This window comes from Bombina bombina, chromosome 2 (assembly GCF_027579735.1).
Source record: "Bombina bombina isolate aBomBom1 chromosome 2, aBomBom1.pri, whole genome shotgun sequence".
Classification (NCBI taxonomy): domain Eukaryota; kingdom Metazoa; phylum Chordata; class Amphibia; order Anura; family Bombinatoridae; genus Bombina; species Bombina bombina.
Genome location: NC_069500.1, coordinates 739,029,877 through 739,101,965, shown reverse-complemented (window position 1 = coordinate 739,101,965; position 72,089 = coordinate 739,029,877). Strand labels below are relative to the sequence as shown.

The window sequence follows — 72,089 nt, the reverse complement described above, 5'->3', positions numbered from 1 at the left end:
CCAACTTTTACAAACATGTGACTGCTGAGAATCTTAGGGGGAAGGTGAAGTAAACAAAAACTTACATAAATTGCCTAAAAGTATCAATCCAAACCTTTCTTGGAGAAATTGAAACAAGCACAATTTTTAGATGCGTTTTACAGCAAATGGCAGCAAAATAAATAATGAATGCATATTGCAATAATGTTTCACTTGAAATAATGAAACATTTCATATGTTGCTGAAATGTGAAGTTTAATGGTCCTTTAAAGGAGGAACACAGAGAATGTCTTGCAACACAGCAGAATGTCCCATTTATACAACCAACAGGTGTGGCTGAACAAATATGGATGCAGCATGTAAAAAATGCACAAAACATAAATTTCTGTTCCTCATATTATATTGGTCAATTGTTCAGCTGCTATACAAGTTTACCCAGATGCCCATATGACGGCTGGAAAACTGGCAAGGTTAGTACAGCCTGGGCAACTTTGCAAAACCGTATACAATATGGAACATTAAACACTTTAAGATATAAAATGTTTATATGAAGTTAAAAAAACAACAACTTTCAATGTTTTATTATTTATTTTTTCCTCTTTTCCTGAAATGTAATTTTGACTTTACTGCTATATTCTGCACAGTTATTGGTTGCACTCTTTAGTGACTTATTTATTACTGGCCCTGGTTGGCCTCAACAAAGAAGGAAACCTTTATTGACAATAAAACTTTACAATTATTTTTTTAATTTAACAACTAATATAATTAAAAAAAATTTGTATATTATTATAAAGGCTAATTGTTGCTTTGAATACATCATTTTATCTAACATTTTTTAGTGTTTACTGTCCTTTTGACCAAAAACTTTCCATAGCTGGTCCTTTATATAAACATAGGCGTGAGCATCTATCATGAAACCTTACCACATGGCCAGTGTATATAACAGAGACTTTGGAATGTCAAAAACATATCTGGCAGGACTGGACCTATGTGTAAGTACAAGGTACAGAAAGGTCAAAAACGTCCTTGTATAGAATTAATTTATTTTCAGACTCTTTACAAAAGTATATTCATAATAAACTAAAAGGTAATTCAACTACTGAGCTCTCTGAAAGTCAGTGTTTTATAGTGAAGACATTTCAATAAACAAGAAAAAAACAAGACAGGATTATGTTGGATACAGAGACTGTGAATTAAGGATACATGGAAACAGAGGGAGTAAATGTCAGCTCTCTGAAGTGCAGGATGTCGAAATTCTGACCTTCCTAAAAATATCCATAGTGTGACGTCAGGACAAAAGCCCTTGACGTTGGTTAGTGTTGAAAGGAGTCTGCACAAGGGCAATAGGATAGATTATGTGTTGCATTCACAGTTAGCATACAGGTAGTATTTGCAAACAATTGTTGTGTCTGTATCCAGGTTACAGTCACATGGAAAACAGTTTAACTATTCACCTTTGGCAATGAAATCTATGGATGTGTACAGTAGAAGCTTTTAAATATAATAAAGAAACTATGACTGGTGTTTAAAGTGCAAAGGTATTAAATAATACAGTGGCAGCTCAGGGAGTACGTCTTTTCTCACAAACAGTAGTAGCTACTTGCATATACCTGGCTGCAATGAGGATTTCACCTTGATATGGTGACAACAGTAAATAAATGCTAGATATAATGACTTATTCAAAGAAAGGATAAGCCTGACTCTGCAGATGTATTATTTTTTATTATGTTAGTCTTTTTTTTTTTTAAAAAAGAAGGGTAAAGTTTTAGTTTATTTAAAGTAACGGGGAACACCATGTTGGAACCTAGGCATCTCTTTTTTCTTTCATGTAATTAGCAAGAGTCCATGAGCTAGTGACGTATGGGATATACATTCCTACCAGGAGGGGCAAAGTTTCCCAAACCTCAAAATGCCTATAAATACACCCCTCACCACACCCACAAATCAGTTTTACAAACTTTGCCTCCTATGGAGGTGGTGAAGTAAGTTTGTGCTAGATTCTACGTTGATATGCGCTCCGCAGCAGGTTGGAGCCCGGTTTTCCTCTCAGCGTGCAGTGAATGTCAGAGGGATGTGAGGAGAGTATTGCCTATTTGAATGCAGTGATCTCCTTCTACGGGGTCTATTTCATAGGTTCTCTGTTATCGGTCGTAGAGATTCATCTCTTACCTCCCTTTTCAGATCGACGATATACTCTTATATATACCATTTCCTCTACTGATTCTCGTTTCAGTACTGGTTTGGCTTTCTACTACATGTAGATGAGTGTACTGGGGTAAGTAAGTCTTATTTTCTGTGACACTCTAAGCTATGGTTGGGCACTTTTATATAAAGTTCTAAATATATGTATTCAAACATTTATTTGCCTTGACTCAGGATGTTCAACGTTCCTTATTTCAGACAGTCAGTTTCATATTTGGGATAATGCATATGAATAAATCATTTTTTCTTACCTTAAAAATTTGACTTTTCCCTGTGGGCTGTTAGGCTCGCGGGGGCTGAAAATGCTTCATTTTATTGCGTCATTCTTGGCGCGGACTTTTTTGGCGCAAAAAAAAATTCTGTTTCTGGCGTCATACGTGTCGCCGGAAGTTGCGTCATTTTTGACGTTTTTTTGCGCCAAAGGTGTCGGCGTTCCGGATGTGGCGTCATTTTGGCACCAAAAGCATTTAGGCGCCAAATAATGTGGGCGTCTTTTTTGGCGCTAAAAAAATATGGGCGTCACTATTGTCTCTACATTATTTAAGTCTCATTATTTTGTGCTTCTGGTTGCTAGAAGCTTGTTCACTGGCATTTTTTTCCCATTCCTGAAACTGTCATTTAAGGAATTTGATCAATTTTGCTTTATATGTTGTTTTTTCTATTACATATTGCAAGATGTCCCACGTTGAAGCTGAGTCAGAAGATACTTCTGGAAAATCCCTGCCTGGTGCTGGAGCTACCAAAGCTAAGTGTATCTGCTGTAAACTTTTGGTATCTGTTCCTCCAGCTGTTGTTGTCATGACAAACTTGCTAATGCAGATAATATTTCCTTTAGTACTGTTACATTACCTGTTGCTGTTCCATCAACATCTAATACTCAGAGTGTTCCTGATAACATAAGAGATTTTGTTTCTAAATCCATTAAGAAGGCTATGTCTGTTATTCCTCCTTCTAGTAAACGTAAAATGTCTTTTAAAACTTCTCATTTTTCAGATGAATTTTTAAATGAACATCATCATTCTGATACTGATATTGGTTCTTCTGATTCAGAGGATTCTGTCTCAGAGGTTGATGCTGATAAATCTTCATATTTATTTAAAATGGAATTTATTCGTTCTTTACTTAAAGAAGTCTTAATTGCATTAGAAATTGAGGATTCTAGTCCTCTTGATACTAAATCTAAACGTTTAGATAAGGTTTTTAAATCTCCTGTAGTTATTCCAGAAGTTTTTCCTGTCCCTGGTGCTATTTCTGAAGTAATTTCCAGGGAATGGAATAATTTGGGTAATTCTTTTACTCCTTCTAAACGTTTTAAGCAATTATATCCTGTGCCATCTGACAGATTAGAATTTTGGGACAAAATCCCTAAGGTTGATGGGGCTGTCTCTACTCTTGCTAAGCGTACTACTATTCCTACGGCAGATGGTACTTCCTTTAAGGATCCTTTAGATAGGAAAATTGAATCCTTTCTAAGAAAAGCTTACTTGTGTTCAGGTAATCTTCTTAGACCTGCTATATCTTTAGCGGATGTTGCTGCAGCTTCAACTTTTTGGTTAGAAGCTTTAGCGCAACAAGTAGCAGATCATAATTCTCATAGCATTATTATTCTTCTACAACATGCTGATAATTTTATTTGTGATGCCATCTTTGATATCATTAGAGTTGATGTCAGGTATATGTCTCTAGCTATTTTAGCTAGAAGAGCTTTATGGCTTAAAACTTGGAATGCTGATATGTCTTCTAAGTCTACTCTGCTTTCCCTTTCTTTCCAGGGTAATAAATTATTTGGTTCTCAGTTGGATTCTATTATCTCAACTGTTACTGGAGGGAAAGGAACTTTTTTACCACAGGATAAAAAATCTAAAGGTAAATTTAGGTCTAATAATCGTTTTCGTTCCTTTCGTCACAACAAGGAACAAAAGCCTGATCCTTCATCCTCAGGAGCGGTATCAGTTTGGAAACCATCTCCAGTCTGGAATAAATCCAAGCCTTTTAGAAAACCAAAGCCAGCTCCCAAGTCCACATGAAGGTGCGGCCCTCATTCCAGCTCAGCTGGTAGGGGGCAGATTACGTTTTTTCAAAGAAATTTGGTTCAATTCCGTTCACAATCTCTGGATTCAGAACATTGTTTCAAAAGGGTACAGAATTGGCTTCAAGATAAGGCCTCTTGCAAAAAGATTTTTTCTTTCCCGTGTCCCAGTAAACCTAGCGAAGGCTCAAGCATTTCTGAAATGTGTTTCAGATCTAGAGTTGGCTGGAGTAATTATACCAGTTCCAGTTCTGGAACAGGGGCTGGGGTTTTATTCAAATCTCTTCATTGTACCAAAGAAGGAGAATTCCTTCAGACCAGTTCTGGATCTAAAAATATTGAATCGTTATGTAAGGATACCAAAGTTCAAAATGGTAACTGTAAGGACTATCCTGCCTTTTGTTCAGCAAGAGCATTATATGTCCACAATAGATTTACAGGATGCATATCTGCATATTCCGATTCATCCAGATCACTATCAGTTTCTGAGATTCTCTTTCCTAGACAAGCATTACCAGTTTGTGGCTCTACCGTTTGGCCTAGCTACAGCTCCAAGAATTTTTACAAAGGTTCTCGGTGCCCTTCTGTCTGTAATCAGAGAACAGGGTATTGTGGTATTTCCTTATTTGGACGATATCTTGGTACTTGCTCAGTCTTCACATTTAGCAGAATCTCATACGAATCGACTTGTGTTGTTTCTTCAAAATCATGGTTGGAGGATCAATTTACCAAAAAGTTCATTGATTCCTCAGAAAAGGGTAACCTTTTAAGGTTTTCAGATAGATTCAGTGTCCATGACTCTGTCTTTGACAGACAAGAGATGTCTAAAGTTGATATCAGCTTGTCAAAACCTTCAGTCACAATCATTCCTTTCGGTAGCTTTATGCATGGAAATTCTAGGTCTTATGACTGCAGCATCGGACGCGATCCCCTTTGCTCGTTTTCACATGCGACCTCTTCAGCTCTGTATGCTGAACCAGTGGTGCAGGGATTACACAAAGATATCTCAATTAATATCTTTAACACCGATTGTACGACACTCTCTGATGTGGTGGACAGATCACCATCGTTTAGTTCAGGGGGCTTCTTTTGTTCTTCTGACCTGGACTGTAATTTCAACAGATCTTGTCCGGATGGCCTCTTGCCAACCGTGGACTCTTCCGTTAAGACCAGACCTTTTGTCGCAAGGTCCTTTTTTCCATCAGGATAAATTTAAAGGTATGGAGATTGAACGCTTGATTCTTAGTCAAAGAGGTTGCTCTGACTCTGTGATTAATACTATGTTACAGGCTCGTAAATCTGTATCTAGGGAGATATATTATAGAGTCTGGAAGACTTATATTTCTTGGTGTCTTTCTCATCATTTTTCCTGGCATTCTTTTAGAATTCCGAGAATTTTACAATTTCTTCAGGATGGTTTGGATAAAGGTTTGTCTGCAAGTTCCTTGAAAGGACAAATCTCTGCTCTTTCTGTTCTTTTTCACAGAAAGATTGCTAATCTTCCTGATATTCATTGCTTTGTACAAGCTTTGGTTCATATAAAACCTGTCATTAAGTCAATTTCTCCTCCTTGGAGTTTGAATTTGGTTCTGGGGACTCTTCAAGCTCCTCCGTTTGAACCTATGCATTCGTTGGACATCAAATTACTTTCTTGGAAAGTTTTGTTTCTTTTAGCTATCTCTTCTGCCAGACGAGTTTCTGAATTATCTGCTCTTTCTTGTGAGTCTCCTTTTCTGATTTTTCATCAGGATAAGGTGGTGTTGCGAACTTCTTTTAAATTTTTACCTAAGGTTGTGAATTCTAACAACATTAGTAGAGAAATTGTGGTTCCTTCATTGTGTCCTAATCCTAAGAATTCTAAGGAGAGATCATTGCATTCTTTGGATGTTGTTAGAGCTTTGAAATATTATGTTGAAGCTACTAAGAATTTCCGAAAGACTTCTAGTCTATTTGTTATCTTTTCCGGTTCTAGGAAAGGTCAGAAGGCCTCTGCCATTTCTTTGGCATCTTGGTTGAAATCTTTAATTCATCATGCTTATGTCGAGTCGGGTAAAACTCTGCCTCAAAGGATTACAGCTCATTCTACTAGGTCAGTTTCTACTTCCTGGGCGTTTAGGAATGAAGCTTCGGTTGATCAGATTTGCAAAGCAGCAACTTGGTCTTCTTTGCATACTTTTACTAAATTCTACCATTTTTATGTGTTTTCTTCTTCTGAAGCTGTTTTTGGTAGAAAAGTACTTCAGGCAGCTGTTTCAGTTTGAATCTTCTGCTTATAATTTCATTTTTTTTTCATTATAAAATTTAAACTTTATTTTGGGTGTGGATTATTTTTCAGCGGAATTGGCTGTCTTTATTTTATCCCTCCCTCTCTAGTGACTCTTGCGTGGAAAGATCCACATCTTGGGTAGTCATTATCCCATACGTCACTAGCTCATGGACTCTTGCTAATTACATGAAAGAAAACATAATTTATGTAAGAACTTACCTGATAAATTAATTTCTTTCATATTAGCAAGAGTCCATGAGGCCCACCCTTTTTTGTGGTGGTTATGATTTTTTTGTATAAAGCACAATTATTCCAATTCCTTATTTTTTATGCTTTCGCACTTTTTTCTTATCACCCCACTTCTTGGCTATTCGTTAAACTGATTTGTGGGTGTGGTGAGGGGTGTATTTATAGGCATTTTGAGGTTTGGGAAACTTTGCCCCTCCTGGTAGGAATGTATATCCCATACGTCACTAGCTCATGGACTCTTGCTAATATGAAAGAAATTAATTTATCAGGTAAGTTCTTACATAAATTATGTTATCGCTCTCTTTTGCTGAGGACAATTAAGTACAGATATAAAACAAGCAATAAAATGTACAAACACTGAACTGTGCAAGCAATGACCATGGAATATGACTCTCTTAGAGGGTTTCCCTCAAGCATTGTTTGCACATATTAATTGTTTAGACAATTAATGACCTGTTTTATGTTTGTCACTAATTGTTCTCAGCAGCAGAGATTAGAACAGGGAAACCTAATTTTAAACATGGTGATGTCCACTACTTAAAGGGACAGTTTACCTAAAATGTTTCTCTCCTTTAATTTGTTTGTTTACCTGTTGGAGTGTATTAAATTGTTTACAAATTACCCTTTATATTGGTATTTGAAATAGCTTATTTAGCTTGTAGTATCTCTACCTATACTGAAAGTTTCTATACCTAGGTATAGGCTATTGACAAACTATGTGAACACAGACAGCAGAAGAAATTACACTCACATTGGTAGGTGGAAGAGATAAAGCTCTAAAATGTTCATTTTCAATTGTTCTGTCTAAGTGTTGTACAAAGACAGAGATAAGAAATTGAAGCTTTTCAATTAAAAAGACAAAGATATATATATATATATAAAATGGTGTTTTGCTCATTGAAGACACAGCTCATGTAAATCCTTATCAATTTCTTTATACACAGAGGTGTCCTTATCGTATCTCTCTGTCTATACCCAAAACCAATACGTATAGAGTACAATTTAAATAAGCATTTTAGAACCTGTCTCTTCCACCCCCAATGAGCTGCTGTTGATTCTTGTTTGCATGGCCTTTCTTTAGAAAATAAAACTATTGTTTCAAGCAAAATCAGATATTTCAAATGAGAAATAAAGGTACATGATATATTTGTAAACAATGTAATACACTGTGGCAGGTAAAATAGATAATTTGGAACACAATCAAGTACAGCACAATGTATTTTAAAGAAAAGAGGGACAGAATAAATAATGGAAGTATATTTAAAGGGGCAGTCTACAATAGAATTTTTATTGTTTTAAAAGATAGACAATCCCTTTATTACCCATTCCCCAGTTTTGCATATCCAACACAGTTATATTAATTTACACGTTTTACCCCTGTGATTACCTTGTATCTAAGCATCTTCTGACAGCCCCCTGATCACATGACATTTTATTTATTATATTTTGACTTGCATTTTAGCATTTAGCTGTGTTGTGCTGACTCCACGGGCACAAACACAATGTTATTTATATGGCCCACATGAACTAGCAGTCTCTTGTTATGAAAAGCGAATAAAAAAACATGTGATAAGAGGCTGTCTGTAATGGTTTACAAACAGGCAGAAATTTACAGGTGTAAATGTTATAAAGTAGATTAATTTAACTGTGTTGGTTGTGCAAAGCTGGGGAATGGGTAATAAAGGCATCATCTATCTTTTTAAACAATAACAGTTTTAGTGTTGACTGTCCCTTTAACCCCTTAACACCACACGTTGTACAGGGTACGTCAGACACAAACTGGTCGTTAGGGGTTTAAAGCGGCTGGTAGTATTCCTGATCGCTTCCAGTTGCTTTCAAGGTATTGCCGTGATGCCTCGATATTGAGGCCGGGAGCGTGCACGGATGTGGGCACGCACACGGGGGCGGGAGCGGGTGGGAGCCCTACACTATGGAACAGTGTAAATGAAAGGAGGGAGAGGAGGGGGACATTTTTTATCTAAGGGATCTGGGAGGGGGTGGGGGTTGGCTATTGAGGGGGGGAAGCTACACTTCAGAAAAACAAATAATAAATAAATAAAATAAAAAAATATTTTTTTAAATTTGTATGCAAACTGGGTACTGGCAGACAGCTGCCAGTACCCAAGATGGCGGACAATAAGGTTGAGGGGGAGTGTTAGAGAGCTGTTTGGGGGGGATCAGGGAGGTTGGGGGCTAAGAGGGGATTGTGGGGTGGGGGAGGGAAGAGAGCTGTTTGAGAGGGGTCAGGGAGGGATCAGGGGGCGTGATGTGTCAGGTGGGAGGCTGATCTCTACACTAAAGCTAAAATTAACCCTACAAGCTACCTAATTAACCCCTTCACTGCTGGGCAATGCAAGTGGGGTGCACAGCGGCATTTAGCAGCCTTCTAATTACCAAAAAGCAATGCCATATATGTCTGCTATTTCTGAACAAAGGGGATCCCAGAGAAGCATCTACAACCATTTGTGCCATAATTGCACAAGCAGTATGTAAATAATTTCAGTGAGAAACCTAAAGTTTGTGAAAAAGTGAGCATTTTTTTTTATTTGATCGCATTTGGAGGTGAAATGGTGGTATGAAATATACCAAAATGGGCCTAGATCAATACTTTGGGTTGTCTACTACACTAAAGCTAAAATTAACCCTACAAGCTCCATAATTAACCCCTTCACTGCTTGGCATAATACACGTGTGGTGCGCAGCGGCATTTAGCGACTTTCTAATTACCAAAAAGTAACGCCAGAGCCATATATGTGTGCTATTTCTGAACAAAGGGGATCCCAAAGAAGCATTTACAACCATTTGTGCCATAATTGCACAAGCTGTTTGTAAATAATTTCAGTGAGAAACCTAAAGTTTGTGAAAAAGTTTGTGAAAAAGTGAGCATTTTTTTTTTATTTGATCGCATTTGGCGGTGAAATTGTGGCATGAAATATACCAAAATGGGCCTAGATCAATACTTTGGGTTGTCTACAAAAAAATATATAAACTTGTCAAGGGATATTCAGGGATTCCTGACAGATATCAGTGTTCCAATGTAACTAGCGCTAATTTTGATAAAGAATGTTTTGGAAATAGCAAAGTGCTACTTGTATTTATTGCCTTAACTTGCAAAAAAAGCAAAGAACATGTTATAATTTAGGTTGTTTTTTGGTGGTTGTAGATGTGTAACAGATTTTGGGGGTCAAAGTTAGAAAAAGCGTGTTTTTTTCAATTTTTTCATCATATTTTATAATTTTTTTATAGTAAATTATTACATATGATGAAAATAATGGTATATTTAGAAAGTCCATTTAATGGTGAGAAAAACAGTATATAATATGTGTGGGTACAGTAAATAAGAGGAAAATAACAGCTAAACACAAACACAGCAGAAAAGTAAAAATAGCCCTAGTCCTTAAGATTAAGACGATTTAAAAATGGTCTTGTCCTTAAGGGGTTAAAGTTGTTTTTGCTACACATTATTAGACATTTTATAATACAATCTCATACAATTAAAGGGACACTGAACTCATATTTTTTCTTTCATGATTCAGATAGAGCATGCAAATTTAAGCAACTTTCTAATTTACACCTATGATCAATTTTTCTTCTTTCTCTTACTTTCTTTATTTGAAAAAGAAGGCATCTAAGCTATTTTTTTGGTTCTGGACCATGGAAAGCACTTGTTTATTGGTGGGTGAATTTATCCACCAATCAGCAAGAACACAGTGTGTTCACCAAAAATGGGCCAACATCTAAACTTACATTCTTGCATTTCAAATAAAGATATCAAGAGAATGAAGAAAATTTGATAACAGGAGTAAATTTGAAATTTGCTTAAAATTGCATGCTCTATCTGAATCACGAAAGAAAAAATTTGGGTTCAGTGTCCCTTTAAATGAGGTTACAAATAAGAGATAAAAGCCCAAATCCTAATGTGTAATAAAAAATAATTGAGTGCACTTTCATTATTTATTTTCCACATGTTGGTAACACTACAAAATTGTCCCCCCCCCAGTAACAATAAGGGCTGGACCCTATCCTGACTTAGAACTTGGTATCTGCAACACCCTACATATTAATTGTTTGATCAGTATAGGAGCTCATTTACCTGTTCCTAACGCACCACATCAAAGGAAACAAGGTAAACAATACTTGAGTATTTTTTAAGGAGTGTGTTAGCTAACTGCAAAACCATGGAAAATTGTGCTAACAAACTTATAGTTTAAAAACATACAGAATATTTATTTTCTATTCAGATACTTTGCAATGTAGTGCTTAATTACTTATATATAGTATACATGCACAAAAATGACATTCATTTCCCTTTAATACAACTATAGTTTTATTTTCCTGCACACATTTATTAGCCTTTTCGTTTCTAGGTGTTCAGCCATGGATTCACAAGAGTTTAAAAGAGATCTAGCTCTTTAGTGTGTGTGGTCATACTATTTATGGATTTTTTTTAAGCTGCTGCATGTTCACCTGTTTATCCGCAGGATGCACAGGGAATGTGGTAAAACGCTCAGATGGGATGTTAGTTGGCTTGGGTGCGCCATATGCACACGCCTGTCACCACTTTGAAAGGGAGCAGTCCTAGTAGTAATGCGACAGTCTCTGTACATGAACAGGCAGGATGTAAGGAGTCATATTAGGAGAGGGAAGACCAACACAGGATACAAATTCCTGCCCTTATTCATCACACTAATTACCTGTATGCTATCCATCTGTCAGTACAACTGACCTTCTAACCATATGTAGACCTATACGTAGTTCTGTTCTGTCCAAACTTCCTTAAATATGTTAAGCTTATTATCAACATAAAGATTAATAATAAAAAAACTAAATACAAATATGTAGAACATAAGTATTCAATAAAATGCACACTTACAAACTTTTGTATACATCCAATTGCAATATCTCTTATCTATACATTTGTTTTCTATGTCTATGCATATTTGCAATTTAATATTTACATATGCTCCTCTCTGTTTAAGATATAATTTGTGGATGAACAGAAAGGGTTAATGATTCATGAAATGTACTGTTAAACAAAGTGGTAGGAACAAATTTTGTAAGGGAAGATGAGATAACCTGGGATATACGCAAAGCTTTATTCTACTTGTAACATGCCATTTCATTGCTTGTACTAACCAATGTCTCAACCATTTTCATTGGCTGGTGCTCATGCAGAGAAATCCTTTATTTGGCCCATGAGGGGTACTTGAGGACTGGAATTGAGAAGAACTGCCTTAGCTTATACTGTATAACAAATCTCTAGTAGCATAAAGTAGTCTAATGTGTTAGAGCATTTTACAATTGCACTACTGCTTGAACAGCTAATAGGATAATAAAACATAGCTAAAGTCAGCTTCTGACTGTCAATGCATTGCTAAACCTGAGTTGAACATGACTAGTGATTGATTGGAGGCCATGTTAATCTCAGGATTGCTTTTCCCCTCTGGGGGGGGGGGGGTTATCATAATTAATACATTATACAGGTCAGTTTTCATTTACAGTATGTATTAACATACATATGGCTTGAATAACTTTTTTTTTGTTTTTATTGCATTTTTGAATTTATTTATAAATGTAATATTTAGTGCTGCCCTAGGCATAGGTCTAGTATTAATTTTGGAAATATGTGCTTGATTATTTTTTTATATGTAGTTACATATTGATATTTAAAGTGAAAGTAAATCCTAGCATTTTACAAATGCTAGGATTTACTATTGAAACAAATAAAGGACACTTTAATTCATGAAGTATAAGATACTTTATGTAGAAAGCTCCTTTATTTGATTTAATTGATCGCTGCTCTTACAGCAGCCCATGGCTAATAATTTTTTTGGGCTAAGAGGTGGCGTTTTCACCTCTTATCCAATACCCGTGCAGTAAATCCGGCTCCCATGGGCGCCAAGCCGGATTTACCGCACAATTTACTTTCACTTTAAATAGGTACATAACTCCAACTCGTCCTATACCTGGGCCAGCAATAAATATTACATATTACAATAAATTTATAAAGTGAAACTCTTGCATTGTTTGAAAACTTTAATATCTCAATGGAAAACAGGCCTTACACCTGGTTGAGCATGCTGTAATGTTTGAGAATTTATCGACAGCTTCCGGCAGTGTTCTAAGTGTTTGCACGTTCAATGAAAATTGGATGTAAATTAGTGCTTTTTTACTTCAATTATTTTTTAAGGGATAAGTAATTTTTTCACCTGCCGGTAATGGTGGAAAACGCGCCATCGAAAACTGTTGATAAGTGTTATGGCTTCAGAAAGCATTTTTTATTTTGTGGAAACGAGCCCATAGTTTCTGCACTTTATCTTATGCGTAAAATGTGCTTGTTCCTCTTTTGTATACCATTACACAATTCAATATATATTTATCTTTCTTCTTTTTGTTTTCCTGATCTATGATAGTCATATTCTCTGGCCAGTGAATCTAGCATCACCGTCCATAACCCTACAACTGCTAAGTCTTCAGCATTTTCCCTTTTGATCTATAAAAGAAAATTGCCGGAGCACTAAGTCACTGAAGAGGATGCTGGAAGCACTGTCGGTAATACCCTGAGTGATGTAGTTGCTGGGCCTAAGGCGTCTGAATCTCAACCTCTTCTCAAATAATCGCTCTTACTGTATCTAATGAAGGGAACATCTGACTGCAGAACACAAGGTCAGAGCGACCTGCGGAAGGAAGAGAGGCTTCCGTTCTGCTGTACACTGCGTCCTTTGTCAGTCCAGGATGTGTCTCACTCACAATAGCAGCTTACGGAGTACGGGAAGCCAGGGCACAAAAAAGGGAATGTGAACCCAATTAATAGATCTCTTCATGAAGGCACACTCCTTAGTATGTGCAGTACAAAGCAATGCCAAGTATAGTACTAAAATGAATCTTTTATTCTCACAGACACATGTATTACAAGTCTAGAGTGTGAATTAGCCAGCACTTGCATTAATGCTGAGTGACCCCATGATTGTATATTAGCAGCACAGACTCAGAAAGTGTTGGGGCTACAATAGTAAGCTCTTGACTGTGGATTATTAGCACAGGAACAGACAGTGCTGGATTTCTGTGTATTGTAGAGAGTGTTCTTGAAAATGTATCATCAGTAAAGGCTCTGGATGAGCTTATCTGAATAATGAAGCGTGCTGGGGATTATACGCACCCCTATTACTGTAGCATGCTTAGACCTAAAAGCTGTCAGCTCCAATGAATTTGCAAGGTATTAAAAATTAAGCTTTCAAACTAGTACCTCCAACACTCCAAATTGTATGATCCAGAACCACCCATGGTTTAGTGTAATGCAGCGTGATTTCCTACTTACAAAAATGATCAAGACAAACAAAAACAACTGTGCTGGTTTCTGTAGATTTATATCTGTTATGGACTCACCTACTGTTTAAAGAAGACGGCCTAAGTAATGTAGGGCTACTGCCTAAAAATTGATTATTGGGGCTATTCCAGACAGTGACACATTTCTATCCAATGTCCTGTACAAAGTGAGGAAGAGCAACACTTCCTCCTTCTGTATTATGTTTTTTTTTTTGCTTAGTATGTTTTATGTATGTATATACAGGGTCATTATAGTTCCCCTACTTATGTATGCAGTACTACAGAGTTTGGCAGTCCTTTAGCATTAAATGACAATTATAATAACACACAATGACCTCCAGAAAGCTGATAATCATGACATGCACAGAAAGTACTTGGATTGTATTAATCATAGAGTGGTCTTGTGACAGCAGTCTGTCAGGATTGCAATCAGCAGTGCTGGGATCCTAAGACATTTCCATATGTCTATGAGGACAGGCTCAGTTCGGGATTTACAGTTAAAGGTAACATGAAACCCCCATTTTTTTCATGATTCGGATAGAGAATACCATTTAAAAAAAAGTTTCCAACTTTAACCCCTTAACGACCGAGGACGTGCAGGGTACGTCCTCAAAAAAAAAGGCAGTTAACGCCTGAGGACGTACCCTGCATGTCCTCGGTGTGGAAAGCAGCTGGAAGCGATCCTGCTCGCTTCCAGCTGCTTTCCGGATATTGAAGTGATACCTCGATATGGAGGCATCTTGCAATAACCTTTTGAAGCCATCCGATGCAGAGAGAGCCACTCTGTGGCCCTCTCTGCACCGGAGATCGGTGGCTTCCTTCGTTGGTGGGTGGGAGCAGGACCGGGAGGCGGCCATCGATGGCCCTGGAGATGTGGAGGGGGGCGGGATCGTGGGCGGGGATGCCCGGGGGCGCGCACGGACGTGCGCGCGTGCACGGGAGGGCGGGCGCGTGCACGGGGAGGGAGCGGGTGGGAACCGCTACACTACAGAAAAAGGTGTAAAATAAAGAAGGTTTAAAAGGGCAATCAGTTAAAAAAAGTAAAAAAAAAACGATCAGTGAGGTGGTGGGGGTTTGTGGTGGTGGTGGTCGGGGGGGTTTGGGGAAGCTACACTACAGAAAAAAAAAACTAAGAAAAAAAAGCCCTTTTTTGTGCAAGCTGGGTACTGGCATACAGCTGCCAGTACCCAAGATGGCACCCAATAAGGCAGATGGGGAAGGTTACAGAGCTGTTTTGGGGGGGATCAGGGAGGTTGGAGGCTAAGGGGGGTCCTACACAGCAGAAGAATTTTTTTTATTTTTTTTAAAAAACCTAACCCCCCCAAAAAGCTTTTATTTTAGTACTGGCAGACTTTCTGCCAGTACTTAAGATGGCGGGGACAATTGTGGGGTGGGGGAGGGAAGGGAGCTGTTTGGGAGGGATCAGGGGGTCTGATGTGTCAGGTGGGAGGCTGATCTCTACACTAAAGCTAAAATTAACCCTGCAAGCTCCCTACAAACTTCCTAATTAACCCCTTCACTGCTAGCCATAATACACGTGTGATGCGCAGCAGCATTTTGCGGCCTTCTAATTATCAGAAAGCATCGCCAAAGTCATATATGTCTGCTATTTCTGAACAAAGGGGATCCCAGAGAAGCATTTACAACCATTTCTGCCATAATTGCACAAGCTGTTTGTAAATAATTTCAGTGAGAAACCTAAAATTGTGAAAAATTTAACGTTTTTTTTTATTTGATCGCATTTGGCGGTGAAATGGTTTCATGAAATATACCAAAATGGGCCTAGATCAATACTCTGGGTTGTCTACTACACTACACTAAAGCTAAAATTAACCATACAAGCTCCCTAATTAACCCCTGCACTGCTGGGCATAATACACGTGTGGTGCGCAGCGGCATTTAGCGGCCTTCTAATTACCAAAAAGCAATGCCAAAGCATATATGTCTGCTATTTCTGAACAAAGGGGATCCCAGAGAAGCATTTACAACCATTTGTGCCATAATTGCACAAGCTGTTTGTAAATAATTTCAGTGAGAAACCGAAAGTTTGTGAAAAAATTTGTGAAAAAGTGAACGATTTTTTGTATTTGATCGCATTTGGCGGTGAAATGGTGGCATGAAATATACCAAAATTGGCCTAATTAATACTTTGGGATGTCTTCTAAAAAAAATATATACATGTCAATTGATATTCAGGGATTCCTGAAAGATATTAGTGTTCCAATGTAACTAGCGCTAATTTTGAAAAAAAGTAGTTTGGAAATAGCAAAATGCTACTTGTATTTATGGCCCTATAGCTTTCAAAAAAAGCAAAGAACATGTAAACATTGGGTATTTCTAAACTCAGGACAAAATTTAGAAACTATTTAGCATGGTTTTTTTTTGGTGGTTGTAGATGTGTAACAGATTTTGGGGGTCAAAGTTAAAAAAAGTGTGTTTTTTCCATATTTTATAAAAAATTTTATAGTAAATTATAAGATATGATGAAAATAATGGTATCTTTAGAAAGTTAATTTAATGGCGAGAAAAACGGTATATAATATGTGTGGGTACAGTAAATGAGTAAGAGGGAAATTACAGCTAAACACAAACACCGCAGAAATGTAAAAATAGCCTTGGTCCCAAAAGGACAGAAAATGGAAAAGTGCTGTGGTCATTAAGGGGTTAATTATCAGATTTAATTTTTTTATTTGGTATCCTTTGATAAATGCAGGTAGGAAGGCACAGGAGGGTGCATGTGTCTGAAGCTCTATGTGGCAGTTTTGCAAAAATATTTGTACGTTATACATTTGCAACAGCACTAGATGGCAGCAGTATTTGCTGCCATGCAGTTCTCCAGACATGTATAAGCTACCTACCTATGTATGCTCTTCAACAAAGAATGCCAGGAAAACAACATAACTTTGATAATAAAAGTAAATTGGGGGGGGGGGAGTTAAATTGTATGCTCTATCTGAATAATGAAAGATTTAAAAAAAAAAAAAAAAGAGCAAAAAATGTGTTTTTATGTTCTTTAATAAAGAAAAGCCTTCTGTTATAAAATATAAAAATAAGCTAAGGCAGTGTTGCCATTACACACAATGTAAAGTGAAGTTAAGGATACTGACCAAAAGTTAATAGAACTTTAGTTCAATTGCTGTTTTCTAACACAGAGTGCATAGTGACTCTCATGCCATTAGTATTTCCCTACAAATTTACAGTAACACCCATTTTTGGAATCCCTCGTGACTAGGTTTCTGACAACCGTTTATATTGTTTGTTTCAGTTTGCTAATTAACTCAGTAATTACTATGACAAACGGTACAGCTCTGTGTAAACAACTGATTATAATAATAACAATACTGCTTTGGGTCCTCCCCGTGTGCTGAATAGCCTGCACACTCCCATGGGAAACTATTACGTGGATTTTACTAGATCTATTGTATTACTGGGCCAGTTTCTCTAAAACGGTGATGCTCCCCAGTCTGATAACCTTTGTACCCTACCAAACTCAACCAACGCGACTAGTTACAACAAATATTCAGATTTCACATTCCCAATAAATTCACTCTTCTTTTTAACACTCCATGTTCCTCTTCTTCTGGTTACTTTGGTACCACACCTGCTGCCTTGCTTTACCACAGTGAGCCCGTTTATTTTTAGACTGTCACCAATTTCTTCATAATGCACCCCTTTGTTTCCAATTCCCCGATATCCATGTTTCTACCTCGGCTCCCATCACTAATATTGCTATTCTTGAATCTACCTATCCCTCCTCCAAAAAAAAAAATCGCCTATTCTCTAATAATCTTTCTTGTTCCATAAGCCATATTTGTCCATCGCATCACACTTTACTCACCTCCGTTTCTGAGTAGCCATACTAAACTGCCCCCTCTACCCACTAGTTCTATAACCTTCTAGTCTCTCCCCAGTTGTTTCTGTTGCCCCCACATACCCTTACTCAGTATTCCTACTCTGGCTCTTATTACTCATCCTGCATGCATTCTATTCCCTGCCCCCCCTCTTAAAAAAAATCCTTCTCCCCCAGTTTCTTAGATCTCATAGTCTCCCAGCCCTGGTTTAGTTCACATCTCTTTGTTGTGAGTATAATTTATTATGAATGGTTGGTGGAGTGATGGGCGTGGCCTCCTAGAATATGTGGGCGGTATGAGAATGCGTGAGTTTCGACTCCTGTCAGTGCATTGGTTACATGATACAGGGGAGGAGTCACGTTATCGCCACGTGGGGGACCCTAAAACTCTTTGCGATTGGTTAGTGGGTGTGTTCCTCTGTGGCCGCTGTGGAACTCGTTCCATTGTGATTTTGAGAGTTAGTTTGTCCCGGAATTCGGAGCGCAGCACAGTCTCGGCAGTCGCATGGAGCCCAGCGCCCGAAGCTGTTTGCACGGAGGACGAGAGACTCTAATGAATCTCAACATACACAGCACCACCGGGACCCGTTATGAGCTGGCTGTGCCGTCAGAAGAAACTGTGGACGGGCTGAAGAGACGAATCTCTCAGCGGCTCAAAGTGCCCAAGGAGCGGCTTACCCTGCTGTACCGAGAGACGTGAGTACTGAGAAAGGGCTTACCCCCGGGGGTGTTTAGTCTTTTGTACTTCACTCAGAGGAGGAAGTCTATGTTTAATTAAACTTTTCTTAAGTCTTTCATATATGTGGTGTGTCCTGTTTCCTTCCTACTTTTCACACAGCTGCACTGCTTCTGCATATGTGTGTCAGCACACTACTGAATCTTGTCAGCTATCGTTACTCTTTTATGTTATACAGGCTACAAATACAAGCGCCAGGGACGAATACAACAGATTATAGAACATAATATAGATCTTGATTAAGCATCAATACAGTCCTACAGATATCTAAGCCGACATATTTTATTACATTTTTATAGTGATTAATGGGTCTTATTTAATTTACTACATTGTGCAACTGCTGCCTATTATGTTCCCTGTATGTGTCAGCTGCTGTCCCTCCGACCAATGCTTCATGTATGTGTCAGCTGCTGCCCTAAGCAAAGCTTTCGTTTGTGTGAGCCTATACCCCCCCCTACTAAAGCTTCATACCGCCCCACCCCCGCAACCTATGTTTCATGTATGTGTCAGCTGCTGTGACCCCCTACTTATTCATGTTTCTGCCATTAGTTACTCATTGCATCATGTATGTGTTTACAATGATAAGGTAATTTTGCCTTGATGCCATACTTATTGCAGGGGTCAATGTACCCCAAGTAAGCAATGTTTGTTCTGCGTCTTATCTACGAGTATTTTTCTCACTTTGTGTGAGAAACGCCTATATTTTAATATATAAAATCTATATACACTGCCTTATGTATGTGCTCTGTTATCATAATTCCTCTGGTCTCAAACTGATCAGTTGCATGGTCTCTAGGTAGCCTATCCCCCTACTGAACATATCAGCATTGTGTGCTGTATCTGATCAATATTTGTATGGGATGAGGGCTGCTACTGTTCTTGTGTTTGGGGGGGGGGGGGGGTATAAGAGCTAAGAATAAGGAAGTAATGTTGTGCAAACTGTATTTAAGTAATGGGTAGTTTAGTTTTTGTATCCCTGCCCTCCCCTTATCCCCAATTTGGCCCCAGCTGCCCTCTCTTCCAGTAAGTGCACATCTAGGGAGGTTCTGGCTGAGAGATGACATCACTAGGACGCCTTTCCTCCCCCACGCCCTTTATGGCCTAGACATGACTCTTTGTATGCCAGAAAGAAAAGATTATGGATGAGTCCCATGTTTTTTCTTAATGCATTTCTGTATATAGAAAAAAAGGGTTGTGATCCTAGTGTTGGTGCCAGTTCTAGGAGGGTGCCATGCACCTCCAAACACGTGTAGCGCATCTGCTGCAGATCTGCGAAGGGCTCCATATATTACGTTCACCACTTTTGTTAGCATCCCCCAAATGTTAAGTTCTAGAACTGCCACTTGTATCAGTAAAAGTATAGTTTTTGACTAATTTAGTTAACCGGTTTCATCTTATCTAGGCGTCTGAGCTCTGGAAAGCTGCAGGATTTGGGGGTGTCGGATGGCAGTAAACTCACTCTTTTACCCAGTGTGGAAGCTGGACTCATGGTGAGTATATGGAGCTTTTGCTATTAGTAACACTGCCTATATTTTAAGGCTATATTGTGATTAACCTTGCTCTTTCTCTCCTCCCCCCCCTCTTATCTCTCCTCCCTCTACCTCCCCCTTCTATCTGTTTTAACAGTCTCAGATGTCCCGCCCGGAGCAATCGGTAATGCAGGCCCTGGAGAGTCTGACAGAGACTCAGGTGAGAGGTCAAAAGGCGTTATCTGGGTGGGGGAGGATCAGTGTTCTGTCTGGTGTCACAGCACACCCTCTGACGCAAGATGCTTCTCCTGACAAACAGACTTGTTGCTAATCAGATGGTGTGTGTGTGTGGGGGGGGGGGGTACAGCTTCCTGCCTCACCCTTTTATACGTCCAGGTTTAATTTGTTCTGCCTCTTAAGGGCACTGCTTTGCTTCCAATGATACAACAGGCTTCCTCTCATTAGGATTTATATTTCAGGAGTATAAAGCAAGTCCCATGTATATTTATCATAGCACCCCCCAAGTTTCATGCGCTTCCCTTCCCCCCCCCCTTAATTTTAGAAGTCTATTCATAGCCCGAACCTATTTATGTCCCATTAAATGTCTGTACAAGTCAAGTTTGCCTTTAATGAATTAGCACTGCGGAACCTGTTGGCGCTCTACAAATACCTAAAAATTATAATAATACACCTCCATAGTGATTATCTCCATGCTCAGTTGCCAACCCCCCCATTGCCCCTTCTGTATCTACCCACTTATGATTGTGTGTTTGTAAGTACTTGTGTATAGCCCCTTTTCTTGTCTTAATCATCTTCTAGTCTGTGGCCTCATTCTCTGGGCTGCGTGCTGGACTCTGCTATTTTTAGCTGTTCCTGCAGGCGTGGGCTGGAGGGGGGTGAGTCAGAGAGCAGCCTAATACAGCAGTGAGCAGAGCCTTCTGTATGTGTCTATAGTGATGGTACATGCTGTACCTGTCATTTTATATACTGCTGTTTGTGTTCTTTCTCCAGTGATCACAGGGTTAATGTTCTGCTCTTTGTCCAGTTATGCGGGGGTGGTGGGAAGGGGGGGGGGCGGTCGTGACGAGGGGGAGGGGATCTGCATTCATAGCTCTGTGTGTGTGTGATTGAATCGTGATGATATACTGCTCATGTGTCTTCAAGGGATGCAGTTCTGACCTCAGTATTGTATTTTATATTGATGCAATAACATACATTAACAGGATATTCCTTTTACTGTGAAATTCTTAGTAGCTTTTATTTCTAATATGCCATCATAGTGCTCAGTTCTATGCATGGGTATGCAGATTGAGGCAATGATGAGGGTGGTCCTATTTATAAAATATGGTATTGCTTAAGTCATTTTGCTTTGGGGTATTGTGCATATATTTCCATGTTCAATTAACCCTTAAAGATCAGATGGTTGATTGTTTTAGGATTATTTTGGGGGAGAGGCTGGTCTTCTGACTATAGGGGATAATGCCATATAAGTTCCTGTGAGGTCACTGAAGAGGATATTTGTCAAGTATTCATCTCACTTTTTTTCTCCAGGTGAACGATTTCCTCTCTGGTCGCTCTCCGCTTACATTAGCTCTACGTGTTGGGGACCACATGATGTTTGTGCAGCTTCAGTTAGCAGCCCAACAGGCAGGGGGTCCTCACCTTCAGCACCGCCACCTGATTACTAGGGGGACAGAACATAGTGCTTCATCACAGTTTCGTACCGTACATACAAGTACCACTCCTGCTGTTTCTCGTCTAGCTGGCTGCGCTCAGAGGTCTGCTCCTCCTTCAACACCAGCTTCCTCTACCCACTGCGATACCTCCCATTCTTCCCCACTCAGTCCCACTGTCTTCCACTCTCCAAGTGAGGGTGTGGCCACGTCGTCATCCTGTGCAGAGGTGAGTTGTGGGTAAACATGATATTAAAATGGTATTAAATCAAAGTAGCAGAGGTATTTCAAGGGAAAGCTGCTATCTGTATAGATAATTGTGTGACCTTGTGAGGGTTGATTTAAAGGTCCTATATAAAAGAAAGTATATGAGTTTTGAACAATGTGACGTTTTAATTTTCTGCTACCTAAAGTAATATGGGCAATACTACCTTGATCTTGGTGTTACCATCCACACATTACAAAGATTCCATACACATTGGACTGATGTTTGACAGTTACCCTTAAAGGGGCAGTCTAGTCAAAATAAAACTTTCATGAATCGGATAGGGCATGCGGTTTTAAACAACTTTCCAATTTACTTTTATCATCAAATTTGCTTTATTCTCTTTGGTATTCTTTGTTAAAAGCTAAACATAGGTAGACTCAAACTGATCTTTAAACTGTTAATATCTGCCTCTTATTTCAGTGCATTTTGACAGTTTTTCAGTTGGACAGTGGATGTTCATGTGTAACCTATAGATAACATTGTGCTGACTCCCGTGGAGTTATTTAAGAGTTAGCACTGGCTAAAATGCAAATCTGTCAAAAGAACTGAGATAAGGTGGCAGTCTGCTTTGATACAAGGTAATCAGAGGTAAAAAGTGTATTAAAGGGACAGTTAAGTTCATAATAAACTTTCATGATTCAAATAGGGCATGTCATTTGAGAGAACTTTTCAATTTACTTTATCACCATTTTTGCTTTGTTCTCTCAGTATTCTTAGTTGAAAGCTACACCTAGGTAGGCTCATATTCTAATTTTAGACCTTGAAGGCCGCCTCTAATTTGAATGCATTTTGACAGTTTTTCACCACTAGAGGGTGTTAGTTCATATGTGTCATATAGATAACATTGAGCTCACGCACGTGAAGTTACCTAGGAGTCAGCACTGACTGGCTAAAATTCAAGTCTGTCAAAAGAACTGAAATAAGGGGGCAGTATGTTATTATTCCATTACATGTTATTCTTTATACTAAACCTAAGCAACACAAAAAAGGTGCTTGGCTTATGTATCCCTCTTTTTGTTTTAGGAGTTACCGTGCAGTAGTAGCAAGAGTGGTGAGGGGGTAAACTCTTCCTCATCCAACCGATCCCGGAAACCTGGGGCTATTATTGAGAGCTTTGTCAATCATGCTCCTGGTGTTTTCTCAGGAACCTTTTCTGGTAAGAAACTTTAAAGTGTGAGAATAAACAATTAATACAAATTGTTTCAGTGGTAATTCATGCAATGTCTTGCTATTTTCTGAAGTTCGTGATATATGGCTAACTTTTCTGCTGCAGTTGTCCCTCCCTACACAAGCTATAAAGATCTATGTAAAAGAACAAAAAGAGTCAGGGCTCCCTGGCTCTCAGGGTTTATCAACCTCTGAACTAGCATCCAACTGCTTTTAGAATAATTGGAGATATACAAGTCCACATTTTGTTCTCATGATTCAGATAGAGCATACCATTTTTAATCAACTTTCCTCGTTCAGTTTTCTTGGTATCCTTTGTTGAAAAGCATATCATGTAGGCTCAGGAGCCGCAGTGCACTACTGGGAGCTTGCTGCTTGTGGTGACTGCACATATATGCCTCATTTGGTGTGTTCAGCAAGCTCCCAGTAGTGCATAGCTGTTTCTTCGAAGGATACTAAGAGAATGAAGCAATTTTTATTATAGAAGTAAATTAGTTCTTTAAAATTGTATGCTCTGTCTGAATCATGAAACAATATTTTGGGGTTTTATGTCTTTTAAAACCCAGTGTCTGATACTGATCTGGGACAGCATCCACTTAAATACATCATTATTTTTTTATTTTTTTTCTAAAGGCACTTTGCATCCTCACTGCCAAGATAGTGCGGGTCGTCCACGTCGAGACATTGGGACCATCCTTCAGATCCTCAATGATCTACTGAGTGCCACACGCCACTACCAAGGCATGCCACCATCTCTTACCACTCTTCGCTGCCATGCCCAGTGTTCCTCCCAGGCTAAAAATGCCAAGACTACCTCACCCCAAAGCACAGAATCCCAGCAGACTGCGCACACAGCAGGTCCCTGCCAGGCCCAAAGCCGTCTGTCCAAACCTAATGGTGAGTAATGTCTGTTCCACGTTGGTGTCTGATTTTTAACCTGTCCACTCTTTTTACTTTTGGCTGACTGTGGGAATCACCTACAGCTCAGAAATGGTTACCTGACCTCTTTCTTTCCATTCCCCTCCCACAAGTGGTGAGGGTAAAGGTGGGGGTAGACTTCTGCCTATGTTTGTTCAGTTGGCTGCAGATGGAAGGGGAGGGGTGGGGAAACAGACAAAGGGCTTCTGCTCTTGAAACATCTCACAGTGCAGCTTCCTTTTCTATATTTCTGTATTCTTTAAGGGAACCTAAATTCTGCTTTACACCGCTAATTTGTAAGATTCCTGTCATAATTAACATTTCAGTGTAAGTCTTTCTTGCAGCAAGCACATACTGTGTGCCAGTCATAGCCGGGAAGTGAGTGGTTCTTTATCTGCTTTTGCAATCATCTGTCTAGAAAGCTGCTGTGGGTGTATTAGGATGGGGGGCAGCAGTGTGTTCAATCAAGAGGCTATGTATGGAGAAGTGGTGTGGGCTGTGTGTTTGCTAAGTGAGGTATAGGTCAGTGTGTTAACACTGCACATTCTCACGTTGGGTTAGGAAACCGCTGTTACTAGACAGACCCTGGGAGGGGACAAAGCTGTTCCCCCTCCCCCCCCAGAAAAGATGGTGGTTGTGAGAAGGGAGGGGGTCTGTATGCATCTGGCCGGTTTCATTCTGTGTGTTTTGTGTTGGGAGAACAAAGAGCGGCTGCGTGTGGGAGGGGTGAGCAGATCCCATTATGTAGCCAGGAAGCTGTGGGAGCCTCATGATAAAATATTCAATGCCTGTGTGCAGCTGATAATCCTTGAGATGTTTAACCCATTCATTAACAGAACATCAATAGAATGTCCCATTTGCTCCCCTATTAGCAATCTGGATACTCTGAAATTAACATATGCTTTGTTCTATAGCCTCACAGTGTATACCCCCCCGCACCCCATCTCTAGGACTCCTGAGCTCAGATTTCAAATTCTCTTTCCAAATGGAGCATTAATTAATGTTTCCTGGCAACCCATCATTTAAGTGGTATTCTGCTCCACTGTATAAATAGTAGCAATAATTTCCTACAGAATTACATGTTTTATGGGTAAAAATACAAAAAGTGTCAAAGCTAGTTTGGGTCACAATCTTCTTAGAGTTTGATTTGGCCTTTAGGGAATGTATATGAAACTGAGCTATTTTTATTGTTTCCCTTTTTAGGGGATCGTCTACGTCAAACAGAAAACAGGGCAACACGCTGCAAGGTGGAACGCTTGCAGCTACTCATGCATCAAAAACGGTTACGTCGGAAGGCGCGAAGAGACTCCAGAGCTCCATATCACTGGTTGCCCACCCGGAAATCCAGTCGGACCAGCAGTAACAGCAGCACATCCAGTGGGGATGGCAGCCTGGAAATGGACTTTGATGACTCCCTCTGGAAACCAGATGTTAAGACCGAACTAAACTCGGAATTTGTTGTGGCGTGAGATGGGATGCCTCTTTTTATTATTTGTTTGCTCTAGGGAGGTGCTGCTTGCAAGACTTCAGACAGACCAGGGGACAGAGAAGAAACTCCATTTTTATAATTAAGGAAGATGTTTCTGGTTGACAGAAAAAAAAAATTAAAATGGGGAAAAATGTAACTTTTTGTGGACTTGAATTCCAATAACATTTTCTGCCTTAAACGCTGGGATTTGGAGCGTTGCAGGACTGCTGTGTATTTCTGTCATGGAATGTGAAGGCAATAAGACATTCTGGTACTCCTAGAGCTGAAAAGACTTCCACTCCTGGAGTGGCTTCATCACATGGCAGTTATACGCGGAAGGGAACATATAGAACCTGGCTGGATGTTAAAGAACCCACATGCTTTGGGTCAAAACTTCCAGCATGCTGCTGTTAAGGACACTTTTGCCTCCTGGGAACCTAGTGCTTGGAGAAGAGGTGGACACCAGGGACTCATCTGTTATACCTCCCTCTCCTATCATTGTAGCATTGTACATGTAATCTGCTCTGGGCCCCTGGCCTTCCTGAGACTGGCCCTGGGGTGGGCCGCTGTGCATGCTGTGACCTTACCCCCTCGGAAATTGTATGGTGACTTGAGGGTGCTATGTCCAAGCTACGTTTTTATCCTATTTACCTCATACCTTGGATAATTTTTTTTTTTTTTTTTTTTTTTTATATATATTGGTTCTTCCCCCCCCCCCCCCTCCTCAAATCAACAGTTTAGATTTTTTTTTTTTTTCCTTCAATCAACAGGAATGACTTATAAATGCAGTATTTGGTACAGACGCACAAATTATTTGTCTCTCCTATCCTCTGCTTCCTGTCTCTCTCTCTCTCTCTCTCTCTCTCTCTCTCTCTCTCTTCTCCCTCTGTCACCAGGCCCTTGTCCCAGCTGTGACGTGTTCAGTCTTTCTCTGCATGTGTGAATCGTGTTTCCTGGCAGCCTGTGCGTGAGAAATGCTCGTATTTTTTTTTTTTTTTTTTTCTGTCTTGTTGGTGTTGCAGGAAGAGGTGCAATTTGGGGACCTGGACACTGGAATCTTCCCAAATATTTTTTTATTAAAAAAAAAACAAACAAAAACCCTCTCTTTGGGTGGTTGGTTATGTTTTTGGCTTCATTTTTTGGATGTTTGAACTGTTGAGCTTTTGTCTCATTTATTCTTGCGACTAACTGTAGTTTCACATTTTTCACCCTTTGTAGGGTGATGCTTCCTTATTTCCAAGAGCCTACTAATCCGAGCTAAAGCTAATATTTTTTTAAGTTATTGTTCACCTCCATGCTCACTGTAACTGTATGCTTGTTTGTTTTTAGCTAATTTTTACATTTTCACGGTGTAGATGTACCACTTTAGTAATCCTTCTTTGTACTGCTTACATATATTTTTGTAGGTCTCTTGAATGAACTGAATCCTGTGAGCTAGATTCCATTTTTTTTTTCTCTCTCATTTTTGTATACTCTGCTCACTGATTGGTTTGCTGCTTTTCTTGTGATTGTGTGGTGAGGGAGAGATTGTGTCTTGAATCATGTGTTCTGTACCATGAGTAGCCAGAAATGGGGGGGGGGGGGGGGTTAAAAATACATTTAAAAACAAAAAAAACAAAAATTTTAAATTAAAGAAAATATTTCCTCCAAATAAAAATAATGTAGCAGGATTGTGTTGTTGGCATTTCTCTAGTTATTGAGAACGTTGAATTATGACTGACTGGAAATATTGAACCACTTATGTAATTTCTGTGTTCTTGCCTTGAAAGTACATTTTTATTTTTAGCCATTTAATTACCTAGGAGTCCTTAATGTGCTATCCTATAGAATCTCAGGGTTTAATTATCTTCCCCAACTTTTGGCTATACTGCTTCTTTCGTCTCTGAACATTTTCTACCATATCTTCAGTGCTTGAGAATGTAGTCTATCCTAAAACTTCATTTAGAACAGCACAGGATATCTTTTCTACAAATTCTCCTTCATTAGCTCGTCTTTATCAAAGTAGTTTTCATGTAGATGTTCTATTAGAACTATAACTATTTTGTAAATCAGCCTATTTATTTAGACACCCCAAATGTATACTATTTAGCACTTTGATATGCATAATATGGACACACCTATGGTGAGTGTTATTTGTTGTTTTTAAGAACAAGTAGAGAAACTATATGTGAAAAAGGTGACCTTGAATGGTTGACAAATGCAAAAATACAGAATTTACTGTAACAGTGGTGTTTTTTCTCCTTTAGATATTCCAGATTTGTAAGCAGGATTGAAGCCACATGTTGGAAGAATTGTTGTGGGCTTGTTTCATGCTGCCCATATACAAAAAACTCAAAATCTTAAAATACTATATGGCTCTGTAGTCTAAAGACTACATATGCTAATGTGGCTTCAACTTTATTAGTGTGTACAGTTCTGGAGTCCATAATCTCCATGATAATATAAAATTGTTTAAATGAGGACTGCTTAAAGGGACACTCAGGTTAAATTAAATTTTCATGATTCAGATACAGCATGTAATTTTAAACAACTTTCCAATTTACTTCCATTAAGAAAAATGTGCACAGTCTTTTATATTTACACTTTTTGAGTCACCAGTTCCTACTGAGCATGTGCAAGAATTCACAGACTATACGTATATGCATTTGTGATTGGCTGATTGCTATCACATGGTACAAAGGGAGTGGAAATACCATAACTTTGAAATTTGTTAGAAAAAAATCTACTACTCATTTGAAGTTCAGACTAAGTGTTATCGCATTGTCTTGTTATCTTGCTTTTGTTGATTATGCAAATCTAATGTGTTGACTGGCCCAGGGTCCAAAAGAATGTAACCTGCAAAGAAAGATTACACATTTAAAGGGACAGTACACTGTAAAAATATCAATATCATGGACTCCAGTATAGGTTGGGATACCACAGTCTAAATCGGCTATTTCAAATGCCAAAATATGGGTAAAAAAAAAAATCTTCTTGTGAACAATTTAATACTCCAGCAGGTAAAATGGATCATTAGGAACAATTTAAAGGAGAGAACAACTTTGGGTGAACTGCCCCTTTAATGTGGTGACATGATAGAATCCTAACAATTAATACAGCTTACACATCAGAAATATGGGGAGATTCGGCAGGCCTTTTAGTATAGGACACTTCATAGGCCCACTCTTGTAGCAGTAGGTTAGACCTAAATCATAACCTAAAATGCTCAAATTTAACAGTAGCTACAAATTTAGCCTTCTACTGAAGCCTGTATTTATACATATGAATACCTATTAAAGGGACACTAAATAAATGCTAGATATGATCAGATGTATTCAATTCAAAGCATTATCCTGAGAGGAGTTGACATGTATTTTTGAAATTATATTTAAATAGGCATAGTTTTTTGTTTCAAAAAAGCAATGGATATTGCAATGTAGCAACCTAGATTTAACTTTCATAAAAAAAAACCACATATCTAACTTGTCTCCTCTGTTGAGATCAGTTTGAGACTTTTAATGAGTTACTAGCTTAATCAAACAATAGCTGTAGAGAACAGCAGAGTTTGACTTGTGAGATCAGTAGTCTGCACTGTAAATTCTCATGGAAAATTTAGAAAATATTATACATGAAAAGGGGATGATGTATATTGTGTGTTTTTTTTTATTTTTTTTCTATGTGTAATTAAACATTTTTATTTTAGAATTTCAAACTAAAAGTGCAGCATATTTGTGTATATCATATTGGATATATGAACTGCTTAAACTAATAGGGACAACTTCCACTGCTTTGTTGGTGTACCGGAACAGGCTTCTACAAGCCTGACAAGATATAGCAGGTAGAGTAGGGACAGACTTGAGTACATTGTCCATTTTTAAATATGCTGTTTTCAGTAGAGATTTCTACCCCAATGTGCTGAACAACAGAAATTTACCTTTGAACATATGCTGTTGAATTTATTTGTGAAAGTTCTATATCAGTTTGTTTTGTTTAAGGGATGTTCTACCCTTTATGGGGGTTTTTGACCTGTTAAACTTTTTGTTTTTGAAGAAAAAAAAAATATCAACGTTGCCTTGAAAGGAAAGGGTTAACATGTTTTGAGGGGGAGGCCAGTACTCTGGCTGCCGAGAAGCAGCTAAGTGTTCCTGGTACAGGACAGGAAGAGGCCTGTGGGTATCAAACAGAGATGTGTGTATGGTAGGGAGGGGGGCCTCGCTCATATTTCCCCCCCCCCCCCCCCCCATGAAATGCACATGCTCAAATACAATCTTCCAAGGTACCGAAAGATTAAATGTAAGCACAAAGAATCCCCAACAGTCTAAAAAAATATAATGTAAAGCGCCTCTGGTTTTCATGGCAGTTTTTTTTTTTTTATTTATAGAAAAGATGAATGGAAAAATAAATTGTGAGGGGTTACAGGAAAGGGTTTGTGACGTAATACTTCTCATACAGCTTATAAAGTGGCCTTGAGTAAATTGGCAGATGCATTCACATTTCACAAATATTGTCATGAATTAAATTACCTCTCTAACCTTATGTGAGACCTGCATAGATATAAAACGCTGTTCTGGTGTGTGAAACTGACAGTGCTGCAGTTTGATACTGACAGTCTGGATTATGTGCACCACTGACAACCTCTCCTGTGTTTGTGACACTGAGATTAGCTATATAGTGTGTGACACTGGCAAAGAGGGGCACCCCTCTCCTGTGTGTGACAGACTGAGGGAACCCCTATCATGTTTGTGTGACACACTGACAGACTAATCGAGCCCCTTTAGTATGACACTAACAAGACTTAGGTAGCACATCATTTGTTTCCAGACAGAGGGAATCCCCTCTTGTGTATGTGTGATTAACAGACCGAGGCATCCTTCTCTAAGGGAGCTGCTCTCCTGTAAGGCACTAGCAAACTGAAGTAGCCCCCTAATGGAGACCATTTTCCTGTATAACAGGACAAGAAAATTGTCCCACTAATGTATGTTTCTAACGCAGAGACAGCCATCTCCTTTTTTTTGCGTTGCACTGATAAGCAAAGGAAGCACTGTGAGTGTATAACAATGATTCAGTGTTTCGGGGTCTCTTCCTCAGCAGCCTCTGAAAGAAATCATAATAACGTTCCTTAGGCTGCTATCTGACCTTTCACCCCAGGAAGCTTCTATTTTAAGCGTCCCCCAATAGATACAATTTAAAACTTCACCCCCCTCCACCCACGCAGGTTTTCCTACACCACCACTGCTTCCAGTTACCACTTCTCCTTATTACAACAGCAGTGCTTAATCTGTTCTAACCCAAGCTGTTGCTGACCCCCACCCTATCGCACGACTACCTTTATTTTCTATCTTCATCCACCCCCCCCCCCTTCCTCCCTCTCCTAGTCTTCCTCCCTACACATTCCTTTCAGGACTTTGAGCTGCTGAGGTTTTACTGGCGTCACTGGGGAAGATGGGGGGAGGGTCAGAGCTAGAGGGGGTGCCGAAGAAGCCCCTGTAGGAGGGGGTGAGATTTCAGAACCAGAGAGAAAAAAAAACTACCAAGTGCCAGAGGCGGAGGAGTATCTCAGTAACAAAGGCGAGCACGTTGTGGGGGTCGTCTTTAGAGTTCAGTGAGCTATACATGCTTTCACATGCATCAATTAAAACCTGTATGTAGTTGTACAAAATAGTGTAGCTTATTAATTGTGCTACGTCTCCCAAGTGCGAAATCTTCAGGGTAAGTAAATGTTCTAGTTGCTATGGAAACCAGTAGGACCACAAGGGCAACATGGAAACTGTAGGTTGTTCACAATAAAAAAAATATAAACATTAAATAATATACCAACCTGTATATGATCTTTATATAAATTAACAGTTCAAATTTGAAAATAAGCATTTTTCTCCAGTTTACAGTATGAGCGTTCAGAGACTCTGGGATAACCCTTACTATGTAAGTGAAAGTGATCCACCAAGCATATATAAGTATGTAGCAGGCAAGGCAATTCCCTATTTTACTGATGCAAGTGTCAGTGGTGATGCTGGTGCTGTGCGAATAAAATGTATTTATATGCAGTTTACATTTGTATGCTCTGTGAATCACATGCACTGCAAGAATTATAGTTAAAGCCCAGAAAACTAAATAGAATCAGGTTTGCAAATGTATATGTAAAAATGCATTTATGCAAATTTTATTTGTTTTTATGTCACCTTAAAATGATCTAACATCCATTTAAAAACATTTTGACTCCTTAAAATATCATGTATGCTGCATTCCAATGTGTCATCACTACCTCTTACTCTTCCACTATCAACATAATAAATTTGGGGCTTGATCACAATTATTAACATTTACGGTATTTGTGTAGACTTGCAAAACTATCGCGCTGGATCACAACCTTTTGTTTGAAAATTATCTGCATACTAATGGACCTTTTCAGTGTTGACGTGGTCACAATCATCCAGATTCATTGTTTATTGGCAGCAATATTTACATTATCAGTAAAGCAAAAAATTATCCTATACTTAAAATGTGACAGTTCTGTTTTCCTGATCATAATCCAATTTTTTTTATACTTAAAGGGATATGAAATCCAAAAGGTTTATTTTGTGATTCAGACAGAGCATACAATTTAAAAAAAAAACTTTCCTTTTGACTTCTATTATCAAATTTGCTTAGTTCCCATGTTATTCTTTGTTGAAGTGATACCTATTTAGGTGTCTGGAGCCATACTTGGCAGTAGCAAAAAAAGTGATAGAGTGGTGAGAATTAGGAAATAGAAATCGAAATCAAATGGCTCCCTGCTGGATACACAAAAGTCAATTCCCTCCCAATGACAGTCATTCGTTTGCAAAGTCATATTTTGACAACCGGGGTGGCACACGTAGTGCTCTCTTACCCTTCACCTCGGACTTTGCAAGTCTGCAGGAGTAAATCAACACTGCGGTTGATGGGACCCCGTATCCATATGGTGAGAGCTTGCTTGCTCCCTTGTCTCCTTTGCCTTTCTCGACGATATGCGGTCCTCAGGTTGTCTGGCGCTTCCAATAACCTCACTTATGCAGGGGAGGAAGGAAGGAAGAATGTGATTAAAGCGCCAACTATACGAAGGCTGGGTCTGGACCTAATGCAATATTATCAAACTATTACAATAAACAATTTATTGAGTACACAAATAAGTTAGAAACATGGATCCATGTATAAACAATCAAATTTATACAACAATAATAGCTAAATGAATAGTTAAAACAAATAGTTATGTAACGAATATAGCATTTAAAATTGTGCAAACATTGCTCTTAAAAATATTCATAAAAAATTCCAAATTTAGTATAAGGCTCACAACAGAAATTCAACTTTGTGTTTACCATATACACATACACAGATTTGTACAGCAATAATAGCTAAATGAATAGTTAAAACAAATAGTTAAATAGCAGATATGGCATTTAAAATTGTGCAAACAATGCTCTTAAAAAATATTCCTAAAAAATTCCAAATTAAGTATAAGGCTCACAACAGAAATTCAACTTTGTGTTTACCACATACACATAATAGGTGAAATATATTAGTCAGTTATATAATATTATCTAACCAATAATGTTCTCGATTCTATGCAATACTAAATATTGCCAATAGTGACTAATGTGTAGGGCTCTGAGTAAGACCTTTAACTGTGTGTTTACCACATACGCATTGTCAAGTAAAAAAATATTGTGACAGCAATAAGCCAATGTAAAGAATGTGTATCAAAAAAGTTGTGTGCAAAAATTAGTGTACAAAAGATATTAATGGTCAAAAAATAGGTTGATCTTCAAAAAACGTGAATTAAGAACAAAGATTGTGAAAAATGAAAAACCAAAAATTTACAAAAACATTGTGGTGTGTTCCAATAGTAACTTATATAAATGTAAATAATAGTCCAAAAAATAGTCCAACTGTGAAAATTTAATAGAAAAAATAATCCAACAATAAATTATAATAAGTAGTGTGTCTCTTTAAGAAAAACAATAATCCTTAAAGTGTTGTGAATCCTAACAGCAATAGTTATGGTGATTTTCCAAGTGTTTTATACTGAATAGCAGTGTCAGTACTTGCTAGCCTTTTCCAACCCAAAATTCTATCTTCTTGGCAAATATTTTGTTATAATCCCTGGATGATCCTTCTGTAAAAGAAAGATATGATGGTGTAGATTGTTTTTAGATCAATAGTCTTGATAAAGGTCTCTTTGTGACCGAAACGCGTCGACTGGTAAGCACAATTTAATTTTCTATTGATCTAACTGTACTGACACTGCAATTCAGTATAAAATACTTGGAAAATCACCATAACTATTGCTGTTAGGATTCACAACACTTTAAGGATTATTGTTTTTTCTTAAAGAGACACACTACTTATTATAATTTATTGTTGGATTATTTTTTCTATTAAGTTTTCACAGTTGGACTATTTTTTGGACTATTATTTACATTTATATAAGTTACTATTGGAACACACCACAATGTTTTTGTAAATTTTTGGTTTTTCATTTTTCACAATCTTTGTTCTTAATTCACGTTTTTTGAAGATCAACCTATTTTTTTTTTTTTTTTTATAACAAAATATTTGCCAAGAAGATAGAATTTTGGGTTGGAAAAGGCTAGCAAGTACTGACACTGCTATTCAGTATAAAACACTTGGAAAATCACCATAACTATTGCTGTTAGGATTCACAACACTTTAAGGATTATTGTTTTTTCTTAAAGAGACACACTACTTATTATAATTTATTGTTGGATTATTTTTTCTATTAAGTTTTCACTGTTGGACTATTTTTTGGACTATTATTTACATTTATATAAGTTACTATTGGAACACACCACAATGTTTTTGTAAATTTTTGGTTTTTCATTTTTCACAATCTTTGTTCTTAATTCACGTTTTTTGAAGATCAACCTATTTTTTGACCATTAATATCTTTTGTACACTAATTTTTGCACACAACTTTTTTGATACACATTCTTTACATTGGCTTATTGCTGTCACAATATTTTTTACTTGACAATGCGTATGTGGTAAACACACAGTTAAAGGTCTTACTCAGAGCCCTACACATTAGTCACTATTGGCAATATTTAGTATTGCATAGAATCGAGAACATTATTGGTTAGATAATATTATATAACTGACTAATATATTTCACCTATTATGTGTATGTGGTAAACACAAAGTTGAATTTCTGTTGTGAGCCTTATACTTAATTTGGAATTTTTTAGGAATATTTTTTAAGAGCATTGTTTGCACAATTTTAAATGCCATATCTGCTATTTAACTATTTGTTTTAACTATTCATTTAGCTATTATTGCTGTACAAATCTGTGTATGTGTATATGGTAAACACAAAGTTGAATTTCTGTTGTGAGCCTTATACTAAATTTGGAATTTTTTATGAATATTTTTAAGAGCAATGTTTGCACAATTTTAAATGCTATATCCGTTACATAACTATTTGTTTTAACTATTCATTTAGCTATTATTGTTGTATAAATTTGATTGTTTATACATGGATCCATGTTTTTAACTTATTTGTGTACTCAATAAATTGTTTATTGTAATAGTTTGATAATATTGCATTAGGTCCAGACCCAGCCTTCGTATAGTTGGCGCTTTGGTATACCTTATTAGTTTCATCTTTCCATTTTGACAACTAGGTGTCAAATTATCAAAGCCAGAGGTCTTATTTAGTAGGCGCTAGGTGTACTCCACTAGGAAGAATGTGATCACACAGCAGCAGGGTGTGAAGAGGACTACTGTATGGAGGTGTGGATCACTGGAACAGGTAGATTTAGGAAAAAAAATATGATCCACACCATCCAGTGTAAAAACAAGCAATTTTATTGTAAATCCTTAAAACGAAACAGGAAGCTCAGGAACATGCAGAGTGAGTGCAGCACTTTGGCTTACGCATTTCAGTTAACAAGCCGTAGTCATAGCCTGCTTGTTAGCCGAAACGCATAAACCAAAGTGCTGCGCTCACTCTGCATGTTCCTGAGCTTCCTGTTTCGTTTTAAGGATTTACAATAAAATTGCTTGTTTTTACACCGGATGGTGTGGATCGTATTTTTTCTCTAAGCCATACTTGGCAGGACATATTGCTGACAGCTAGTGCTCTTGCAAATGGATAATATTCAGACACATGCATATTCCTAATCTTACATCCATGCTTTTCAACAAAAGATACCAAAAAAAATGGGGGGGAAATGATAATAGAAGTGAATTAGAATGTTGTTAAAAAGTGTATGTTCTATCTAAGATCATTTTTGGGTTTTGTGTCTCTAACACATTTACAGAGAAATTTTTCACATAACAAATTGTATGGCTAAAAGAATGTGATACACCATAAGCCAACACTTTTCCACTTATGGCTAAGTACCCCAAAAAGTTAATTAATTTAATTTTGGTTTTGCACGTGCCTAAAACACACTGACATCCTACCACCATATTTTTTATTTTATAAATATTAATATTAATATTTATTTATAGACCAACAATATTATCACAGCATTTTTGTAACATAATCAAAGCAATATTACAATCACATAATTATCTCACCACGCAGGGTAGTCAGAACATATCAAATAGTGTAGCATTTTATGTTGTAAAATATACTTATATAAAAAAAAAAAAATGTAAGGAGAGAAAGGAAAGAGAAAAACTAGATTATTTATCTAGGCAGATGTAAATAAAATATTTACAGCCACAGAAAAGAGGTGGGTTATAGCTCATTATGCTAGAATGAAATCAGACAAGATCATATCGGGAGAAAGAAAGCCTTTACCCCATTATCTAGGTAGAGCATCCTCTTTTCTTATTTACCTCCAATTTTATAGTGCTGTTTAACCATTGTTGGCAGGTTTTTAGTTTTAAATTCAACACATTCACCCCAACAACACACAAAAAAAAACCACAGTACCCCTTTTACATACATCCTTGCCTTTCCCTTGCGTTCCTACCCTCGGAGAGATCTATGCCCTGGAATTATCTGATATAACACGTTTATGCCCATTCAGGAGGTAGTCTGCCTGCCTGCCTGCATCAGTGTATCAAAATACGTTGTTTTCTTTATAATAGATATAAATTGTTGTTGAATTGGGGTGGCATAGGTTTTCATTATATCCAGCCACTTTTGAAGATACTTCTCCAATTTCCCTTCTATATATAAGTCACTGGAATATTGCTCCATAATAATTATGTTGGCAATCGAGGATTTATAGTTTTGAAAAGATAAAGGTCTGGTAGCTTTCCAGTTTAATAGAATTAAATTTTGCGCGGCTAAAATCATTGTATTAATTGTCTTGTATTGTTTATTTTTCATGTAACTACACATAAAAAAAAACCTCTTGTGGGCTTAATATGAATGATTCATCTAAACTTCGAGATATGAAGAACGTTACCTTATTCCAGAACTGATTAACTATGGGACAGCTCCAGAAACAATGCATAATATCCGCGTTCAGATTACCACATTTCAAGCAAGCATTGTTACCGGTAGGATATCACTTTTTAAGGTGAGCGGGCGTAACATATGTCAAATTAAGAAGTTTGCAGTGTGATTCTCTCCATGAGATAATACTAGTTGTTTTTCGTAATCTACTAAAACTGCCCTCAACTTCTTCAGGGGTAATTAGAGGGAAATGTATTTTCCATTTCTCTGCTAATACCTCTAAGCGGGTTTGGCCGGCCTTTTTAATTAATAAATTATACAAAAAAGAAATAGACATATTGCCCTGTTTGTAGATATTAATTATTGGGTTAATATCTCCCAACTTCCAATCAGTTTTATTTTCCTGCCACAGTGTTTCATATAAATGTCTCAATTGTAAATATGCAAAAAAGCTATTCTTGTATAGCCCAAATTCTTTCTGGAGATCCGCAAATGATTTTGCCATATCTAGCGTGGCGTCCCTAACTTGTATCACTTCTTGCAGTCCTTTGCTAAACCAGCCCTTAAAAATTCTAGAGGGAATTCCGGGTGGGAATTTAGGATTACCACATATTGGAAGATATTTAGAGGATTTCCAATTGGATTTTAGCTCATCACATAGTTTATGCCACGCCAAGATGGGATTCAACAGTGCCCCCATTCGGACCAATCGTTTGGGTAGCTCTTTCTTATCAAGATGTATCAGGGCTCTTAAAGCATATGGGGCCACAATTTCCATTTCTAAAGATAAATTTGTTGAATATTCTTTTTCAGTGATCCAATCCAGAACATATTTACTTTGTGTAGCTAAATTGTAATATCTGAGTTTAGGATGTGCCAGGCCTCCTGAATTTATAGGTAAAGATAAATTATATATAGATATTCGTCTACGCTTTTGTTTCCAGATAAACCCTGCCAGTGGCGTCACTAGGGTTGGTGTCACCCGGTGCGGTAAGTTATGGTGTCACCCCCCCCCAGAAAGCAGAAACACACAAAAACACAGGCACACACACATACAAACACTCAGACACACTTAAAAACATACTCAAATGCACACACAAACACTCGGAAACACACTCAGACACACACACAAAAACTCAGACACACACATACAAAATATGTAAACTGCACTGCATTAATTATAAAGCTCATGCTTTAGAGCTGCTCCCTGACTCAGTAGAGCATCAAATGAAAGAAAAACAGAGCACTCTAAAATAAATCACTGAAGAAAAGGTTTAGGTGCGCAAACTATGAAAATTCTGCTCTCTGACTCTGTTCCAAGTCTGTCAGTGCACAGCCCCGGGCTGGGTGCCTACCGCTTCTTATGGCCAATCACCTCTGCACTCTGCTCACCCCCAGACCCCCACCCGCCCTCCTACCTGTTCAGTGTGCACTTAGTGTACCGTAACCGTAAAGGTCTGGTGGGCATCATACGTGGCTCCTTCACTTTAGAGACAGTGTCAAACAGTCATGCGGTCAGGTGCCTTGCATCCCCTCACGATTTCCCAGTTCCCGTTTAGAGAGACAGCACAGCAGTGAGTGACTCCACTGCTCCACACGTCACTGAGCACAGATAGGCAGGCAGGTTTAGGCTAGCAGCGCAACTTTGCAAGCCCCACGGCACGCCCACAACATTCATAGAGAAATTGGGCAGGGGAGAAGCAAAGTACAAACAAGCAAAAGCAGCTGGGAAAACTATTTGTTGAAATTGCAGCACTGGTTCAAGGGGCAAATAAATTGTGTTTCTACAACTTCCCCAGTCCCACTAATTTTCACAAATGCCAGCCCCTCTAATAAAAAAATATATGCATCTCAACTTTGTATTTCTTTGAATTTCAATAAAATTAAAAAAAAAAAATAATATTTTTTTTTTTTTGGTGTCACCCAGGTGCAGCCCGCACCCCCCTAGTGACTCCACTGAACCCGGCTGTGATACTATTAAATAAGGCTATATCTTTACTCTTCATCAGAAGCGGGAGATTTTGCAACAAATATAATAATTGCGGGAAAAAGATAGTCTTGGCCATGGCAACTCGAGCTGATAAAGATATAGGGAGCGAGGCCCACTTATTTACCTCATTTTTATATTTACACAGATAAGGTGTAAAATTTAATTTATACCAAGCATTAGGGTCTTTGTGGATTTTAACCCCTAAATAATGTATAGTTTCTACTGATTTGAAAGGGTATCTACGTGTTGCGGACTCATTTTGAGTGATCCACAGGATTTCTGATTTTTCAGGGTTGATTTTATAACCAGTGAAAGACCCGAATTGTTAAGCCAAAGTCAAGAAATGTTGGATCGAGGAGTCAGATTAATTCAGAAATAGAAGTAAATCATCCGCGTATAAAGTGAGGACAGTTTTAATTTTACCGACCATTATCCCAGAAAGTTCTTGCCTTAATTTAACCGCAAAAGGTTCAAGTGCCAGATTGAACAAAAGGGGTGACAGGGGGCAACCCTGGTGAGTACCTTTTTCTAGAATAATGTCTTGCGAGAGTTCAGAGTTGATTAATAAATTTGAAATTGGATTTTGATAGATTGCATGTATCATGTTTAAAAAATTGTCCTTAAGTCCAAAACTCATTAGTGAATAGAATAGATGGTCCCAATTAATGAGGTCAAAAGCCTTTTCGGCATCAATCGCCAATAAAGCCATGTTAGATCGTTCTCTGCATACTTTACCCTTATCTTTGGTCCAAAAAAAATCTAAAACCGATAGAACCAGACGTATAATTTTAGACACATTTCTGCCTGGCATAAAGCCAACTTGGTCTGGATGAATTAACTTCCCTATGTTGGCTTTCAGTCTGTTCGCAATAATTGCCGCAAACATTTTATAATCACAGTTTAATAATGATATTGGTCTATATGAAGACATGTTTTCTGGGTCTTTATTCTTTTTGGGTATAAGAGTAATGGTAGATGTCGAGAAGTATCTAGATTTTTTTTATTTTCAATGTAATAAGCATTAAATAGCTTCACTAGAGTATCTGGAATATACTCAAGTAGGATTTTGTATAGTTCTATTGGAAGCTGATCGGGACCAGGGGCTTTGTGAGTTTTAACTGTTCTAATCTGTTTTATCACTTCTTCTACTGTAATAGGTGAGTTTAATAGATCTAACTCTTGAGCGGATATTTTAGGCATTTTAAGATTATTCCAGAAGCTCAATTTATTTTGTATGTTTATTTTTCCCTTCATATAGATCTTTTTGTAAAATTAAAAAAAGGCTTCTTTTATTTCATTAGAGTTATTAACACATTTACCCGCCACTCTAATTTTGTTGATTCTTTTACTACTTTGTCTATTTTTGATTAAGGTAGAAAGATATCTAGCCAATCTCCCGTAATTCCCATGATATTTGGCTCTCAATTTTAGGTCTTCTTGTGTGCTCTTATGTTTAATAAATAAATCCCTTTCATTTTTTTTCTCAGCATAGTTATCCCAGGCATGTTTAACAGGATTTTTAATGTATGCTTCATAATCGTTCCTAACTTGGTATGTTAGTTGAGATTCTCTGGCCTTACTTTTCCTTCTCATTTTGCATAGATAAGCTCTTATTTCACCCCTGATAAACGCCTTAAATGCTTCCCAGAATATTTCTGGTTTAGACGAATAAGTATTATTAGTATTCTTATATTCGTTCCACTTCTCAATCATCCAGTTAGTAAATTGTAGGTTATTTGTTAAATGAGAAGGAAAAGAAAGCCTAGAGAATTTTGGGCCAAGATCTGGTCCAATCTTTATCAGCAGGGAGATAACCGCGTGATCAGAAATGACTATATTTTTAATACTTGTGGTAATAACTTGATTTAGTACCTGTTCCGAAACCAGAAACATATCTATACGTGAGAGAGTATTAAAAGTTTTTGATTCGCATTTGAATGCTTTAACGTCTGGAAATTGTGTGCGCCAAATATCCGTGAGCCCTATATCTAACATAAAATCAGAAAGAGTCCGATTCTTTCCATGTTCACTTTTATTTACACATTTGACCCTATCTAGTCGCGGCCTATGGGCAATATTAAAATCTCCACCAATAATAATTCTCTGGTTGCTATAATACATCAATTTAGCCTTCAGATTATCCCAGAAAGTTTTATCAGGCTTATTTGGGCCATATACATTACATAACACCGTCCTACCACCATATTTGATAAAATAAAGAACATTCACAGACCCACTTTCAGCTGACACTGCCCTCTGCTTCAGCTGAATTTTAAAGTATACTTACAACAAGTCTTTAAAGATCATTCACAGACCCACTTTCAGCTGACACGGCCCTCTGCTTCAGCTGAATTTTAAAGTATACTCACAACAAGTCTTTAAAGAACATTCACAGACCCACTTTCAGCTGACACTGCCCTCTGCTTCAGGTAGTCTTTGCAAGATAGTTACCCTGCCCCTCACCCCACCCACCCCAGGTTCATTCCCCCATTTATAGATAGTCTCCCACACACCTTTCACGGATTGATTTCACCCAAGTGCACGGATATAACCACAACCACTATCATTTTGGACTATATAGACTTCCAAACTCTTTCCACATGGTCCACTGAGGACACTCTTTGGGACTATTGCATCACAAACATTCAATTGTGGATTAGGACCTTTTCAGTTAGCCATTCTTTTTAACCTGATGTGTTATATTGTTGTATCCACTTTTTGAAGGGTCAGTTTGATACATTATCTATTAATGGATTAGCTACATTGTTCTATTTTACCATCGATGTATTAGCTATATCCATTTTGGACATAGCACAGCTCCTTAGTGAATCCATAACTCAAAACCCAAAAAGTGAAATTTTGTTTTTTGGAGATTTTAACATTGATTGGCTGAATCCAAAAAATAACAGTTGTCACTCACTGTTTAAATCTTTGCAGCTAACGCAATTAATCTCCCCAACTCGCATAAACATCAAAAGCCATAATCATACCCTGCTCGACTTGATTCTCTCCACTTCTCCCGACCGAATCCAGGAGGCAGGTGTTCTCCCTCACAATTTCAGTGACCACTGCTTAGTGTACTGTGTGCACAAAATAAAGGCTACTAAATCCTCTCCCAAGGTTAAAATCACCAGGTCCTTCAAAAAATTTAATCTTCAATCATTTCTAAATGACATCAAGAACCTCCCCTGGCACAGATTAAACCTAATCCCAGAATTCTTTCAGTCTGAACTCCTACAAGTTTGGAATTTAAATGCACCGTTGCGTAAGGTGAGAGTAACAGGAGCACACTTGAATTGGATCACAGCTGACCTCATTCAAATGTACCAATTTCGGGATTCATTGTAGTCAAAGTTCAAGCATACTGGCTCTATGAATGATCACTGTGTATATAGACAATGACGAAATATATGTACTAAACAAACAAAATTGGCTAAGGCACAATATTTCTGTGAAAATCTGCACAATAATATATCTAACTGTAGAAAGTTTTGGAAACTCATAAATAACTAACAAAATCCACCAATCCACTCCCAACCCTCCACTGTCAATGTGGATAACCAAAACCAGCAACTCCCCTTAGAAGTAGCAAATGCCTTTAACAATTATTTTGTCGGATGCCCCACCACCCTGATTGACAAACTAACAAATGGCACGCATCCTGAAGCTACAAATGACGATCAGGCCCCACTAAAACAGCAAAGACCGAATATAGAGAAGTTCAATTTTAGACCTGTACCCTTCAATGTCATTAAGAAACACCTCAATAATCTAATAATGAAAAACCAGTCAGGACCTGATCAAATCCCAGCAATGCTGTTTGAAGCTCAGCACGCTGGCAATTGCTAAGCCTGTCTCAACCCTAATTAACGAATCCTTGATGTCTGGATACATACCCAAACTCTGGAAAACTGCAAGAGTAGTGCCTATTCATAAAAGTGGGGAGTTAACCTTGGTTTCTAACTATCGCCCTATATCATTGCTCCCAGTATTGTCAAAAATCTTAGAAAAATGCGTCCATACGCAATTATGCGAGTATTATCAACTTTCTAACTATCTGACCCCTGATCAATCAGGTTTTAGATCAAATCACTCCACTACAACTGCTCTCCTAAAAGTTTGCAATGACATCCAAACTGGCATGGAACAAGGAGACCTAACGAGCTATTTTCCTTGATTTTGCTAAGGCTTTTGACACAGTGGACCATGACATACTACTTCTCAAACTAAAAAACTCTGGTATTGCTGATCGCCCGTTAACCTGGTTTAAATCATATGTATCAGATCGATCACAATATGTCTCTGTTTCTAACAGTGACTCCCTCTCCCAGTCACGTATGGTGTTCCCCAAGGTTCCATTCTCGACCCTCTACTATTCACATTATTTATAAATGATTTGCCTAATGACTGCAAATCCTCAACTGTACACATGTACGCAGATGACACAGTAATCTATGCAAACAAATCTGATCTGCCGCAGCTTGAAGCAGTGCTCCAAGACCAGTTCACAGAGGTAGAAATGTGGATCTCAAAAAACAAACTCTTCCTAAACACTGACAAAACTGTCACAATGATCTTTGGAACGGGACCTAAATTACAAAAATTACAAAATTCCCATCTTCGCATTAACCAAAATCCAATTGCACGCTTACCGCAGTCCACTCTTTTAAATACTTAGGTATGTTGTTAGACCCCAATCTATCTTTTGGACTCCACATAGAAAAACTTGCCTCTAAACTTTATCCAAAACTAGGTGCCCTGTACAGAAACAAATCCTGCCTCAGCCCTACAGTAAAGGAAAAGATTGTACAGCAAATGCTGATGCCTATCTTGGATTATGGGGACATAGTATATGCACCTGCTCCGCAAACTCACCTTAATAAACTAAATACATTGTATAACTCGTTCTGCCGCTTTGTGCTACAATGTAACTACAGGACCCACCATTGTGACATGCTAAAAGAACTAAACTGGCTGTCGCTGGAATCCAGACGCACCCTCCATCTTTCCTGCCTTGTGTTTAAGAGCCTTTCTGGGAAGTTCCCACCCTACCTGAGCAGAATGCTCTCCCCTGCTATTCCCACCTCCTATAACCTCCGATCCAATAACAGCACATTATTTAGCTTGCCTCAATACAAAAACAAAGCAGCTCGATCCTCCTTTTCCTACAGAGCGCCACAATTAAGGAACGACCTCCCTCACACTTTAAAAACTTCCCCAAGCCTAAAATCCCTTAAGAGATCCCTCTCTACATATCTCAAAACAGAATGCTCCTGTCATGGTTGATTAAATATTTCGTACCTGTTCTATGTTAAATGTTTGCATATATTGTGTATTATTATTATTGTTTTTGTATTTTATTGTACCCTATTGTATCAATGCAATGTTTTGTGATCCCAGGAAATACTTGAAAACGAGAGAAATCTCAATGTATCCTTCCTGGTAATATATATTATAAATAAATAAGTAAATAAATTAGCAAGCTATGTCACCTAAACAGATGCAAATTCTACCTGCTCTATAAATTAAAGTTTATAAGCGGTTTTACACTAATAAAATGCATCAGATGCCTTAAAAAGACATATAGACATATCTACATTACCACACACTATTAAATGGATCAATTAACATACAAACCCTTCAACCTGTAATATAATCACTAAACCCCTAATGTCTCCATTGTGTTTGTTGTTAACCCCTTAAAGGGACAGTCTACACCTCAGTCATCTTAAAGTCTTACTTTAGATTAAGCTGCACATATCCTGCACCCTTTCTATATAATGCAGCAGTAACAGTATAAAGGTTATTTTCAAATGAATATTGTTTCTGGTCACTTTGAAATGGCTGCCAAGCTCTTCCCACTGATGACATCACAATCTGAGCTACATTTAAGGCCCAGATTGTGATGTCATCAGTGGGCAGAGCTTGGCAGCCATTTCAAAGTGACCAGAAAAAATAGTCATTGTTAAGATGACTAAGGAGTAGTAGACCAGTGTCAACTCCAGTCCTCAACTGTACACGTACGCAGATGACACGGTAATCTATGCAAACAAATCTGATCTGCCGCAGCTTGAAGCAGTGCTCCAAGACCAGTTCACAGAGGTAGAAATGTGGATCTCAAAAAACAAACTCTTCCTAAACACTGACAAAACTGTCACAATGATCTTTGGAACGGGACCTAAATTACAAAAATTACAAAATTCCCATCTTCGCATTAAAACAAAATCCAATCGCACGCTGACCGCAGTCCACTCTTTTAAATACTTAGGTATGTTGTTAGACCCCAATCTATCTTTTGGACTCCACATAGAAAAACTTGCATCTAAACTTTATCCAAAACTAGGTGCCCTGTACAGAAACAAATCTTGCCTCAGCCCTACAGTGAAGGAAAAGATTGTACAGCAAATGCTGATGCCTATCTTGGATTATGGGGACATAGTATATGCACCTGCACCACAAACTCACCTTAATAAACTTAATACATTGTATAACTCGTTCTGCCGCTTTGTGCTACAATGTAACTACAGGACCCACCATTGTGACATGCTAAAAGAACTAAACTGGCTGTCGCTGGAATCCAGAAGCACCCTCCATCTTTCCTGCCTTGTGTTTAAGAGCCTTTCTGGGACGCTCCCACCCTACCTGAGCAGAATGCTCTCCCCTGCTATTCCCACCTCCTATAACCTCGGATCCAGTACCAGCACATTATTTAGTTTGCCTCAATACAAAAAGAAAGCAGCTCGATCCTCCTTTTCCTACAGAGCGCCACAGTTATAGAATGACCTCCCGCACACTTTCAAACCTTCCCCAAGCCTAATATCCTTTTAGAAATCCCTCTCTACATATCTCATAACAGAATGCTCCTGTCATGGTTGATTATATATTTCCTACCTGGTCTATGTTAAATGTTTGCATATATTGTGTATTATTATTGTTTTTGTATTTTATTGTACCCTATTGTATCAATGCAATGTTTTGTGATCCCAGGAAATACTTGAAAACAAGAGAAATCTCAATGTATCCTTCCTGGTAATATATATTATAAATAAATAAGTAAATAAATTAGCAAGCTATGTCACCTAAACAGATGCAAATTCTACCTGCTCAATAAATTAAAGTTTATAAGCGGTTTTACACTAATAAAATGCATCAGATGCCTTAAAAAGACATATAGACATATCTACATTACCACACACTATTAAATGGATCAATTAACATACAAACCCTTCAACCTGTAATATAATCACTAAACCCCTAATGTCTCCATTGTGTTTGTCGTTAACCCCTTAAAGGGACAGTCTACACCTCAGTCATCTTAAAGTCTTACTTTAGATTAAGCTGCACATATCCTGCACCCTTTCTATATAATGCAGCAGTAACAGTATAAAGGTTATTTTCAAATGAATATTGTTTCTGGTCACTTTGAAATGGCTGCCAAGCTCTTCCCACTGATGACATCACAATCTGAGTTACATTTAAGGCCCAGATTGTGATGTCATCAGTGGGCAGAGCTTGGCAGCCATTTCAAAGTGACCAGAAAAAATAGTCATTGTTAAGATGACTAAGGAGTAGTAGACCAGTGTCAACTCCAGTCCTCAGGACCCTTAACAGGCATTCAACAATAGCACAGTCTTACTGCTGGGGCAGTGAGACTTGTGCTATTTAACTCCTTAGAGTGAAAATTACAGGGGGTCAAGGGAGGCTACAGTGATCCCCCCCGGTTACCTGGCTTGTAAATATATTTTGAAACTCCATTTAATATAACAAGATGCATTCTTTTATATAACCAAGCTTCACATGAGTAATACTTTAGCTACAGAACTGAAAAACATATATCATTTCCTTCCCGAACGTACAAGAATGAACTGTTTGCAGCAAGAAGAGCAAGCTGCATAGATGAGTCACATGCTGCACATGGGGAATGGTAAAGGAGTAGAGAATGATCACAACATAAAGCACTGGTTTTCAAACCTGTCCTCTGGTCTCCCTAACAGGCCACATTTTGAGGATATCTGAACTAGAGCACAGGTGAAATAATCAGCTGATTAGCAAACATGGATATTTTACTTGTTCTCTCCCTAGGTAATTCTGAAAACCTGGCCTGTTGGGGGAGGCTTGAGGACAGGTTTTAAAACCAGGGCATAAATGAATGAATTACAGCTTGATGGGTTGGTCATACATACATTCTCTATTAAAAGACCCTAATACTTCAGACACACACATTATACAGTTTGGGGAAGTGAAGGAACAGTTTAAAAGCATTGGGGCCCATACCTACAAGTCTAGGGCCTTGACAGAGTTGTGTTTGCATTAGATAAATGCAGTGATGGAATTGCTTGGAGTACCCTCAGGGAAAGACTGGGAATAAAAAGCAGCACTCAAAAAATAAAGGGATATTAATCAGTATGCGATTGTAATATAAAATGTTTAATTATGTGTAATTAAAAACTTTGTAATAGGGGGGAACTTCCGGGCAGCGTCCATGAGCAGTCGCAAAGCCGTATGCTGCTGCAGCTTTTTCTTATTTACTTTAAAAACAAAATCTATTTTTAGCTGCTTGATCTGTATAACTCTCCACAAGAACTACTCTACATTTTGCAGCAAATACTGAACATAAAAGTGTGAGAATAGCTGTTGGCATCGGTGCTTGGAGCCATTTCAAGACCTCGGCCTTAATTAAACCCCCCCGGCAGGGCGCCTTTGCCCTGTCGTTAAGCAGCACTGTGCGTGCTTTCAACTTATATTTCAGCATCTATTGCCGCTACATCTTTTGAGGATTTAAGGGAATACATTTCTTATCATTTGCAAAATGGGGACATTCGACAGAGACTTTGTTGATGCTGTGGCGCACTTGCTAGACCTACATTTTCAGCACCTCATAGCCACTGTAACTGCAGCATGGTGTCCCGCAACGTATAAATCACGGAGCGAGGAGCTACTGGCTCAGGTAAACTTACAGATCCCACTTACTGACAGGGACTGCAATGTGATCAGTCACTCGAACGAGCTGTGTATGACCGAGCACTCAGTTAGAGATAGAGTGATCCGAGTACTCCCGGAGCGGCAGGCAATTCAGGCTGAGGATCATCCAATCATTTTCGAGACTTGCTCTGCTTCAGACCTCCCTGAGTTTACAATGCAGGCGAAAGCTTCTATAGAAGGACGCAGCACTCTCATCGCCTCATGGAGTGATAACTGTTTTGCCGCAAGAAGTCAGGTCTTCAAAGCTGGACTTTGGGTAATTAATTCTACAGACTTAGAGCTATCTGGAGGCGATGACATGCTAATAACTTATAGACTTTACTCCCAGGCTATATCATTCCACTTGGGTATTTATGCCTTGAAAATGGGAATAGGTTAAACGTGTCACTAATTGGATGTTCTTACCGTCTTTACTCTAACATATATGAAGATGGTAAGCCCTGATGGAAAAACTGTGACTATTCATCTCTCTTATAGCTAATAAGGGACTTCCTATCTGATTTCTGAGCCCAGCAGATCTGTGTTGTTGTTATTTTCTTTTTTTTTTTTGTCTTTGTGGGTTGGTCGCAGCACTAACATATTTATTTATGCATTATGGCTAGCTACAGATTTATCATTGTTGCTTTGGTTTTGTCTCACTAACATTTTATGCTATAACATGTCATACCTGTATGGGGTAACTACTACTCAAGTTACAACATCGTTACTTTGGTAATCTCAATTCTCCTTATCCCATGCTGGGCAAGTTATTGACCCCATAGTTTTTAGCCAACAATACTCTCAGAAATCCTCTGGTATGCAACTATTAAACTCCTAAGTCACTAGGTGGTGTCCTGTCCTGTCGGCGGCCGAGATGGGGCAGGACACCTTATTTATTTTAACATAAATCAGAGGTGAGTGCTCACTTTATTTTTAATATTTTTCCCTATGAAGAGCTGTCCATCTATTACTAATGATTGTAGAAAGGTTATGTATATGCATTGCGCTCAATCAGCATTCTAGCAGTTAGTGAGCTGTAACCCTTTACCAGCAAATTAAACTCTAATTTATTTTACAGTTAATGACCCACAACAACACTCCTACTGGTTTTACTATCCCATGTTCTATTAGAAATCGCTGAGAAATCTCTATAACTTCAGGTGTTTTGAACAGGTAGATCTTACTGCTATGTGTATATAGTTTGAAGCAGCATAATAGGACTTACCTATGTATATCAAATGATATTCTCAAATCCATCTATTCTCCATTATAACTTACAAAACGGTTCCACTCAGCTGTCTTTTATTTGTATATATATACTACTGCAGGTCTGCTCTTTGCATGTTCTGAATCGGTGTCTCTCCACTGTTCTATCCCCAAGATAGCAGAGCACATCTTGATAAGATGAGCTGTCAAGTTGCACCACCCTTAAGGTTAACCCCTGTAATCCCTTCCTCGTTTTGAGTTCTTGTTTTTTTTAGTAGCGGCTACATATACCATAAAAATGTTACAGAAATAAGGCTTATCATTCGAGATCCACAAGTGGTCTCCTCTATTTAAAGTAACCTTCATTTGCTTTAATATTATTTCTTATTTGTGGAGGCCCAAAAGTGGCCCATTCAATTATTTAGAAGGTTTATAGAGTATTGGCATCCTATTTATGTATTACTCACATGGTACCCATATTATTAACTGTGTGTCTCTTATCCTTTAACTTTCCTGTTTGCACTTCCTGTAAAACTGGTATTTTATTTCATGTGATATAAGCATTTATCTTTTTTGATGTTGTATGCCTTTGAATGAGCCAAATAAAAAATGTTTAAATAAAAAAAAACAAAAAAAAAACTTTGTAATATACTTTATTTTGTCCCTTTTTTCCTGTAATTTAACTGAAAATCATTGTTTTTTTAAAAAATTCAGCTGAGTTTCTATAAAGTAATGGACGCCACCATGTCTAAACTTAAGTTTTCACCTCATCTCACTATTAGGGAAAGATATTAAACAGGCAATACAATAGACTATGCTAACATCATTGTGTGGGTTTCCATACAGCCTTCTTTACACAAACTATTGTATTGCCGGTGTTCTGTCAGATTAGCAAACATATCAGATCAGCAAATGGAAGTGGAGGTCCGTTAGCTGTCTGACCGCAAATACCGTGGATGGGCTCCACCGCATCATCGCAATCCAATCCAATCTTGTTGGACACTTTTATAGTGCATGCACGCACAAAGGTATAGTTTGTATATGTAAGAACTACTGTACTTTTATTTTTATCACTGTAATATACAGTTATAACAAGTCACATTAAAATTATTTTTGATAAATTAATAAACTGAAAAATACAAAACAGTACACTGTGTTATTCCCCTTTTTGATGTTTTTGTTTAACTGAGGGCAAAGACAGTATTTATTATTATACTGTCAACTGATTTGTATTAGACTCAATTATATATTTCAAAGTACAGTTTTGTATTTTTCTTTCTCAATAAAGCTGGTTTAACAATATCATCTAATTCTTTAAGATTCGGTTTATTAATTTATCAAAAATAATTTTAATGTGACTTGTTATAACTGTATATTACAGCAATATAAATAAAGGTACAGTAGTTCTTTGAAATTAAACTACATTACCCATCACTCAAAATCCCAGAAGGCTGTTCTAAGCCTTTAACTCCCTTCAACATCCACCTCACCTGCACCTCTACCCACTACCAAACGTACTGCTCAGATTATTGCTGATAGCTTCTAAAATTAAATTGACACAATTAGAAAAGGCATCTCTCCCTTACACTCCTCAAACCCAGCCCCCTACCTACTAATAAAACTCTGCTACATTCCCCCTGTAACAGAGGAAGAAGTCCACATACTCCTATCTTTTGCTCATCTCACAACCTACCCACTTGACCCTATTCTTTCACAACGTGTTCCCTCTCTCCCTGCTTCTCTAACCGCTGCCTTAACTCATCTTTTTAACCAATCTGTTGCCAGTGACACTTTTCATGATACATTCAAGCATGCATCAATCATACAAATCCTAAAAATGCCCTTGCTTGAACCCTACCCCCCTTCTAACTATCGGCTGGTTCTCCTTACTCCCATTTGCTTCCAAAGTATTGGAACAACTGGTCTATAATCGCTTAACTTAATTTCTTTCAACTAACTCACTACTTGACCCACTACAATCTGGTTTCTGCCCTAAACAACAGAAGCCGCTCTTACTATTATTATTATTCTTTATTTATAAAGCGCCAACAGATTCCTCAGCGCTGTCCATAGATACAGAGATAAAAGTACAGTACAATACAATATAAAAGACACCAGATAAAGTTTAACAAACAAATACAGGGGGAATTGAGGGCCCTGTTCCTGTGGGAACTTACAATCTAGATGGGTAGGAGGGTGAGAAACAGGAGGTGAGGATGATGTTAGTGTGGAGTTAGATGAGGGCAGCAATTAGGCAAGTGGAATTCATTTGTTACTGATTTGGAGGTAGGCTTCCATGAACAGAAAGGTCTTTAGGGAGCGTTTATAGAAGGAAAGGTTAAGGGAGAGTCTGACAGCTCTAGAAAGTGCGTTCCAGATGGTTGGTGCCTCACAAGAGAAGTCATGTAGCCTAGCATGGGAGGAGGTGATGGTAGAAGATGCAAGGAGCAGGTCATTGTTGGATCTTAGGGGGCGAACTGGATTATATTTGTTGATGAGTGAGGACAGGTAGGGGGGGGCTGCGTTGGTAGGGGCTTTGTAGGTCAGGATGAGAATTTTGAATTTAATTCTGCTGTGGATGGGTAGCCAGTGAAGGAACTCACAGAGGGGTGCAGCAGATACAGAGCGTCGGGAGAGGTGGATTAGCCTAGCAGAGGCATTTAGGATGGATTGAAGAGGGGAGAGAGGGAGGTCAGTTAGTAGGTTATTACAGTAGTCAAGTCGGGAGATTACCAGGGAGTGGATTAGCTGTTTAGTAGTTTCAGCACTCAGAAACTGACACATTTTGGAGATATTGCGTAGGTGGTTGGGACAGGAGGAAGAGAGCAATTGGATGTGGGGTATGAAGGACAGATTGGAGTCAAGTGTAACTCCTAGGCAGCGGACTTGGGGTGATGGGGAGATAGTGATGTCACCAACAGTGATTGAAAAGTTAGAAACCGGGGTAAAATTAGAGGGAGGGATTAGAAGGAGCTCAGTCTTGGACATGTTGATTTTTAGGTGGTGAGAGGCCATCCAAGAAGAAATGCCAGATAAGCAGACATTGATGTGAGAAAGGACAGAAGGAGAGAGTGAAGGGGTGGATAGGTAGATCTGAGTATATTCAGCATAGAGGTGGTAGTTGAAGCCATAGCTACCGATAAGTTTACCCAGTGAGGATGTATAAATAGAGAAGGGTAGAGGACCCAGAACAGAGCCTTGAGGTACTCCAACAGACAGAGGCAATGAAGAGGAGGAGTCGCCAGCAAAGGAGACAGAAAAGGACCTATTAGAGAGATAAGAGTGGATCCAGGAAAGGACAGTGTCAGAGAGCCAAAGGGAGCTGAGAGTCCGTAGGAGAAGTGGATGGTCAACAGTGTCAAAGGCAGCAGACAGATCAAGTAAGATAAGTATTGAGTATGGCCATTTTTTTTAGCAGAAAGAAGATCATTAGTAACCTTGGTGAGGGCAGTCTCAGTTGAGTGTTGGGAACGGAAGCTAGATTGCAAGGGGTCAAGCAGTGAGTTGGAGGACAAGAAGTGGGTTAAGCGATCGAAGACTAGTTTTTCCAGGACTTTTGAAGCTAGAAGAAGCAGTGATATGGGGCGGTAGTTTGCAGGAGAATTGGGGTCGAGGGAGGGTTTTTTGAGGATGGGGTGACCTTTGCATGTTTGAAGGAAGATGGGAATGAACCGGTATTAAGGGATAGGTTGAATATATGAGTAAGAGCAGGAGTGAGGGTAGAAGACAGAGAAGGTATTAGATGTGAAGGGATAGGTTAAAGTGGGCAGGTAGTGAGGTGTGAGGAAGACAATAGGGAACTCACTTCATTCTCAGTGGTAGGGGTAAGGTGCTGAGAGTGGTGGAGGGGGTTGCCGGGGGCAGATATGGAAGGTTGCAGTTTTGTGTGGGGATATTACTTCAGATGGTAATTGTTTTGTTGAAAAAGTAGTCTGTGCAAAAGAGAGTTTAAGAGTTAGGGGCGCAAATAAATGCTGCAACTAAAGAAATGGGTTGGACTAAGTTACTATATGTTTAAAATTGATTAAATTTGTATTCGGTCAATTAAATATAGTGATAGACATATAATTGGTAAATATTATCCTTTATTTTAATACAAGTTTATCTATAACCAGTTGATCTATAAAAAGTACAAATGTTCTTCTAAAAACAGTTCATCTGAATTTTGTAAAAATCTTGTTAAAATACAGGTATACCTCACTTTACAGCGCTTCACTTTACAGCGATTCACTAATACAGCGCTTTGTGGAGCTGAAGTTCAACCTCCAAGGATTTTGAAATAGTGATGTAATCATCATGAGATTGCGAGAAAAGTGACTGGCACCATTTTGTTATGCACAGTTCACTCTGTTTACAGCATTTCAGTGCAAACTGTGTCTCAGTGTTATAGACTGGCAAATTTTACTATAGTCAATGTCACTATTTTACAGGTACAGTATTTATTGAATACTGTACTGTGCTAGTATTAAACTAAACGTAGTGCTATTGCACACTTAATATATATAAATTCAAACATGTTTTCAAGTTTTTAAATACACTGGCAAGTGAAAAGAAAGCTAAAACCGCATTGTTTCACTTTAAGGCGGTTTTCACTTTACAGCGGGGCTTCGGTCCCTAACCCGCTGTATGAGCGGGGTATACCTGTATATTAAAAAAAAAATAAAGATACATAAAGATCATATAATGGTGTAGTGAGATTTCAAGTGATTGTGTGAGGAATATAAGAAGGGCTTCTTTTGTCTATGTATGTAGCGATCTTACTCAGAGAGGCGCATAAGTTATCAAAAAAATATTTTCCTATAGATGTAGTCAATAATGATCTGTTTGGTTATATACGCAAAAACACCTAGTTCATCAAAACCTAGTGTAGTGTAGACAAACTTTCAGTTCACAATAGTTACACGTCAATAGGAATGGTTGGTTACTAATTGTAAAATATGTACTAATTCGGCTCCTCTAGGTATACATACATGTAATCTATGTAAAAGACATGTGTGGAGAAAGGTCAGTTTAACATGTGTGGAGAACGGTCAGTTTAAAAGCAGTTTAAAAAACAAGGTTCTTTTGGTTGTGATAGTTAAATTCTTATGTAAACATAATATTTATGCTAACATGATATTTGTGCAGCAGAATGCAGTCGGCCGACTGGAATGGATAGCTCGTTCAAACTGAAAGAACCGTTTGTAGTCTTTTTTACAGTATGATGAGTTTGCTATTTGTTAACAATAGTTTGATGTACGTTGCCCGGGTAGTTAATTGTTATGTTGCCAGAGCTCTACGGATTAGGAGCACATAGTGATAAGTAAGTAACGATAGTTTTACTTACTTGAATGCTCCTAACCGATTCTGGAGCCTGGATGCAGATGAAAATGAAGAATGTTACTTTGTATATCCTTCCGCTCAGTAGATGATGCTGAGGGTAGCTTCTTTTGATGTCCTCAGATGTATTAAATCAGTCTTTGCTTACAGCTTAGGTGTGACGGCTCAATTATAGTCCTCCAGTTACTTAACAAAGTTCAAAGTAATTTGTACCAGCGATAGTCTTGTAGGTATCCTTGGGGAAAGTGTTTTTAAATGGCAGTACTTTCCCCAAGGATACCTACAAGACTATCGCTGGTATAAATTACTTTGAACTTTGTTAAGTAAGAGACCGCAAAAACCAGCACTTACAGTTCTGCAACAAAGTAGCCGCTATTTGTGAGTGGACTGGAGGACTATAATTGAGCCGTCACACCTAAGCTGTAAGCAAAGACGGATTTAATACATCTGAGGACATCAAAAGAAGCTACCCTCAGCATCATCTACTGAGCGGAAGGATATACAAAGTAACATTCTTCATTTTCATCTGCATCCAGGCTCCAGAATCGGTTAGGAGCATTCAAGTAAGTAAAACTATCGTTCCTTACTTATCACTATGTGCTCCTAATCCGTAGAGCTCTGGCAACATAACAATTAACTTCCCGGGCAACGTACATCAGACTATTGTTAACAAATAGCAAACTCATCATACTGTAAAAAAGACTACAAACGGTTCTTTCAGTTTGAACGAGCTATCCATTCCAGTCGGCCGACTGCATTCTGCTGCACAAATATCATGTTAGCATAAATATTATGTTTACATAAGAATTTAACTATCACAACCAAAAGAACCTTGTTTTTTAAACTGCTTTTAAACTGACCGTTCTCCACACATGTTAAACTGACCTTTCTCCACACATGTCTTTTACATAGATTACATGTATGTATACCTAGAGGAGCCGAATTAGTACATATTTTACAATTAGTAACCAACCATTCCTATTGACGTGTAACTATTGTGAACTGAAAGTTTGTCTACACTACACTAGGTTTTGATGAACTAGGTGTTTTTGCGTATATAACCAAACAGATCATTATTGACTACATCTATAGGAAAATATTTTTTTGATAACTTATGCGCCTCTCTGAGTAAGATCGCTACATACATAGACAAAAGAAGCCCTTCTTATATTCCTCACACAATCACTTGAAATCTCACTACACCATTATATGATCTTTATGTATCTTTATTATTTTTTTTAATATATTTTAACAAGATTTTTACAAAATTCCGATGAACTGTTTTTAGAAGAACATTTGTACTTTTTATAGATCAACTGGTTATAGATAAACTTGTATTAAAATAAAGGATAATATTTACCAATTATATGTCTATCACTATATTGAATTGACCGAATACAAATTTAATCAATTTTAAACATATAGTAACTTAGTCCAACCCATTTCTTTAGTTGCAGCATTTATTTGCGCCCCTAACTCTTAAACTCTCTTTTGCACAAACTAATCCAATATCAATCAGGGGTTGATATCTCAGGAGTTAAGGCTAGTCAACACCTAGGCAGCGCAGGAAAGTCTTTGAAAAACCTGTACTTTTTGCTTTTACTGAAAAAGTAGTCTGCCAGGTCTTGAGCACTAAAGGCAGATGGAGGGGGTGGTGCAGGTGGATAAAGGAGAGAGTTGAAAATGGAGAAGAGACGTTTAGGGTTTGAGGAGTGAGTAGATATAAGAGAAGAGAAGTAGGTTTGCTTGGCTAAGTGAAGGGCAGAGGAGTAAGAATAAAGAATGAACTTATAGTGGAGAAAATCTGATTCAGAGCGGGATTTCCTCCAGGCACATTCAGCTGCACAGGAGCATTTTTGCAGGAAGCGTGTGCTTAGACTGCCAGGGTTGGAGCTGATGATGTGGGGTTTTGCATATTTGGGGAGGAGCAAAAGTGTCCAGTGCAGAGGAGAGAGTATTGTTATAGTGGGTTGTAGCAAGGTCAGGGCAGAATATTGTGGAAGTGTGGGGGAGGTGTTTTTGAATAAGGTTGGAGAGTTGTACAGGATCCATAGTGTGCAGATTTGGGGGCGAGAGGGTGAAGTAGGTGTAGCCTATATATTAAGCTTAAAGGTGAGCAGATGGTGGTCTGAGATGGGAAATGGGCGACAGGTGACGTCTGAGAGATAGCAGAGATAGGAGAATACTAGATCAATAGAGTGTCCGTTGCGGTGAGTAGGGAATAGGGTGGATTGTGAGACACCAAAGGAGTTTGTGAGTGAGAGAAGCTTAGAGGCAGCAGGGGCAGATGGGTTATCAATGGGGATGTTGAAGTCCCCTAGGATTAGAGCAGGTGTATTTGTAGAGAGAAAGTGAGAAAGCCAGGCAGCAAAGTTATCAAGGAATTGGGAGGTTGGTCCAGGGGGGGCGATAGATAACTGCCACCCTGAGGGAGAGGGGGGAGAATAGTCGGGTGCAGTGAACTTCAGAGGAAAAGGAGAGAGATGGATGAGGATGCAGTTGCTGATAGGAGCAGGAGGGGGAGAGTAAGATTCCAACACTGCCACCATGTCTCTCGCCTGGCCTAGGTGTGTGGCTAAAGTGGAGACCACCGTGTGTGAGAACAGCAATGGAAGCAGTGTCAGAAGATGATAACCAGGTTTCAGTAATTGCTAGAAGATTGAAGGTGTTAGAAACAAACAGGTCATGAACAGTTGTAAGTTTGTTACAGACAGAGCAAGCATTCCAAAGAGCACAAGAAAAGAGAGGGGATAAGCGCTGTGTGTTAATAGAGATGAGATTGCTAGGATTGCGTGACCTAGAGTTTTTGCAGTGGGGGACTGTGTGAGAGTGTAAAAGTGTGGTGATTGCTGCAGGGCCAGGGTTAGGAGAGATGTCACCAGCAGCAAGCAGTAGTAGGAGTGTGAATGACAGAAGGTGAGAGGGGGACTTGTAGGAGCGGGTAAGATTAGACACAGGAGAGTTAGATGGGGAAGTATTTCTTAGGAGTAGTTCATGAGAGGACAGCATAGGGGATGACAGGAGGGAGGGTGAGATAAGGATAGTGTGGGGGTTATTGTTGCTCCAGGGAAGTGCAGTGATTTTTAGGAAAAGGGCAGACAGAAATAGCAGAAAAAAACATGGAAAGCATTGTGCAGGTGTAATTAGTTAGTTTTACCTGTTAGTGGGACTGCGGTGTCCCCCTCCAGTTCTTAACTCGCCACTTGTAACACAGGGCACTTAGAAGCACAGGGCACAAAAAGCCAAGGCTTTATAGAGCCAAGTGTTCAGCTGTTTGTAGCAGTCAGATTATAAATTGTAATGATTTGATTCAAGACAGTTGTGCACAGGCAGACTAGTTAGGAAACTGGAGTTACACACACTTGCAAATTAGATTGGGGGGAGACAAATGGCTGGAAAGCACACAGATATTGTACAAAGGAACTGATAACAAATCTAAAACAAAAAAATCATAAATCCAGACAGCAGGAGAGATGCATACCAGTGTATTACAAGCAAATTAAAGGGACACGGAGGGGCAACCAGGCAGATAAAGGAAGCAGGAGAGATGCATACCTGTAGAGAGATGAGATGGAGGGTAAAACAAAGGGGCACTATTACTTTTTAATTTTTCTGGATGTATCTGCTGCTTTAGACACAGTTGACCATTCTCTCCTCTTACAAATCCTACATTCATTTGCATATAAGACACAGCCCTCTCCTGGCTTGCTTTATATCTCTCAAATCGCTCAATTATAGTTTTCTTTAACAACAAATCACCTGTCTCTCTCAGTTGGAGTACTGCAAGGCTCTGTATTGAGTCCCTTTCTTTTTTTTTACTCTATATATCCTTCCTTGGAAAACGTATATCCTCCTTTGGCTTCCAGTACCACTTATATGCTGATGATACCCAAATCTATCTTTCCTCTCCTGATATCTCTCCCTCTTTACTCAACCAGATTACCAACTGTCTTATTGCAATTTCCTCTTGGATGTCCTCACACTATCTCCAAGTTAATCTGTCTAAAACTGAACTGCTTCTTATCCCCCCCTCATTGAGACATCCAACACCTAACATTTCTCTGACAGTTGGAGACCCTATTCTCCACACCTCACTCCAGGTTCTCTGTCTTGAGTTATAGCTTGAATCTGAACTCAAATTCCACATATAAAAGCACTTGCCAAATCCTGCCGGGCACTCCATCGCAACATATCCAGAATTCAACCCTTCCTTACTCAAGAAACCACAAAAATAATAATGAATTCCCTTATTTTGTCATGCATTGACTACTGCAGTCTACTTCTAAATGGCCTTCTCAAACACTGTATCTCCCCTATCCAATCTATTATGAATGCTTCAGCTAGTCTCATCCGCCTAAGTCGCCATTCTACCTCAGCTGCTCCACTCTGTCAATCTCCACACTGGCTACCCATACACTTTAAAATGCAATTGAAAGTATTAATCCTAACAGCACTCAACAACTTCGCTCCCAACTATATTTTCTCTCTCGTATCCAAATACTCCCTGACACATCCTCTTTGATCAACCTTTGTCTCTCCACTCCTATTATCTCTACGTCCCTCTCTGGCTTTCAAGACTTCTCACACGCTGCTCCTGTCCTCTGGAACTCTACCCTGCTCCATCAGACTGTCTCCAACCTTGTATAGCTTCAGATGCTCTTTGAAAACTCACCTATTCAGAGAGGTTTACCATCTATCCCTTGCTTTTCATAATAACCAAAATAAATCTTAAAGGGACAGTATACACCAATTTTCATATAACTGCATGTAATAGACACTACTATAAAGAATAATATACACAGGTACTGATCTAAAAAATCAGTATAAAACTTTTTAAAAACTTACTTAGAAGCTCCAAGTTTAGCACTGTTGATTAGATAAGCAGGAACACGCAGGGAAAGTGGCAAAATTGCAGACACTCCCCCCCCCTCCCCTCTTCCCTGCATATAAAAAGACAGATTATACAGACAGAAGCCAGCAGTAGACTGGAAAAGCGTATCTGTGACGGACACCGGCTACCCCGTAGCTATAGAGCGGTGAGAAGTGATTATAGCTAGAGCCCACCCAAATAACCAGACAAAACCAGAATTCAGGTGAAACACAAACAGACTTTATTGTAAAACACACACACTTATATACACCCAGCTCAGGATGATAAGGGTCTTATCTGACCCCCAGATTTCCCGCCATTCCCGCACCTCCAGACTGACTGGTGCACCCCATAGCATCCATAGTCCCATACAGTCTGAGTACTAATGTAGAGCTCCGGGCCCCAAGGGGTTCCAGTCCAAAAAGCGTCATGATCCGTCACTGGGGGCCGGAGCGGCAGTGGATCAAAGGTACACTGGGTAAGTCAGGGGGAATAGGATTGTAGAGGGGGCTCTGAAACCCCAAGTTCCCAGGGGAGCTCCCCATCTCTTGCCCTCATAGGGGGTACCAAACCCCAAAAGAGCGGAGCTCTGGGAAAAAGGGCTGTTGGAGCAACCCGGGGTAAAGGTCAGCGGGTGTACGGGGTAATCCGGCCGGCCAGTAGTTCCAGGAGCCCGGCCGGCCAGAAAGGTATCAGGCGGCAAGCGACCACCTCTTCCATGAGGAGGTACAAACAGCAAAACAAGAAACAGGAAGAGTTTGGGAGACCCTGTAAGCCATGAAAAAGCCAAAACTGGTGTAAAAACAGTGAGCCAGGTAGTAGGGGGTGTGAGTAGCCTTGGCAGCCTGGTATCCGTGACAGCGTCTACTTCTGACACTGAGGGGCTTGGTTAGGAGTCTGAAAATCTGCACAATGTTATTAAAAATAAGCAAAACTATTCATTGTTACAAAAACACTCCCAGGTGGGCTATATAAATGGATCATCTACAAAACATTTATGCAAATAAAAATCTAGTGTACAATATCCCTTTTCAGTGCCTTCACTAACTGCTGTCACCAGGGCTGCGACTTTAAATTTTGGGGCCCCTTACTGAAACCATTGATTGGCCCCCCTCCCCTGTGTGTGTATATATATTTATATATATATATATATACACACACACACACAGAGTTTGTATGGTGGTATAAATATTAATAAATAAAACATGAACATGCAGCAGAGCATAAGTGCAATCAAAGGGTTGTATCACTGGTGAATAACACACAACAATGATTTAATTCCTTACTCCTTTAAATCACATGCAACAGCCATGTGTTAAAGGCACAGTACACTGTAAATTTGTTTTTATATTAATGTATTTTCATTGACTTGTTATACCAGCTGCAGAGTATAAAATGTATAAAAAATTGCATTTTTAGGTTTATTTGTGTATATTAAGTAGCTAGTTTTGTGCTTTTAAACCACAGCCTATTACAATGGGTTGAGCTTCAGGTAATATCATATGTCATTATGTTATCACTTTGCGTACACACATTTGCTTCCTTATCTTATATTTGTCTGGAAAACTAAAGCGCAATACTTTGGCCCCTAGTTATCAAGCCGTCAACCTCAAATACGCTGGAATTCCGCAGCGTATTTGTGGCGAGGCTGATTTGCCTTAGTTATCAAGCCCTAGACACCGGCAAAAGTAGAATTTAGTGACGTAAGCTTCGATCCGCCGGACTCAGTCCGACACAGATCGTTTCTTACGTCACTCCAGATGTTCCACACACAAGTTCGGCACTATCTGACTACTTTTGCTAGTTATCAAAAAACTAGCAGGTAAATTTCCAGCCCACCGTACCTGGTTTTCAAACCGCCGCCCTGGAGGTGGCGGATCCAATAGGAATCAATGGGAGTCTGACCATAGCGAAAGTTCATGTTCGCTGCTGCCAGACATCCCATTGATTCCTATGGGAAACGTCTGCACCTAACACCCTAACATGTACCCCGAGTCTAAACACCCCTAATCTGCCCCCCCTACACCGCCGCAACTAAATAAATGTATTAACTTTGTATTTATTTTAGCTAGTTAGAATAGTTATTAAATAGTTATTAACTATTTAATAACTACCTAGCTAAAAGAAATGCAAAATTACCTGTAAAATAAATCCTAAGCTAAGTTACAATTAAACCTAACACTACACTATCATTAAATTAATTAAATAAATTAGCTACAAATAACTACAATTAAATTCAATTAAATAAACTAAATAAAGTACAAAAAAATAAAAAAAGCTAAGTTACAAAAAATAAAAAAAATAATTTACAAACATTTCAAAAATATTACAACAATTTTAAGCTACTTACACCTAATCTAAGCCCCCTAATAAAATAACAAAGCCCCCCAAAATAAAAAAATGTCCTACCCTATTCTACATTAAAAAGTTACCAGCTCTATTACCTTACCAGCCCTTAAAATGGCCTTTTGCGGGGCATGCCCCAAAGAAAACAGCTCTTTTGCCTGTAAAATAAAAATACAACCCCCCCAACATGAAGATTGAAGACGCCGCTTGGATGAAGACTTCAATCAGATGGAAGACTTCTTCAGCACCCCTTGGATGATGACTTCTGCCGCTCCGGATCTCCTCTTCGGTTCTTCGGTGGTCGGCTGGCTGAAGATGGCTAAAGGTAGGATGATCTTCAGGGGGGTAGTCTTAGGTTTATTTAAGGGGGGTTTGGGTTAGAGTAGGGGTATGTGGGTGGTGGGTTTTAATGTTGGGGGGTTGTATTTTTATTTTACAGGCAAAAGAGCTGTTTTCTTTGGGGCATGCCCCGCAAAAGGCCCTTTTAAGGGCTGGTAAGGTAATAGAGCTGGTAACTTTTTAATGTAGAATAGGTTAGGGCATTTTTTTTTATTTTGGGGGGCTTTGTTATTTTATTAGGGGCTTAGATTAGGTGTAAGTAGCTTAAAATTGTTGTAATATTTTTTAAATGTTTGTAAATTATTTTTTTTATTTTTTGTATCTTAGCTTTTTTTATTTTTTGTACTTTATTTAGTTTATTTAATTGAATTTAATTGTAGTTATTTGTAGCTAATTTATTTAATTAATTTATTGATAGTGTAGTGTTAGGTTTAATTGTAACTTAGCTTAGGATTTATTTTACAGGTAATTTTGTATTTATTTTAGCTAGGTAGTTATTAAATAGTTAATAACTATTTAATAACTATTCTAACTAGCTAAAATAAACACAAAGTTACCTGTAAAATAAATATAAATCCTAAAATAGCTACAATGTAATTATTAATTACATTGTAGCTATCGTAGGGTTTATTTGGTATTTAGTTTTAAATAGGAATAATTTATTTAATTATAGTGTAGTGTTATGTGTAATTGTAACTTAGGTTAGTTTTTATTTTACAGGTAAATTTCTCTTTATTTTAACTAGATAGCTATTAAATATTTAATAACTATTTAATAGCTATTGTACCTAGTTAAAAAAAATTGAAAGTTGCCTGTAAAATAAAAATAGATCCCAAGATAGCTACAATATAATTATTATTTATATTGTAGCTATATTAGGGTTTATTTTAAAGGTAAGTATTTAGTTTTAAATAGGATTAATTTAGTTAATAAGAGAAATATTATTTAGATTTATGTAATTAATATTTAAGTTAGGGGGTGTTAGGGTTAGTGTTAGACTTAGGTTTAGGGGTTAATAATTTTATTATAGTGGCGGCGGTGTAGGGGGGCAGAATAGGGGTTGATAAATTTATTATAGGTGGCGACGGTGTAGGGGGGGCAGATTAGGGGTTAATAAGTTTAATATAGGTTGCGGCGGGGTCCGGGAGCGGCGGTTTAGGGGTTAAACTATTTATTTAGTTGCGGTGAGGTCCGGGATCCGCAGGATAGGGGTTAATAACTTTATTATAGGTTGCAGCGGTATATGGGGGGCAGGATAGGGGTTACTAGGTATAATGTAGGTTGCGGCGGTGGATCTATCCATTACACATACTAAAGCATCATACTAAGGCATATAAAGACATGCTAGAAAGAATAAGAGGGCGCTAAAGCTAAGATCCCACCACACTTAGTCAAAAATAGTATAGACAACAGAAGGCAAATGAATAACTTTACTTCACAATATTTAAAATACAGTTTATACAACAAATGGAAATATAGATGAGAATTGGTGTGTAAAAAGGGACGTCTCCCTTAATAAAAATAAAAATAAACTGGATTACCACCTTTAAGAAGATAAAAAATATATACTGGAGCTTGATAAAATATGTTCATATATTCGATGAGCGTTAGTTATCCAGCGAAATTGGCTACACTTTATTGAGTAGCTACACTTTTGAAACAATGTTCCTTATATAGGCTGATCAAGGAAAAAACGTGTTACTGTCCATCAGATGGTTATAACATAGAGAAATTGTATTCTTATTCCTTGTGTGACTCCCTATGATGTGGTTCAAACAGTCATAATACACACCTTAGAGTCAAGATTGATTGTGCTCACACCTAATAGTTCAAAGTGATTAATACGATCTTATTAGACTCACACTGTCAGATATATGTCCAGGTAAGCGGTATCCTCCAATGCTGTGTTGCTCTTTACTTGCGTGGGCTGAACCCGGTCAGCGTGTATGGAAACTGCTTGTCACTCCGATTCCTTGTGTGCTTGGTTTTTGATTCCGAAGGCAAGAGGTGAAATCCGCAGGCCCGCACTTAGCGTGGAACACGCGTGGGTTGGATATTCTTGAACTAGGTACCTAGATAAGAGATAAAATAAAGTTAAGAATCCCTTTTCTAATTAGTGACAGTGCTGAATAAAACTGAAACAAAATTAAAATTAATTTTTCTATTATTATTATTATTTTTTTCTATTTCCTATCCTTTATATTTCTTATCCTTTATCTTCATGACATATGAGATAATGAATTTTTAGAATTAATGAATTATATAACCTCTATTTAATTCTATCAACGGATCAATTGTTTGTTCGATTTGATATACCACACAATTCAAATTAAAAATCCTTTTGTCCAATATGGAAGACCACCTCTGGTTTTATCAGGTTTTTAATATTTTTTATATGTTCATGTTGAGCGCAATAAATTCTTTATCTAACAAAAACACACTACTATAAGACTCAACACTATTTTTGGGAAAGTAAATATGATCTCCTGGTCTAAGCTAAACATACCACCTTAAGTAAAACTACTAGGAATTTGGATCGAATTCCACCTTTTATTGGAAAGCATCACACCAATCAGCACACTCCGATGAATATTTAAACCCTGTCCTGGGAACACACCGGCATCTTGAAAAAGCCCTGTTAACGGGCGAAACGCGTAGATTGATTTCCAGTTGTTCCCTGTAAAGGACTTTATTTTATCTCTTATCTAGGTACCTAGTTCAAGAATATCCAACCCGCGCGTGTTCCACGCTAAGTGCGGGCCTGCGGATTTCACCTCTTGCCTTCGGAATCAAAAACCAAGCACACAAGGAATCGGAGTGACAAGCAGTTTCCATACACGCTGACCGGGTTCAGCCCACGCAAGTAAAGAGCAACACAGCATTGGAGGATACCGCTTACCTGGACATATATCTGACAGTGTGAGTCTAATAAGATCGTATTAATCACTTTGAACTATTAAGTGTGAGCACAATCAATCTTGACTCTAAGGTGTGTATTATGGCTGTTTGAACCACATCATAGGGAGTCACACAAGGAATAAGAATACAATTTCTCTATGTTATAACCATCTGATGGACAGTAACACGTTTTTTCCTTGATCAGCCTATATAAGGAACATTGTTTCAAAAGTGTAGCTACTCAATAAAGTGTAGCCAATTTCGCTGGATAACTAACGCTCATCGAATATATGAACATATTTTATCAAGCTCCAGTATATATTTTTTATCTTCTTAAAGGTGGTAATCCAGTTTATTTTTATTTTTATTAAGGGAGACGTCCCTTTTTACACACCAATTCTCATCTATATTTCCATTTGTTGTATAAACTGTATTTTAAATATTGTGAAGTAAAGTTATTCATTTGCCTTCTGTTGTCTATACTATTTTTGACTAAGTGTGGTGGGATCTTAGCTTTAGCGCCCTCTTATTCTTTCTATCTTGTTCTACTTGTGACAATCCTGGGGGGACTGTCTTAGAGTGGCCTAGGTCTACTTTAGCTATTAGCGCTATATTTTTGCACTCACCATATAAAGACTTGCAGCAGCAATGCACACATAGCAATTGTGTGTATGTATATATACAATTTTTATATAAGTATATATATATATATATATATATATATACTTTTATAAAAGTTGCATCTTGGCTGATGAATCCTTATTTTACATTTTTTTTTAATCTTTAGTGTGAAGAGCCCTGCTTCTGTCCAAGAGCTGATTTATCATGACCCGAATGCAGTCAAATACACCTGTTTCTGCGCAGCCCTTAGGCTTCTTTGACTTGCAGCTCTTTCAGCCAATCAGAGCCTCACCATGCGCCCCATTTAAGTTAATCACAGCACGCTCCCGTGCTTGGAACTCAGGCTGGAAGTTGAACTGTGCACACGCAACTGCTATGCTATTTGCACAACATAAACAGTGAGACTGCTTACTGTTAACATACTGTAAAGTTATACTGTGTGAAGTTATGGAAGTGAATTTACCATCACTTTAACCTAGCAGCTAACAAAGACAGGACTGCAGTGTAAATATGTTACAGCCTTTTTTACACCCATGGGGTTAACTGCATCTACTAGAATTTGAGCCGTTTCTCAGGAGGTTATCTGGGAGGAGATTTCTTCTTGCTTAGTGCTGTGCCGAAGGAGAGTTTTTACAGCTCAGTCCATAGGAGGAATTGCAAGTTGCTCATCCTCCTCTTCTCTCTCCTGTGCGCAGCTGGGGCAGTTGGTAAAAGGGTGGGATCTGCCTAGACATACATTGCTGGGCTGCACTCCCTAGTTCCACACTACTGCTGGTTTCATGTATGATTCCCTCATAAGTGTCAACCACTAGTTGGGCTCTGCACCCAGGGAATTGAGCATGGGTAGAACACTAATTACCAGAGTGATGCTGTCTTTTTCCGCATTCCAGCATACTGCAGCCGCTCTAGAGGGACATACCCAGTCCCCACAAGATTGCAGCTCTGGGCGGGAGCCCCTCCCTCCTCCTGTGATTTGACAGCATCTTGCTACATGGCAATCTGGGACATGTAGTCTCCCAAGCCATGCACTCTAGAAAGGGCCCGGCCACATTTCTGGTGCTGTTAGCTATAGCGTTGAACAGGGGTAAGTGGGGGGCCCCAAACCAGGGAGCCCAAGTATAATCTTAAGTCACTAATTGCTCCCTGACACTGTCGGGCCCCTCTACACATGGGGCCCCTGACAAGAGTTACCCCTGTCACCCCCTGATGGCGGCCCTGGCTGTCACTTCAATGCATATGACAAACTAAACCAAACCTTATGCCTCTGCAACCTGTAGACTGTAAGCTCTTCGGAGCAGGGCCCTCTTCCACCTGTAATAGATCTTTATAGTCTGTTAAGTTTTTGTATCTTATCACAAACCCTTGTCATTGTATACCCCTATCTATATAACCAATGCTATGGAATTTTGCGGTGCTATACAAATAAATGATAATAATAACAGTGTGTCACTTTGTCTCACAGTGTGACTTGACTAGATGCTAGAAACCCACTAAAAAACATTAAAATTAGGGCTAGTCAAATGATACATGGTCTAGTAAATAAAACTTACAAGGAAATACTTTATGACTAAATACAAATAACTAACCAGCAGCCTCACCAGCAGCAAGATTCCCTTAAGTTGTAGCTGGCCAGCTCCAGCTGCTGCCCAACGGGAAATCTGGTGTCCTGGTAGGCCAATCCGGTCTTGAATACCATTCCAGAATAATTGGTATGATTGAATGAACAGGAATACTAATAATATGAATAAGGATATCCTGAGGGTGAAGCCTTAGCATTTCTTTTTTTTTAATTTATTTTAAATAAGTGCTAATGCTGCTGATTTTATTTGCTTGCTATTTTATTTTTTATTTAACAAACTAATGGAAATGTATGAAATTGTGTATGACCCTGGTTGTGTAGGCTCATGCAAGTCTGTAGCTAAAAGTCCAGACCGCTGCTTCCTAATCTATTCGCCACCTCAGGTGGTGGATTAAAATCACCCAGACTAATTGCATTTCCAAGAGCGTTTGTTTCTGCAAATGTAAATACTGGCAACAAATTATTATTATTATCAGTTATGTGTAGAGCACAACAGATACTGCAGCGCTATAAACATAGGTATAATATGTGACATTTAAAAGAAGCCAACGTGTAGCATGCCCTGCCTAGAGTTGCCAACTTGCATGAAGGTGATCTACAGGACAGCTGGGTTTGTAGCCTTACATGTTAAGGGGGTTCAAGGGGATGACAAAAGGAGAGGAACTGAGGTAAGATAGGTTAGCATACATTGTATGCATCCCTGGACAGTAGAGTCTTTAAAGGGACATGAAACCCAAACAGTTTCTTTCCTGATTCAGGTAGAGCACACTATTAAAAAAAAAAAAAACTTTCTAATTTACTTCTATTATTAAATCTTCTTCATTCTCTTGCTATCCTTTGATGAAATATCATAAATACACCGACAGAAACTAGCAGAACACATCAGGTGAACCAATGACAAAAAGCATATATGTGCAGTCTCCAATCAGCAGTCAGCTACCAGTAGTACATTGGTGCTCCTGAGCCTACCATGGTATGATTTTCAGCAAAAGATACCAAGATAACAAAGTTAAAGGGACAGTCTAGGCCAAAATAAACTTTCATGATTCAGATAGAACATGTAATTTTAAACAATTTTCCAATTTACTTTTGTCACCAATTTTGCTTTGTTCTCTTGGTATTCTTAGTTGAAAGCTTAACCTAGGAGGTTCATATGCTAATTTCTTAGACCTTGAAGGCCACCTCTTTTCAGAATGAATTTTAACAGTTTTTCACCACTAGAGGGTGTTAGTTCACGTGTTTCATATAGATAACACTGTGCTCGTGCACGTGAAGTTATCTGGGAGCAGGCACTGATTGGCTAAACTGCAAGTCTGTCAAAAGAACTGAAATAAAGGGGCAGTTTGCAGAGGCTTAGATACAAGATAATCACAGAGGTAAAAAGTATATAAATATAACTGTGTTGGTTATGCAAAACTGGGGAATGGGTAATAAAGCGATTATCTATCTTTTTAAACAATAAAAATTCTGGTGTAGACTGTCCCTTTAATTAGGTAATAGAAGTAAATAGGAAAGTTGTTTAACTCCTTGTGCCAAATGGATGTAGGTACTACATAATACAGTGCTTTACTCAGCATCCTGTTTTAATGTAGTACCTACATCCCGCACAGAGGTGCATGTTGCAGGCTCCGCTCGCAGCTTAGACAAAGAAGGGGCAGAAGGCATTTGTCTGTAACAATCTCTGTGGAGGTGCTAGTGGCAGGTGTGGGAGAGAAGTAGAGAGGCGGGTGGGCGGCACATCACGGAGGAAGGAGGGCTTTTTAGATCCCTACACCACAGAAAAACATTAGGCAGGGGAGAGGGAGGGGTGGGTCTTTACACTACAGAAAAAGTGCAGCTAGGAGGGGAAAGGTGGCTCCCTACACTACAAAAAAAAAAATGAAATTGCTTATCCATTGAAGGGGGAGATGGGGATCTGTACACTATGAAAACAATATATATAATAAATATAAAATAAAAAAGTATTTAAAATCAAAATTAAGCTTAAATTGATTATATATAGAGTTTGAAATTTTAAACTTTAAATTTTGCATTGTTCACTTTGTATCCTTTGTTGAAATGATGGTAAATCCTTAAAAAAAAGTTACTCAAATAGGTGGTTGCGTATAAAGAACAAAATTCCAGGGGGTGGCATTTGCCCTCTTTTAGTCCACTATACTGATGCCCATGACAAAGAGAGAAAGTAGTTTTTAAATTTACTCCCTGCATATACTATGCTGCAATCTTTCCCTCATATGAAATGTCTTTCTAGCCATTGCTAAGTAAAGGGACACTCAAGTAAAAATGAAACTTTCATGATTTAGATAGAGCAGCAATTTTAAACAAATTTCCAGCTTACTTCCATTACCAAAATGCCTTTTTATATTTACAATTTTTGAGTCACCAGTTCCTACTGAGCATGTGCAAGAATAAACAGAATATACGTATATGCATTTGTGATTGGCTGATGGCTGTCACATGATATAGGAGCAGGGGAAATAGACATAACTTTGCAATAAAAAAATAATAATAATCTACTACTCGCTTGCATCCTATGTCAATCCAATGTGTATTAACCCAAATGTTATTTTGAAATCTATCATACTGTATATCAATTTGCTTTGTGTTATTCCATGATAATAGCTAATAATCAATCAAATTAATTTTCAAATTCTCCATCAAGTGCTTAGTTAAAAATTCCTATTAAAATAAGCAAATCACATCCTAAATGAAACAGCCATATAATTTCCCCAATACCTAACCTCCTATCAGAGAGTTGTTTTTTTTTTAAACTTTTATTTATAACCAATAATGGGTACAGTAATACAACATACGTCAGTAGTCCACCTCGCAGGGTGGGTTAAAAAGGTAGAAATTTCAATACAATAAATTGTAGCAACATAATATATAACTAAATATTTTCTATCGGCTAGATTTAGAGTTTTGTCGGTAAGGACCCGCGTAGCTAACGCTGGCTTTTTTCTGGCCGCACCTTTAAAATAACTCTGGTATTGAGAGTCCACAGAATGGCTGCGTTAGGCTCCAAAAAAGGAGCGTAGAGCATATTTAACGCCACTGCAACTCTTGATACCAGAGTTGCTTACGGACGCGGCCAGCCTCAAAAACGTGCTCGTGCACGATTCCCCCATAGGAAACAATGGGGCTGTTTGAGCTGAAAAAAAAACTAACACCTGCAAAAAAGCCGCGTTCAGCTCCTAACGCAGCCCCATTGTTTGCTATGGGGAAACACTTCCTACGTCTGCACCTAACACTCTAACATGTACCCCGAGTCTAAACACCCCTAACCTTACACTTATTAACCCCTATTCTGCCGCCCCCGCTATCGCTGACCCCTGTATATTATTTTTAACCCCTAATCTGCCGCTCCGTAAACCGCCGCTACTTACATTATCCCTATGTACCCCTAATCTGCTGCCCCTAACACCGCCGACCCCTATATTATATTTATTAACCCCTAATCTGCCCCCCACAATGTCGCCTCCACCTGCCTACACTTATTAACCCCTAATCTGCCGAGCGGACCTGAGCGCTACTATAATAAAGTTATTAACCCCTAATCCGCCTCACTAACCCTATAATAAGTAGTATTAACCCCTAATCTGCCCTCCCTAACATCGCCGACACCTAACTTCAATTATTAACCCCTAATCTGCCGACTGGAGCTCACCGCTATTCTAATAAATGGATTAACCCCTAAAGCTAAGTCTAACCCTAACACTAACACCCCCCTAAGTTAAATATAATTTTAATCTAACAAAATTAATTAACTCTTATTAAATAAATTATTCCTATTTAAAGATAAATACTTACCTGTAAAATAAATCCTAATATAGCTACAATATAAATTATAATTATATTATAGCTATTTTAGGATTAATATTTATTTTACAGGTAACTTTGTAATTATTTTAACCAGGTACAATAGCTATTAAATAGTTAAGAACTATTTAATAGCTAAAATAGTTAAAATAATTACAAATTTACCTGTAAAATAAATCCTAACCTAAGTTACAATTAAACCTAACACTACACTATCAATAAATTAATTAAATAAAATACCTATAATTATCTACAATTAAACCTAACACTACACTATCAATAAATAAATTAAAGACAATATCTACAAATAAATACAATGAAATAAACTAACTAAAGTACAAAAAATAAAAAAAAACTAAGTTACAAAAAATAAAAAAATATTTACAAACATTAGAAATATATTACAACAATTTTAAACTAATTACACCTACTCTAAGCCCCCTAATAAAATAACAAAGCCCCCCAAAATAAAAAAATGCCCTACCCTATTCTAAATTACTAAAGTTCAAAGCTCTTTTACCTTACCAGCCCTGAACAGGGCCCTTTGCGGGGCATGCCCCAAGAAGTTCAGCTCTTTTGCCTGTAAAAAAAAACATACAATACCCCCCCAACATTACAACCCACCACCCACATACCCCTAATCTAACCCAAACCCCCATTAAATAAACCTAACACTAAGCCCCTGAAGATCTCCCTACCTTGAGTCGTCTTCACCCAGCCGAGCCAAATTCTTCATCCAAGCGGAGCAAGAAGAGGTCCTCCATCCGGTAGAAGTCTTCATCCAAGCGGGCAGAAGAGGTCTTCCATCCGATTGAAGTCTTCATCCAAGAGGCATCTTCTATCGCCATCCATCCGGAGTGCAGCGGCAGCATCCTGAAGACCTACGACGCGGAACATCCATCCTGGCCGACGATTGAACGACAAATGACGGTTCCTTTAAATGACGTCATCCAAGATGGCGTCCCTCGAATTCCGATTGGCTGATAGGATTCTATTAGCCAATCGGAATTAAGGTAGGAAAAATCTGATTGGCTGATTGAATCAGCCAATCAGATTGAGCTTGCATTCTATTGGCTGATCGGAACAGCCAATAGAATGCGTGCTCAATCTGATTGGATCAGCCAATCGGATTGAACTTGATTCTGAATATCAGAATAGATCAGAATAGAT

The 72,089-nt window shown here is 38.4% G+C and overlaps 1 protein-coding gene across 1 annotated transcript; it reads left to right on the top strand.

Annotated features, from left to right (window-relative positions):
* The first annotated feature begins 18,353 nt into the window (after positions 1-18,353).
* MIDN (midnolin) lies at positions 18,354-27,823 on the top strand. Its single transcript, XM_053702808.1, has 7 exons — positions 18,354-18,597; positions 20,040-20,127; positions 20,264-20,326; positions 21,658-22,008; positions 23,071-23,203; positions 23,848-24,111; positions 25,336-27,823. The coding sequence occupies exons 1-7, from the start codon at positions 18,407-18,409 to the stop codon at positions 25,599-25,601; spliced, it is 1,356 nt and encodes a 451-aa protein (XP_053558783.1). The 5' UTR covers positions 18,354-18,406; the 3' UTR covers positions 25,602-27,823.
* The last annotated feature ends 44,266 nt before the right edge of the window (positions 27,824-72,089 follow it).

Excerpts from the sequence above, each read along its gene's own strand:
- MIDN (XM_053702808.1), top strand. The coding sequence starts at position 18,407 with ATGGAGCCCAGCGCCCGAAGCTGTTTGCACGGAGGACGAGAGACTCTA. Across the intron at positions 20,327-21,657 it reads AGAGTCTGACAGAGACTCAG|GTGAACGATTTCCTCTCTGG; the intron begins GTGAGAGGTCAA and ends TTTTTTCTCCAG. Across the intron at positions 23,204-23,847 it reads TTTCTCAGGAACCTTTTCTG|GCACTTTGCATCCTCACTGC; the intron begins GTAAGAAACTTT and ends TTTTTTCTAAAG.